The sequence below is a fragment of the Saccostrea cucullata genome, unplaced genomic scaffold (assembly GCF_032062105.1).
Source record: "Saccostrea cucullata isolate Sc308-1 unplaced genomic scaffold, CSIRO_AGI_Scuc_v1 ctg6092, whole genome shotgun sequence".
In the NCBI taxonomy this organism is placed as follows: domain Eukaryota; kingdom Metazoa; phylum Mollusca; class Bivalvia; order Ostreida; family Ostreidae; genus Saccostrea; species Saccostrea cuccullata.
The window spans coordinates 116483-178085 of record NW_026920958.1 but is presented as its reverse complement, the minus strand read 5'-3'; the positions used below and the strand labels follow the sequence as shown (position 1 = coordinate 178085).

Sequence of the window (61603 nt, the reverse complement as noted above, 5' to 3'; positions counted from 1 at the left end):
GACAGAATTGGTGAAAAATGCACTGGATGTAATTGACGATGAAGGTACAAGTATATAATTCTGTACCTTTTAAGAAGTGTAGTTTTCTTTTTATAGGTAGAAGTTTGTCTCATAGTGGCATCTTCAATGAACGTAGTGCTTGCAGGCCCGCTCCTTTTCTTCCCCCTATTCTCCTGACCTTTATGGTTTCTACCGGGGTTTCCTTTATTGTCCTGTCCAAATATTTATGTTAATAATAATAATGTCAAGATAAAAAAAAGAATCATATGCATTTTATTTCATTAATTAACCTTAAAAAATTATTTAGTTCATTTCTCTCGTGCACTGAAAAATAGTACAATTTTAACGCTATGGTGCCTCCGTAGAATGTTACCTGCAAGATGATGTGCCGGCTGATTCCTCATCTAAAGTTTAGTTTGCAGAAGTCAGTTCCGGTGTAGTATTTAAAGGAAGCGGGAAGCCATCATATACACAAAAAAGTAAGTGTTGTCATTGCATTTATATCTGGCTGTTCCATTTTTTAACCCGTTTCTCCAAATGTAAATAGGACATGTCAAAAAATAATAAGTTAGTTTCTAATTAACGCTTTTGCCAACAGCAAATTACTTTTCAGGTTTAATGTTACACTTATAAAATTTAGAAAAAATACACTTACCATCAAGCGATTTCTAAACTTTTACGATGAACTTTAAATTTTCTTTTTTGATTTGAACACTCTAACAATCTTTGGTAGTCCAGCGACCCAGACGCAGCGCTTTTATATTGTGATTTTTGTGTTTGAGTACTTTTAATGCACGGGTGAACTTGTTGACAAGTACTCATGATGCGACTTTTTGTTTTCTATTTATTATTATTTTTTTCGTAATTTTCACCTCCAAAATAGCTTAATAAAGCTATTTACAATAGCTTAATGAAGCTATCTAGCTTTATAAAGCTATATAGCTTAATTAAGACATTGTGCTGGACCTGATAAAACCATAAACGTCATTCTCGGTTTTCTGAACTTATATAAAACATTGAAGGCATTTTTTTTAATTCCATATGTTAGAAATGTTTTATATTTGTTCTCAAATATAAAGTTCAAGACAGCAATTGATATTATATTGTATATGTTGATGTACACCGAGATAATTACTTGTACTCCCTATAATTTGAGCCCTTGAACAATGGACTCGTGATTCAAAACATAATATAGGTTTAGTACATGTAGATAGTAGATTAATCTTACATTTTATATTTAAAGCCATTATATATGAGGATATGTCAAAGCAAATACATATCTACAACATATTAAAAGAAAGTAATTCACAGGAAAATTGAAATTCACAGGAGCATTATTAAAAATTTTTAGTGTATACATATAACACATTTTCTAACTAAATAAATATACTTCACATTATTCAATTGTTCGCATATAACAAGTTTTTCAGACTAAATACATATAAATGTATTTCAAATTAATCTATATCTTTTATATTTCACAAGATAAAATTTAACAATATTGTTTCATTAGATTTTCCTATTAGAAACGCAATGATTAAATTCAAAAATCTGGCATTTGCTTATTTAAAGTACAAGAAAGTAAAACAATAATGATATTTTTGGACGAGTATTGTGGCAAACAAGTTTCAACTTATTAATAAGTTGCCAATGACTATCAATAATTGTGATCTCATGTCCATTTAGTTATCATCAATAATGTCTTTATTCTTGTTCACAAATTAATATCGGCATCATTTTTCAGTAGTAGTTGTACCGTGCTATCATGTCCATTTTGACAAGCTATATAAAGAGGACTGCCTCCATTCTTCTCACATAAATTGATGTCGGCATCATTGTTCAGCAGTAGTTGTACCGTGCTATCATGTCCATTTTGACGAGCTACATAAAATGGACTGGCTTCATTCTTGTTACATAAATTGATGTCGGCACCGTTGCTCAATAACAGTTGTACCGTGCTATCACGTCCATTTTGACAAGCTATATAAAGAGGACTATCTCCATCATTATTACATAAATTGATGTCAGCACCGTTGTTCAGTAACAGTTGTACCGTGCTATCATGTCCATTTTGACAAGCTATATAAAGAGGACTGGCTCCATTCTTGTTACATGAATTGATGTCGGCACCGTTGCTCAGTAACAGCTGTACCGTGCTATCATGTCCATTTTGACAAGCTATCCAAAGAGGACTGGCTCCATTCTTGTTACATAAATTGATATCGGCAACGTTGTTCAGTAACAGTTGTACCGTGCTATCATGTCCGTCATAACAAGCCATATAAAGAGGACTGGCTCCATTATTATTACATAAATTGATGTCGGCACCGTTGTTCAGTAACAGTTTTACCGTGCCATTTTAATAAGCTATCCAAAGAGGACTGTCTCCATCATTATCACATAAATTGATGTCGGCACCGTTGTTCAGTAATAGTTGTACCGTGCTATCATGTCCATTATGACAAGCTATCCAAAGAGGACTGTCTCCTTCATTATCACATAAATTGATGTCGGCACCGTTGCTCAGTAACAATTGTACCGTGCTATCATGTCCATTTTGACAAGCTATCCAAAGAGGACTGTCTCCATCATTCTCACATAAATTGATGTCGGTACCGTTGTTCAGTAACAGTTGTACTGTGCTATCATGTCCATTTTGACAAGCTATATAAAGAGGACTGGCTCCATTCTTGTTACATAAATTGATGTCAGCACCGTTGTTCAGTAACAGTTGTACCGTGCTTTCATGTCCATTTTCACAAGCTATATAAAGAGGACTGGCTCCATTCTTGTTACATAAATTGATGTCGGCACCATTGTTCAGTAAGCACATAATGGTTTTATTACGTCTTTCGCCCTCGTTTGTATCCTTTCCGGCCTCTTTTAAATGATCTTCGTCATTTCCAGCAGCCAGTGATAATGGAGTCCATGTGTCATCAGTTGTGAACTCGTTTACGTCAGCACCAAGTCTTACTAATTCTTCTATTATTGAAAAATTATGAAATTCAGAAGCAACATGAATTGGTAAAGAGTCATCCCATATTTCCATCATTGCTGTTTTTTTATATTCTTGGCTGAGAGAATTAAGTAGGTTTAAATCGCCATTTGCACAGATAGCAGAAAATGTAGGATGTTCTTTCAACTTCGTTTCAGGGATACTTTTTATGAAAAATGAAGAAATGTCAGAATGACAAAATACAATAAGTCCGACTAAAGGACATATTTCATCTTGTAAATAAAGGAAATCAAGTCTTGTGAAAAAAGATCTTTCAAATAATCTTTGAAATTCCGATTTGTCTTTTTCACACTTAATTTTTACAAGAAGTTTTTCAAGCGAATCCACTTTTTCCTTTAAAGAATTGATCACACTCTCTTTCCTCAAACATCGATTGAGTAAAACATCTACAAGGTTTTCTGTTTGTATGTCAGTAATAAACCTGTCCACAAGATCATCAATGTACTCTTCAGGCAGGTAAACAGTGAAGGGATCGCGATCTTCCTCTTCTGTATCGTCTTCTATTCTCACCCGTCGTCTCAGAAAACCACTGTCTGCGTACTGTATTGCCTCTTGAGGACAATTGATACCAAATACCAAAGTCGTTATCTCCATAATAAAGTCGTGAAGAAATTGGTAAACATTCCCGACACGTCTGACATAAGATCCGTTCATTTCATTTAGAGAATCCTTAATGACCGAAACATGTGTGTTTTCTTGTAGGTTACATATTTTCAAAATAACTTTATACTTTTGTTCAGCGTTTTTTTCTTTTTCTAAAGAATAAACTTTAAAATCATTATTAAATGCCACGATCAAAAGTAAGGCGCAATATTTCTGTTTGTCTAAGGTTTTGTAACGTTCAATTTCTTGTTTTATGAACTGAAACGGGTTTTTAAAGATGCTGGCTACTTTTTCTACTTTTTTGCTACTGCTACTTTGTTCACAAGAAAGCACTTTACAAAGCAAAGGAAAATATGCTTCTGTTTTGAGTATTTCACTTAAGTCCTCTTGAGATATATCCAGATGTTGGCAGTATGTATTTAAGATCTTCCTTTTTTCTTCCTCTGACAACTTCCATTCGTTGCTGTCTATCTCTACTATGTTGGAGTCCTTTATCAGAATCCCTTCTAATCTCTTGTCACCAATTACACTTCTTCTACATGACACTAATAATTTAACCTTTTCCAAGCAAGTTGCTATTGTTTTCTCATATGTTTTCCATGAATTATATGAAATTTCATCTAATGTCTCCTTACCAATAGGATCATTTAGAACAAACAGTACCTGATTATCCGGCGAGATTCCAAGAGAGCATGTCTGTTTTATTTCTTTCACCTCGTCGACAGGTTTGATATCCCACCCTTCTTCTTTAAACTTCAGTGCGATGTGTTGAATGATTGCCGTTTTACCGCATCCTGAATTTCCGACAACCGTGACCAGGTTTTGATTTTTAATTTTTTCTTCTACAAGTTTACTTGCTTTTGTTGGCACAAATCTGCTGTTATCCTCTTGCCAACCTTTCAGAATATCTTCATTTAGAGTTGAACCTATAAATGCTTAAAATATTTATCAAGGAAATATTTTGAAAATGTTATTACGTTTATGCATAACATAGAGTCGAAATTCCGTTTTAATTGTATAGTTAAAAACACAATGTAATTTACTTTAGGAAACTACATTTTTATTTATTTTAACAAGAAATAATTTGAGCAAATAAATGTGAAAGTAATTTAAAAATTGGCATTACTTTACATTTTGTATGAATATATCGCCTGCTGTTTGAAATCTTACTGAATGTGTATTTACCTTATAGTGTACATATTCAGAAATCCCCACACAGACCTTACCTTCATCACTCAGTAACCCCTTCACTCTCTTCTGATTTGACTCTTGTGTTGAATCTTCAGTCTTTGAATTCTTGGATGGTTTATTCTTTATGGGAACATAGTCAATATCTACAAAAAAATATTAGTCTAAAAACAGAGTTAACTACGTAAAAAAAAAATATTGATGATAAACCATCCTGTCGGTATAAAATATCTAGGTACCACATTTCGACGGTTTCACTTTAGTAAATAACCATGCTAATTTATGTAGAAGAGTAAAGAGAATTCAACTACTGATGCCTCGATTGCTTTAGAAACAATTAGACAGTCAGTTATGACATTATGTGATAAATACTTATGGAAATGAAAATGCATTAAACATAGACATCTTAAAATACATTTCTCCTCTGACCTCTATTCCAATCATGTCATATCAGTTGTTAAGTTAATATGTGTTATTTTTGCCCCTTTACACTATCAATCAAAATTAACCTGTTTTGAATTTGCCTATGCACAGTTTCGTTTAAGGTACATTGACATTTTGATCAACGGGATGACTCATACTGACAAAAATGTTCATTATTCCTGTATGAATTAGCCGAGTTGGAGTGTCTTTTTGTCCAATTGTGCCCCGCAAGCTATGATATTATTGTATTAATTATGGAGTAAATTTCTTTTGGGAAATCAATAAGGTCCAAGCAACATTTATAGAGGATGTTTAATGAACCTTACTTTTTCGACATGCATTAAGGTAATTAACTTGCGACTAGGACGAAAGGTACATAATAAAAAAAAATGAGCGAGAGTTTCATGTATCAGCATGTACCATTGACATACAAGTGTACTTTTATTGGACAAACGATGTACTTTATATTAAATTTAACTGTGCTCTTAGTTGACTCTTTTTATTTTTCATTTCTGTGCCTAGTTTCATTTTTTAAATCATTAAGGAACTCCAGTAACGACAGAATCCGACTTTCCCTGATTGTTTTTCTTCCATATCTAATTTAAATATGTTGTTAACTTATGGGAATGCCCAATACCTTATAAAGCACCTTACCCTCGTCCATTAACTTAAGGGGTCCCAACCCTCTGCTATCAAATTTCACTCAGAAAATTTAATATTTCTAATTTTTATTTTCATGAACAACAATAACATTAGAGCCAAATAGAAAATAGTTTGATGTAAGAAGTGCAGCTTATTTTTTCAGAAATGATTTTTATGTCAGATCATGATATGAAGAAATTTCAACATAGAGAACAGAAACAGTAACGATTTATTATCATAACATTTAAATTGAAATATGAGTTGTATATGAAAATAATACTTAGTATAATACCTATTAAAATCATGTCAGAAAACATCATGAAGCGATGCTTTCTAAGTCAGAAAATTACAATGTTGTATGCGGTTGTAAGAAAAAAAATACATCTGTGAGGAGGAGTTATCTTTCTTCTAAAGATTTCTTCATGTGAAAAAAATGTCATACTTATAAAAATTCTGTATTAAGTACTTGAAACATTAAACCATTATTAAAATAGTCTTTAGAAATATACAACTTATTCTATTTAAAATGCTTTTGAAGTAGGATTTAAATGTTTTATTGTTAAATATAATAAAAACAATTAGTCTGAGATTGGCAAAAGAAATAGAAAGTAATGTTTCCATCACATGTCAGATTTCATCGAATTGACTACTCAGAGGTCTAAATTATGGAACTCTGATTAAGAAAACTGTGAGTAGTATTCATGTTTTGTACTCTGACTGTCTCTGAGAGTTATCTGTCATATCAGAGGGTCGTTACCCCTTAAAGAGTCCGTATCTATTAGAAATATTGTATTAGATTTTGAGCTTATCTCCTTTAATTACATAGGCGTCGAAACCAGAGGTTTTGGGGATGGGGTTCAAAGCTCCCTACTTCTTTTTCAAAAGTGCTGAGAATAAGCATTGAACAATGCACCTCCCGACTTTTCATAGACAAGTTGCAGTTTAAGTTTTGAAAAAAAATAGGGAAAGTGGTGGAGTTTGAAAAAAAATAGTACTGAAAGGCCCCCCCCCCCCAAACTCAACAGAATAAGGGTTTTCTTGTTTGGATAAGGAGTATTTTGTTTTGCTTGTCAGATTTTTTGTCGCTTTAAACACTGAGCCCCCCCCCCCATTTCAATTTCCTTCCGACCAAACCAATAAATTAAATAACATTTATTTGAAATTCAAATACAAAATTTATATAAATGATTCTTGTCCATTCCAATACACCTATCATATATATGGTAATATTTTCAATGACATAAGTATACATCAATCGCCTCATGCCTATGACTACTACAATGGTGAATATGCAGTGTCCGATTTTTTTTTCAGTTAATTTAACGACTAACCTCCAATGCACTGTGTATTTTCATTATTCTGTATTAAAGCAGTCGTTTCTGATTCCGTTTCGGCATCTTGAACGTTCATGGAATTATTCTTACTTTGACAACTTATATCTTCTAAAGAAAGCATGTTGTCATCTATTAATGAAATAAAAAATAAATAATTTCTGTTTTTTAAAGATTTATATAAAAATATGCATCAAGAGAAATGCTTTTCAACGGCATTTAAAGCATTTGCTGGTTTGTTGTCCATTTATCATAATTTAATCGTACATATGAAAGTACATGTACTTAAATATAACTCTACAGAGAATAATTTAAAAGAAAATTACCTCCACTTTTTTCCTTAAAGAAAAAACGATGACATTTCCGTTTCCAAACAAAACCAGAGACAATCAATATAATGACAAGTACACATATTACTACGGGTATCGCTATCCAGTCTTTATCTCCAGAGATATCTCCATGACTGGTAGACGTTGTAATGGATAGAGATACATTAAGTGTTGTAGTGACAGTTGTAGAGATGAAGTCACTAAAACAAAAATTAATTTTTAATTAAAAATAGTAATTTTGTGTAATGCTGTAATATATATTTGAAGTTACAGTCTACATTAAATCAACAACCCTTTAAACAATTACCTGCTTAAAGTAGGACAGCGGGGATCAGCTAGATAACATCTGTTTCGTTTATTGATTTGGGTGCAATCTGGAACTAAATAAACAAAACATAATTGTAAGATTTTAAAAGTAGACGTACGTATTTGAAATAAATAAAGGTAATTCCTTTACAAAAATTAAATGAATCCATCTACATGTAAAAAAAACATTAAAAAATTGACAAAAATTACTTATGCAATAGACTAGAAAATTGAAATTCAATTGATTATGGTCAAGATCTAGTGAATGAAAGGTGCCTACAGATTTATAAAATAAAAAAAAAAGATTCCTTTAATGAAGGATATGGAGATAACGAACAGTATTCAAGCTCAAAGTCCAAAAACAATTCAAAGAGCAATCACGGACCCCCGAAACATCAGAGATGGTATCAGGTGCCATGCATGGAGAAGTGAGCATCCCCTGCCGACCGATCACAGAATCGCAGAATTTATGCAAAATCTTATGCGTGAAAAGAAGAAAACACTTGTTGTGGCCTTCAAATCGACATTTAGATAAATCGACGACGTATTGTCAATTAATAATGATAATGTCCATTCCTACGTCGATACGATATATCCTGTTGAACATGAGACATAAAATACCACGAAGTCCGGCACTTCTGCTTCATACTTGGATATTTTACTTGAAAAAGACACAAATGGTAATCTAACTTCCAAGCTATATGATAAACGTAATGACTTTAACTTTTCTATCGTAAACTTCCCTTACTTATGCAGCAATATACCTTCATCACCTGCATACGGAGTATATATATATCAGTTGATTCGATACGAAAGAGCATGCTCTACGTTCGAAAAATTTCTTAAATGAGGTATATTATTGACAAGCAAGTTGATGAAACAAGAATATTAACAGTCTCGTTTAAAGTCACCATTTCGTAAGTTCTATGGTCGATACAATGACCTTGTCAGCAAATACAATTTATCATTGAGTCGAATGCTGATAGAGGTTTTTCATACTAATTTTTAGTCCATTTGATACACTGACTTAACGACGGATTTTTAAGTTATTTCCCGATCATAACAAGGAGCACATAGTGTGTGTGTGACCAGTCAGCGCGAGATGCCCACTCCTCCATGGCACCTGATTCTACTTCAGATGCTTTGGAGGTCTGTGTTTGCTCTGCTCCTAATTTTAATTGCTTTATAGACTTTGAAATTGAGTACTGTTCATTATCTCCGTATCATTTGTTTAAATGATATCAAATTAGATATAGGTATCAGGATTACCTTCTTTACGATTTCAAATTCCATGATTTTTTTATTTTTTACATAATTCTATTAGTTTTGTAATGTACGTGAAAAAAAAAGTTGAAATATATTTTTACGTCATAGTTAATCTAGCACCAAAAAGGTAGTATAAAGTCATTCACTGGATGTTTATCTTAAGAAAAGACGAAAAAACGAAGTTGTATAAACGGGCTTTCAGAAAATATATATCAAGACCATATAGTTCTAAAGATATACAAGACTAATTCTGTACCAGATATACCCCTCTGTATTATGTGGGGTTTTTTTATTTCTTTTTTATAAATCAGTATCACGCTATTACCATGGTATTCAGATAATTGGTACTCTTAAAAATATTTCAATAAGCACATAAGTATAAAAGGTACATCACTTTGTAAATAAAAACAAAAATGCACTTCAATAATCAAAAGTTTCAGATTGCATATATGAACATCTATGTAACCAAATTTTTTTGCATAGTGATCAAACGAATCAAAGATCTAATTTCAATTAAATTGAAATGTGCCTTTTTCTAAATTTTTAGTGAAATAAAAAGAAAAATGTTAAATAGTGATTATCGGGTTAAAAGAGAAATTAATTTAGTTCATTTTAACTATTGATTTCAAACCTAAAAAATTATTTTTAGGTTTGAATTTCATAAGGAAAAATATCAAATCAACATTTTTTATTGGATACGAACATTTCAAACCTAGAAATTTTATTTTTAGGTTTGACTTTTACAGGGAAAACATATCAAATCAACATGTCTTCTTATTGAATACTAACATTAATTTGTCAGTTTCGCGAACCAGTCAACCTTCCTAAATTGATTCAGATATAATTATTCTTTAAAGCTATAGCATACAAGTAAATTACTAGTACTCAATATTCGATGAAGAGGTCATAATAACACGAATGAGCGTAAAAACCATATCGAATCCACGTGTATCATTGATATCAAAAACTTACTTCTGCAATCACACGAGCCAGTCCAAATTCATAAGTTGACTTACACATGATTGATTTTGGAAAACTAAGGTAACAGTCACTTAACATATATAATATAGTTGGTTTTGTGCAGATACTTGATGAGTGCTACACCCATTCTTGTCATAATCATCAAGCCCGTCAATATTATATTTGATAGCTATTACATAACTATGTTTTCTTAATAAAAGCTCCAAATACAAGTGAATATACACTTACATTCAAACATCCGTTTAGACTGGTAGTACGTCTTGGGACAGCCTTCGGTGAAATGAAGACATGATTGGTTGTTTAAATAACCGGAATGCAGAACCATGCAATTTCCTGTGTAATATATTTATGTGGGATAAACATTTAATTCATGATGAATATGAATTTCATGAAAATATATAAAGCATGACTCATTTTGCTTAAAAAAATTAAACTCCTTGAAAAATTGTAACAGATTTTAGAAGTTGGTAAGGTAAATTTTCCCCTGCATTTTGTGTTGATCACACACACACACACACACACACACACACACACACACACACACACACACACACACACACACACACACACACACACACACACACACACACACACACACACACACACACACACACACACACACACACACACACACACACACACACACACACACACACACACACACACACACACACACACACACACACACACCACACACACACACACACACACACACACACACACACACACACACACACACACACACACACACACACACACACACACACACACACACACACACACACACACACACACACACACACACACACACACACACACACACACACACACACACCACACACACACACACACACACACACACACACACACACACACACACACACACACACACACACACACACACACACACACACACACACACACACACACACACACACACACACACACACACACACACACACACACACACACACACACACACACACACACACACACACACACACACACACACACACACACACACACACACACACACACACACACACACACACACACACACACACACACACACACACACACACACACACACACACACACACACACACACACACACACACACACACACACACACACACACACACACACACACACACACACACACACACACACACACACACACACACACACACACACACACACACACACACACACACACACACACACACACACACACACACACACACACACACACACACACACACACACACACACACACACACACACACACACACACACACACACACACACACACACACACACCTGATATTTGAATAAGAAAGTTTTAAAGAACATGTAAAAAAAGTTATACGAGAACAAAATGCCACTTTTCATTCTTAAAGAAACAGAAGCACTTAAAGCAAATAGTTTTATTCACCTTTCTGGACTAAATAGCTGGTTTGGTAACACAACTCGACAAGCTGAGACAAGTCGGACAAGGGTAGACAATGATACGTGTTTTTAAACTTGTCAATATCTGAGCAATTCAGTCTCTTGGTAGCATTCTCAACTTCAGACAGGTCCCTTGGACAACTGTCTACTGGTAAAACGAGTCTATCAGATTGTCCAACTGAAATCTGGAAAATTCAAGTCAACGTCCATATATTATTGGGCCTGTACTTAACATCGCAAAAGGACTTCTAGACGTCAAAATGCGAAAGAGGGGTTAATCAGGATGATTTCAGCGCCATAAAAATAAACTGGAGAATTTTAATTCGCCAGTGGTATTTCAAACTAATGTATGTAATAATAATATATTAAGAAATAAATGAGAAACTAGCTTTAGAAAAGATTATTCTCTCCCAGCCAAGTTTTACTGTTGATTAGAGAAGACTTTATCTAATGCTTTATTAAACAGGTTTTGTGACTGAAACATTCAACCGTAGATGAATTACCTAAAAACATTTTGACAATTTTAGAAATAGAATTTCAGATATGAGCCGATGTAACGTTGAATATTGACCCGAGTTGAAAATTAACCCGGGGTTTATTTTTCAACGTTGGATATTGAACCTCGTGTGTTTTTTCTCCGTTGAAAATTGAGACCAAAGGTCGTTGAATTGATACCCAGGGTCATTTTTCAACATCTTGATATTTTTTTTTTATCCCTGATGACCTCAACAATTTCAAAATTGACCCTGTTGAATATTGACCCTAAATCTGAGATGAAACATTTTATGAACTGGGAAGTTGTTTTACGGGATTTAATATCAATATCTCTATATCTATATTTCGGTTTTAATTTTTTTCCCTTTTCAAGAATTATAGAAATAAACCTATCATCCCGTGTATATAGTGTACATTTTGATCAGTACACGATTTCAGTTATCTTCAAGCATGACAACTTTATTTTTTGACAATACTTTCTAAAACCCATACCATCCATAAATAACAAAACTATGAATAGGGCATTAAACAAAAATCCTGGAAATATGGTGTCTAGAAAGTGAGCCCTATACAATGTATATATTGATCAGGTGGGCAGAATATCCCATCACAGTTCAATTTAGTATAAATAAAAGCCTAAAAATTAGAGTGAAACACATCAGCAAAAATTAATCTCATGATAGATTTTATTATTTGTGAAAAAAATCAATATAGCGACCATAGCATCAAATTAATGCTGACTTTAAACAAGGTTAATGAAATCCAAGTAACAAACTTATCTGTCATTATCCTGCCTCGGCTTAAAAATTGATAGTTTCTGGAGCATAGCCTTAAGATTATATTATTCTTATTCTATGATATATCATTCTTATTCGATACAATGTGATACCTATTCGGTTAGTCGTTATTCCTATTCGATAATTCGTAATTTGTATTCGATAAATTGCTATTCACATCGGAGGAAATATAGCAATATGATTTCTTTATCATTATATATTATGCTCACGTTTCCTATTAAATGTCATTCATATTTTAAAAATACTATCATTCCTATTTAGTTATCTTGTCATTCCTATTCGATAATTTTACCTTTCTTATTCGATAATTATTTGGTTTATATACAATGAAGTTGTTGTTCGAAAAAATATTAGCATCCATTTCTACTCGAAAAAAATTGGATTTCTATACGATAAATTCCTCATCTTATAGCAAAATTTTATTACTCCTATGCGATGTTTTTCTTATTCTTTTTAATAATTTCATACTGGGAAATTTGGCAATACTAGAACTGGTTGTCAACTCAATTGAATTAGAAGGACATATTAAACATGATTATCGAATATAAATTATTAAGTCATAGAACAGAGATGACAAATTTTTCGAATAGGAATCATATATTTTTCGAATAAATTTACAATTTAAAGGTGTTGAATTCTCTGAACAGAAATAACATTTTTTTTTTGCACAAGAATTAAAACTTATCGAATAGGAATAATTTTTTTCGAACAGGAATGACATGATTTAGAAAAAGAAAAAAATAAATGATTGAAAAAGAATGTCAAAAAGTGTGACAATGCAATGATTCATCCATCATACCATAAACAGGTGATCGCGGAATATTACTTAACAAATACGGAAAGTTCACTTTGGAAAAGATGCTGAAGCGGAAGCATTTCTTATACAGTGTAGTTTCAGTAGGCCTTCATCTTCCACAGTCAGTAAAACTTCCAAACATGAAACAGTTGTGGCACATTCACTGGTGACTTTGATTTAAATTTCTCTGGAATATATCGAGTCCACATATGAACTAAAGTAAGTATTGTTACTTGATTAAACGTCATCAGTGTATCTCATAGTTGAAGTGAACCCCACAGCAAGTATTTTCTGCTTTTCATGTAAAGATTTTAAAAATATATATTCTGATTCTGCTTCAAAGAAATATTAAAACAGGTCGGCCAATGAAGGAGCACAATTAGTGCCTATCGAAATTCTAAGTTTTGAAGGAAGAATTCTTCAAAGACTGCAAACACGGTGTCGATGAGGAACCCCGGCTTCCTTTAATATCAACTTCAAGATACTTTTAGGTAGAATCAGGGTAATTCTAACAAAGTGATTCTCGTTGATGACCTTTCAAAAAATCCGAAAATTTCCGAGTTCCATTTTTATTGAGAAAGCAGTAGTCTATCATGTTAAAATGATGGTTTTGAATTTGTCGTCAGGAATGCTTGTTAAGAATGTACAAATGTACGTTTTGATGTGACTGGCTTTTGAAAAAAATAGTGATTTAAAATTTTCTAAAGTGGAGGGGTGCTAAGCATCCCTAGCCCCCCCCCCCTCCACCTTCCTGACGCCTATGGATTAAATAACGTTTGTGAAACACAAGTCAAAAATTGATGTTTTACGCATTTGAATTCAGAACTGGTGTCATGATCCAAGTTCCACGACCCGACTCAGTTTTCAACAGACTAGGGTCTAAATTCAACACCTTTGGTCTAAGTATTCAACGTTGAAAATTGATCCCCGGGTCAATTTTCATCCCAGGTCAAATTTCAACGTTAAACCGGACAGAAAAATGCTTATAGACATATACGGGCGGGTATGAATAGCATACTGTTATGCAAACATAACTTTTCGATCCCATTTTAGTCGCCCGCATTTTAGAGCCGCGAAATAAAATCGCCAAGTTGATCCTTACGTCGCGTGTTGTAATCCCACTTTGAGACGTGGATACAGGTCATTCGGGTAAGACCATGTAAATCTAGGTCATGTGTCACAGTAGGTAAGGGATATGACCTTAAAAGTGTAGGTCTCGTGTCATGGTAGGTGCTGGCATGAAAAAGATCCCTCACTGCTCAAAGGCCCTGAGTGCCGAGTATAGGACTAAATTTGCAGCTCTCCATCGGCAAGAGGAGGCGTCTCCGTATGAGTGAATAATTCACGAGAGGGTCGTTTAACAAATCAATCAATCGACCCAGTTTTATGTAGGAATCATCTGTGTAAAGTTACGTTTTTGACTGGCTCACTTTTAAAAAAAAGAATTGTAAATGTATCAAGTTTCAAGTATATGCATAGACAGATGAACAATTGGACATTTCATGGAGAAAAAGCATTCAGACTAGATCATTTCAGCTTACAGCTTTGCTGCGCACCGATGTGCTTTGGGTGATTCCTTAAGCTTACAGGTGAAAACACTCTCAATTTTATTGAAAGGAATAAAATGAAAATACTTACACATTCAGAATATGTAGTCCATGAAGAAAACATGAAGAACAGAATGACAGAGATGTGGCCCTGTATACACATTTTGTTCAACCTAGAACAGACAAAATGAAGGGAGTTGCCTTTTGAACTTAATGGAGTTTTCATACACAACAAACTTTGTGCAATGAATAGAGACTGGTCTGAAAATTTCCCTTTAAATAAGATAAACAACATTCTTCCGTATTTTTAAACCGTGACGATTTATTAGCTGCATGTGCACTTAGAAAGTATAATATTTCAATGTATTCTTGAAATATTTTCAACTTATATGATTTTTGGAAAATATGTTTTATTAAACTGTTTAATATGACCATATTCAGACGGACGCGTTGTGCCATGGTGTTTTCCTGTCTGGATCAATTTTTATGAGTTCTAAAATTGTCAAACCTTGTCAGGTAATACATTTTTGTAGACTATTTGTCGGACATTAAAAATATGTCACTATGAATTTTATTAAGTTGACATGATCTCAAATGTGGAGAAAACATGGGGAAATATCGGGGAAATATCGATAAAACATCAATTTGTAGAACCTACGAATATATTCAATTTCAACCAGTACTGTACTTAATGTTTGCTTAATCTCTATTTCAAAAACTCTTTGACTTTTAGACAATTTTTTTACCATTTTTATGCCCCAGTAATTGACGGTTATTTATTTTTTTCTCCTGTGCATCTATCTGTCTGTTTGTTAGTAGGAACGTTAACCTTGCCCGTAACTTTTGATTGATTGGGGCTATGACTTTCATATTCCATATGTGTTTTCAATTTCACGAAACTTTTCTTCGGTTTCCATCAAATTCGACATTTTGACCACCAAGTTTTTTGTAAAATATTACCCAAAATTAACCTTGGATATAAAGTTTGAAAATTGGGTTGAGGGCTCTTATACGTCACATATGTAATCCTTGTTCTTGATTTTGGGAGTTTGACCTACTTTAGCAAAAAAATTAACGTTGGCCATACTAGTAACTGTTGAACGGTTAGGACTATGGCTTTTAAACTTAAAATTCTTGTTACAAGATCTTTTTTTAGAGACCAGCGACTTTATTTCCTTTACCTTGACCTCATAGTTTGACCTTTTTAAAAACTGTTAATCTTGACCATAACTGTTGAACAGTGATGTTTGGGCTTTCATATTTCACAACATTACTATGGGTACGAACATATTTGATTTGAGGTTTTGTGAAAAAGTTTAAGGACAGATGATACAAACAAACTTTTGTCAAAAAAAAAATAGATAATAACAACTTAAGTCATGCTTTAATGAGTAAAATGAATAAGTTTAAAAGCGTAGTTTCTACTTTTTTATTCAAATTCTCACAAACATGGGATTTAAAAAAAATATTTGTATAGATTAATAAGGATAGTTTTAGAGAGAGAATTTAGAACATCCTATAAGATTTACAATTTCTATATATTCTATAGATTTGTTTTTTACATAATTTTCAATTAAATAAGACCAAAAAATATTTACCAATCCAGACATCCATTGTTTTGTTTTTGTCATTAAGTTGCCATACAATGTTTCACAAGCACATTTTTTGCTAGTTCTAATTTTTCTGTTGATAGTTAAACAACTTCTGTTATCCATAATTTAATAATAATATCAATGCTATTCTAAAGCATTTTTTCGTCCTACCATAAAGGGGGTGAATTTCGGGGGGGGGGGGGGTATTTTATTTATTGGAACGACCTTAGTCATTTTACTCGACAAATAAATGCAACAAAATAATTTTTCAGCACACAATATTCTACAAAATTCATATTTCTGTCAAAGCAAATCATATCTTTCATTAATTATAAACAACAACCAGGTGTTCCTTGATTCAGAGTATCAAATAGAAGTTCCGTGCAGTGAAAATGGATGCCTAATATTTTATACAGGGTCCTCTGAATAATCGTGTCACTCTCATATAACATCTTGAGTGATGTAATTAAAACTATTATGCCTTTCTTGCAAAGTCACTGAAATGTTGAAATATAATCTACACGGAATATTTAAAGTTCAACACTCATCCATAATTGTACTAAATAACAAAATGACGGGTGACACTGAAAAAAAACAACATATTACACTTGCAAGTTCGAAGGATTTCACTTGCAGTGCTTTGTTTAGGGAAACAAACCGTAGTTTTTAAGACTTAATTTTCTTATTTTCCATAATTGAGGTTTTAATTTATATGTCCTATGAGGATCAGTGTACACTTTTTTTTATCCTGTTGAACTCTTATGATATATGTTTGAGAAAATAAAAGTTTAAACGAATTGTTTGGACAGTCACTTTTATATTTCTCATTAAAACAAGGGGTTTAATCATTCGAATTCTTTTCCAAAACACAGATAATGAATAGTTATGCTTTTTTACAGAATATGTGGTGGTACCATGATTTCAAATTAAGAATTTTAAAGAAAAAAGAATAACAAATGAATAAATAACTGAATTTGGCCATAAAGTTAACTTGTTTTAATCTTACCATAGGATTAACAGCATCAAAACCTGATTTTTTTTCTCAAAAACAAACATCAAACAGACATAGAATTTCCTGTAAAACTGCAGCTATCGTTCAATCAATGACTGTGAGGATAATGGCCACGATAAGTGGTCAAATTTTTACAAAGAATTTTTTGGAACGAATCTTAAAACATTTAAATTTAAAAAAAATCTTCGCATGTATTCAAGGATAAAATCATCTAAAACACAGTCAGATGCAGGTAAATTTAAAGTATTCTTTAACGAGACGAAAGAGATCTGAGATTTAAGACAAGTTGTTGTCAATTTATAGTATGAATCAAATTAAATGGATGTTGTTGGATAGTCGTGTATTTTAATAAAGAGGGTGTAAAGCAATCATAACTATTCTACATTTTATTTAATTCTTCATTTTGTCTCATTCTATATGGCTCATGACACGTTAATATAAACAAAACGTTCAGTAATCCTTGCTTTTTCCAGTTTACTTGCTACATTGTATATGTACAAATTAAATTAGTAGTTTTATGCAGCGCTGAAGATAAACCTTCCAAAATTAGACATTTCTTTGACATTCTGAACACTAAACAATCGTATTTATTTACAAAACACTTGATTTTTTAACAGAATAATGTCTGATGTATTGTATTATTATATTTATAATAAAGTAAAACATCATCATTGTACGCAGAGATAGCTAGTTAACTCAATCTACAAATTTTAAAGATCACCCGAGGACAAAGAAATATATTACCAAGGTACGTACAGATATATGAAGCAGTATACAGTTTAAGTATATCATTGGGTGAGTTAGCAATATTCCAGTTCCCCAAGACCAGGACTATTTCCTAAGGCGCAGCGCAGTATAGCTGTTTTATTATACAGATACAAATTCAAACTGTAAAGATCACCAAAAAAATAATAATCATTTACAGATTAACTAATCATTATTCGGTGCAAATAGCAAATAAGAAGACAGTTAATTCCTAATTCTAATGCAATCATTGTACTTTATTTGTTGTTTACGTCTTATTTTGTTGCTTTTTGTTATAGGTAATGCGTCGCGAAAATAATCTAGAAGTATCATACAGCCCGTACAGATGTCCTAGTCCTATTTATTCAGGGTCCACTGAACATTTGTGTCACATTCTTCATATCAAATCTTGAGAACTGGTATTGTTACATCTTGCAAAGTCACTAAAATGTTTAAATATGATCTGCATGAGGCATTTTTTAACTAGCGTGTTTGATTTCTGGGTGGCGTTGAATTTTACCTTATCATGAACACGTCCTTTTAAAGTGAACTAGAATTACTCATCATATTGTAATAAAATTTCGCTACACTATACTGATGTCATAAAAATTTGCATTTGCATTGTTATTTTATCTGCTTGTTGTACTTTATAAAACATTTACTCCTATTCAACTGGAAACAGACTTTTTTTTCTTGTCAAAATGTAATGGTTTTCCCACTTAAAAAGTGCAATTGATAACCATTTACAAAACAACTAATTAAAATGACAAACATTATATATACACATTTATATATTTTATTCAAAGAAGGTCACTTGCATTGTGTTGTTTTAGGATCATTCAACGTACGTTTAAACTTTTCTATAACTTAAGATTGCATTAAGGACTTGTGTGATACTGTTATGATCCTACTTTTTGTTATCTCTTAATATTTCATTTCAAACGAGTAACAGCATTTACAGCTGTTTCTGCATATGCACTCTCCATCAGACCGGTAGGAGACAACTTCGGTTTGTGGAGGGCAAATCCATACAATCTCAGTTGAGGGGGCATTATCGACTACGATATACCAAAACTATTTTGACACTGAAAAAAACCATCAAAACGCTTCTTTAGAAAGCGCACAAGCATAAAGTAGCTTTATTTTCTATAGTAATGTTTAACTAGTATATCGGCAATATTATTTGGAGGGGCAGGTCCCCCAGTTTCTACAGCCGTGTCCAACCATCCAATCAACTTTAAGTCTAAGTATTATAAAATATGATTGCATTTAATGATGAAATCTATCAAACTCTTACGTTCAAACTGATTTTTTTTCTAAGATTGGTTTCATTTTAATTACTATTTCTTACATGTCTAATTGTGCATTATATATATACAAGGATGGAGAGAAAAATTTACAGTTTGTAGGGATACATCGATAACGAAAATTGAATAGAAAAACACAACAAGGTGTATTCAATCTTGATCAGTACTTTACTTCTTTTAAATTTCCTTTTCAAAAACTCTTCAATGTTGAATTATAATTAGCTACTAGATTTTGTGCAACAATTTTTTTTTGGCTAGTACATAACATTTTCCTAGTGATAGCTTAACACATATGCATGTAATGTTATCTATTCATGTAATTATATAATAAGAACAAAGCTATTCTAATTTTTCGTCCTACCAATGAGGGGCTGATTCTTTGTATTTTATTTTTTCCTCCCAAATAAATGATAAGGTATTAGAAATTCTCTTAGTCATACATTAACTTGATAAATAAATGACTTTATAATAATTTGTTAGCACTCTATTTTCTACAATATCTATAAATATGGGCGAACGTTCACGAGCCCTCGCCAAAATTAATATTGGAGGTATCAGGAATTTTGGCGAGCACTCACCAACGTTCGCTCTGCTAAACAAGTCTCGCGTGTTTCTTGATTCAGAATATCATTTCCAGTAGAAGCTGTGCAATCAGTACAGATGTCCTAACTCTATATATACAGGGTCCACTGAATATTTGTGTCACACTTTTCAGATTTAATCCTGAGAACTGAAACTTCTATTCCCTTCTTGTGAAGTCACTGAAAATGCTACAAAATGATCTGCACTACTGTTTCAGATTCCTGGGTGGTGTTGAATCACATATGTTTATAAACAGCTCCTTTTTAATGTTAAAAAGTAATTATCGCCATCGGATGGTAATGAAATTCCGCTTCTTAATAATGACATCATAAAAGCTGGTATTCACATTGTTATTCTATCTCATTCTGATTTGTACTTTATGAAACATTTATTCCTATTCAACAAGATACAGATTTTTTTTCTTGTCAAGTAAATATTATATACAGAAACAAAGGGCAATACCTTTACCATGTATACATATTTAAACAAAATAAATTGTTAAATTGACAAACATACAGTAACATATATTTCATTCAGAAAATGTCAGTTGCGGTGTTTTGTTTTATAACCAATCAATGTAGTTATAAATTTTTTACATAACTGAAGATTGCAGGACATGTGTGATACTTTTAAGATCCCTCTGTTCGCTATCTCAAAATATTTTTTTTATTTTAAACTAGTTACAATATTAACCGCTGTTTCTGTTTATGCACTCTCTATCAGACTTGTATGAAGCTATTTCGGTTTTGAGAGGAACACATTTTCATTTGAGGGGTACCAAAACTTCCTTGACAAGGAAATAAAATGTCATCAAGACGTTTCTATTGAAAGGGCACAAGCGTATAGTAACTATATTTTCTATAGTAATCTTATGTATTGGCAAATGATTTGGGGGCACGCCCCCCCCCCCCCCCGACCCCCCCCGTACCCCAATGTTTATACGACCATTCATCCAATCAACATGAAGTCTAATTATTGTAACATATAATTGCATTTAACGATGAAACCTTTATCTTCAATTTTAAAATAAATTCTTGAGCAACCAAGTGTGTCTTCCCCTACCCAACTTTTGCATCACTGCACGGAAGTCAGCAGGTTTGACAATCCGTGGATTTGCACACGACACTCGGATTTCAAATTACATAAACTAACCCATTGTTCTGTATGACACAGATGATAAAACGAGAAAGGTGTTTTAAAATTTGTACCTGATATCATGATATGGTGTGGCCCTGCTACATTAAAAAAAAGTAATATTTATTACAGATATTTCCTTTGTATTATACACCTGTATATTTTCTCACTTAATAATTCATACTTTATTTTCCTACAAAAATTTTTTAACATCTAGACGATTTAAAAAAAAAAACAGTAGGTACTCATATTGTTTTTTCGTACTCCATTTTCTTTTAAATTCGTGTAAAAAAACGCACTTAATATACTTAAAAATAAATAAAATTAATATTTTGTTTTTTTATTTTTTCAATATGGCCCAATAAAAATTAAAAAAAAAAAAAAAATAAATAAATAAATAAATAAAATTTTATGGCAAGTGTATTTACATTTTGATGAGGATATGAAATGCTACAAAACTTTAAAAGTAGGAGACTGGCTTATTTCGGGTAAATTGCTTGTCAAGGCCACATTATTATTAGACATTCATATTAAAGGAAGTGACATTTACTTCCGTGTACACTGTTGTTAGATTCTTTTGGCTGAGATTTACTTCCCTTTGTAAAATTTGATAAATTGTGAAACACCTTTGGCTACACGATTTTAGACTTCACAGTGTTCAAGATATGAATTTTGATCAATCTGAAAAATGAATACTTTGATAAATTCAAAAGATGGCCTACGTCCTTGTGACCTACTATTGTATAATTTTTAATAATGAAATATGGTGAGATAATGTACACCCACCGTTTGCTCCTTGTCATGATCGGGAAAAACGGAAAAATCTGTCGTCAATTTAGTGTATAGATGATGGAGTTATAATTAGTATGAAAAACGACAGTCAGCATTTGATTCAATGATAAATTGCATTTGCTGACAAGGTCAGTGTATCAACCATAGAACTTGTGAAATGATGACTTTAAAGGAGACTGCTGAAAGTCTTGTTTCATCAATTTGCTTGTCAATAATTTACCTCGTTTTGGAAATTGTTCATACTTGCATGCTCTTGCGTATCGATTCAACTGAGATATATATAATCCGTATGCAGGTGATGAAGGTATATTGCTGCATAAGTAAGGGTAGTTGACGATAGAAAAGTTTAAGTCATCACATTTATCACATAGCTTGGTTGTTATATCAACATTAGGAGGCAAATCTGAAATCAATTCAAACCTTTTCCTCTTAGATTAACTTATACTTCTATTGTAGAAATCTAATTCTTTTTTCTCAGTGGAACTGAAACAGATGATTAGACCTTACTACATCGAACATTTCTCTGTTTAAAAAGAATTTCAAATCCCAACATTGTGTTAAGGATTTAGCGGTGTAATAGGCCACTTCCGGTTAAAATGCCGAGGTGTTTGACATCGGCAGTTCTCGGAACATCTATCTTCGTAAACAAAAATGGCGCGTCGTCAAGACGGCCTAGGACGCTATCATAAAACATACACCAAAGGAACAGATTATAACTAATCAAAGGAAAGAATTGATATGATATTAAATAGAAAACACCTAACTATAATTTGGTTTGGCAAAATATGCAGTTAAAACGATGTTATCTTCATATACACACTACAAGGGTTTTTCCAACTTCTAGAAATAGCACCGATTTCGAAAAAAACAAACAAAGTAACTTTTCATTGTAATTTTGTGATTCTCTTAGTATCAGCTAACAGTTTGAAAGAATAATGTATGTTACAATATCAATAGCATGGCGTGTATTGTGGAATCTGCAATAAATCGACAGATGTTGCGTACATATAATCCCTACATAATGTAATATCCTGGAATTGTGCAAACCTGTGGCCGTGCTAAATGATTCTCAGGATTTGTGAAATATTGACGGTTTCTTGAAAAATAATTGAAAAAACAGACTTAAAATATTTAGATACTCATGCAACATACATTTATGTCACGTTCAATTATCCATGTTATCAAACATGTACGTGAAATATCTGAGATGATCTAAATAGATCGATCAGAAAAAAAAATGTAATTATATGTTTAGAACTTTAACAAAAAAATTATATCAGCTATGAGAACAAAAAAATATTCTGGGTAAGGTCAGGGTGAATTTTATCCGTGTGGGGTTTTTATTTATTTATTCTTTGAAAGAGTTTAGCCGCGTCGGAAACGGGGGGGGGGGGGGGGGTTCAACATATTTATTTATGCATATTTTGTTAATTTATAATATATGTGAGGCACAATATAGTTTTTAAAACCCTTTGATCAGTGTTTTGCGATATGTTAGATATATTTTAGCCTTCATTGTAAAGTAAATAAAAACTATTAAGAACTTTATACACATGGGAACTGCAAAAATATAGTTTATTTTGTAAACCCTATCTAGGTCAAGGTCAGTGTGAGAAGAGGTCAATTTTCTGAGCAAATGAATCTAATCTGAATTGAGTTTAGTATGACAATCATCTTCTGTTTATATATGCTCAAGCTCATTAGTTATTTCATTACAACCTACCCTATACCATGAACAAAAAAAAAAATAATGGCTTACATTTTTAGGGGGTACATCACTCTGATGTAGAATATAGATAAATATTGTGGATAGAATAATTCTTTTTTGTGGTTATATTATCACAAATACATGTCACACAAAGTTTTCTATGTTTTCTTATTGATCATCCCTACCATAATTTTCTATGGCAGAATAATATAAACGGTTTTATAACAATATTGCTAAAATTTTCACTGAAAGCAGACAAGTTCTCTCGATTACAAGTATTCATATATCACATCTGATGACTCTGAACTAAAAAAAATTGAATGTCTACAATCGTAGGGGTTACTTTTACAGATGAATACATGAAACATTAAACTGTTCTCTGGCTTACTAGAAAAATTACATCTCTACCCTTTGTCTATTAAGGGTGCACCACTGGCGAGAGGGTACAGTTACATTAATGAGCCCATAAGAAATATGCATGGACAAAATTGCATGAAACTAAGGGAAATATTGCCGAAAGTGTTGTTTATTATAACTATGCTTAATTAGGTCATATTCAAGGTCATGGCCATTACACCCCTTATACCTTAAGAAAAATATTTATTTTCATAGAAAATAAGGTAAATACAATCTTCTAAATCTTTTGTCACAATAACATTATTTCCGATTTCCCTGATCGTTTTATTTAGATTGTGTAAGAATCAACAGAAACGGTTCTGGATATCTTTGGTCCCAACATGTACAACACAGTTTAATCAATACAGAATAACAGAGAACATGAACTACATTTAATATGTTTTTAAATCTTATTGGCTACTCCGATTTTTCCCCTGCTTCCTTTAATTTGGAAGATTTTACCAAATATTTCTAAATGCTCCCAATACTTTTATCTGTTTCACATAAAGTGTGTCATTTTAATTTCACTGTGTTAAAATTTCATGATTTAAAAAAAGAAAACAATTGCAATTGTTTTGCAAATATTTTGCCAGTCTATAGTAAGGTAAAGAAGTCATATAACATACAAAATGATACAAAATTAGCATTATGTTTAACTAACCCTTGTTTTTAAAAAAAGAAAAAAATCATATAATAATTCTATAATAAAAAAAAATAGTAAATTTAGATAAACTTGGAAGCCCATCCTTTGTAACAAAACAAGATCTGTGAACCACAAGAAATCTAATTCATTTGATTTGCTTGCCTTATGATGTACATTGTATTATAATCTCAGAAAATTACTGTTACTCCACTGTAATCCACCATGTAATCTGTGTTTAATCATCGTTATTTTAGCTGACATATTCCAAGGTGGATTACTGGTCCCCAATTCTAATATCATTTGATTCAGTCATTAAAAGAATATGGCTTTCGTTATTTGGATGCATATTTCTTCTTGCCTGCTTCATTAATTTCACAAACATGCTGTAAAAAGGAGAAATTATCTTAATTATAAAGAATATATATATATAACACTACAATGTTATTGTATCTGTTTATTAAATGGTTAGATTCCTAAGCATGCATTTTTAAAAGATATTGAAATTCAAAGAGAGAGAAATGCAACAATTGCAAATTTTCAAATTTTTAATAATAAAATCTCCTCAAACAAAATAACAATAACGTAATCTTAAAAAAAAATAATATTTTCCTTAAATGAAAGTCTTCAACTTTTTTACTGTCTTAGCTGGATATAAATACTCACATTAAGATCCCTGAAGTATTCGTTGTAGTCTAAGGCATAGCCCACAATGAAAATATCAGGGATTTCAAACCCAGTATCTGAAATTAAAACGTAGCCCACAATGAAAATGTCATACACACTGAGTTCATGCAAAATTTCATTTGACAAGTCTCTAGGATAAAAACACATTTGATAAGAAATCATATCCAACCACAAACCATAGGAAATCCTATATATAGTATTTAATAAAGTGTTTTGCGAAAGTCGTGACTTGTGTCATAAGCATATTGTTCCTCATGAGGTTACACTTAAATTTTGCAGAATTTGAGGTCATTTTTAAAGGCAATTGTTCTTTTAAACAATAAATGAATGAAAATTAAAACACAGTTAGAATGATTTTCATACATATTACCCTATTTACATGGTATTAATTGGGTAGGAGCAATTTTGCTTTTCATAAACCACTTCATAATTCATAAATTGTATTAAAACTCCCCTAACCCAATTATACAATATTAATTTCACTCTTTAAATAATAAAATTTAGGATATAATTTTATACAGTAAAACTTCTCTAAACCGGCCAGCTGCCGGACTGAATTAAATGGCCGGACTAGAGGGGTGGCCGGTTTCCCGAGAATCTAACATACTGAAGAACTGCAGAACTAATATGTGATAGATGCTAGAAAAAATATATAATTGTCTGTTATTATTATCTGTCAACATGTTATTAATTATCGGCAGACACGTAATGTATTCTTAAGGTCTAAAAAATAAATTAATATTATTGAGGATAAATTCGTCATACTTGTTGGTTTTTATAGAAAGAAGTTAAAAAACAAAAGAGAAAAAAATCATGAAAATGTTACTTTATTAATCATATGCAAAGAAATAAAACCAGGACCCTTTACCTTAAATGTATACAGTATACTGCATGCATCCATGTATCGCTTACGTCAACTCATTAAAAAAAATTGTACTTCAGTGAAATTTAGGTAAATAATTAAAACATTTCTGAGAAATATTTCTGTTATTTTAATTTAAAAAATGTATATTTTGGTAAATATTTTACTAGTATAATATTTTTTTTCTTAGCATTATGTATCTGTAACAAATTTTAAGGCCCCTTATGTGTATTTAAAAAGATGATGCAATATGGCGTGCGATAATTTGTTGATTCATTCTGTGATTTAAATTTATTAGTTGCTTGATATTTTACTAATTCAAGTTTAATTTTTGTTAATCATAATTATGTACACAACTTAGACCGGCCATTTACATTGTCTGGCAAGATGATTACCCCTTCAAGACGGTTAAACAGTAGAAAAACACTATGAAGCCTAATCTCAGCGAGATGGGTAGAGACTGAAAATTTTCAGTCTCTACCCATCTCGCTGAGATTATATGAAGCCATATTCAGTTTTTCACACCTCTGACTTCTAATGGGTAGGCTATTTTTCACACCTCCGGCCGGTCCTTTTTACTTCTCCGGCCAATGACAATTAATTTCTTGCAATCAAAAAGTGGCCGGTATGGTGAGGGGAAATTTCCTATGTTTCTTAACTTTTGTTCTTGGAAAAGTGGCCGGTGTCCGGTTTTCAGAGGTGGCCGGTTTTATGAGAGTTTATGTGTAAAGAAATGTTAGGAATTTTGCCGGGACTAAAATATTTGGCCGATGTTCAGGGAGAACCGGTTTCCAGGGGGGCTGGTTTGGAGAAGTTTCACTGTATATGTTTCTATGTGAATAATTTTTAACAAATGTGAACAAGAAATGAAATACTGATGTTTGATAATTAAATGTTAACCAGAACACTTGCCATAAGATGAGTGACAAGATCACATGACCAGTCATATGATCAGATCACATGACATCAAATGACTAAATCACATGACCAAATCATATGACATCACATGACCAGTCACATGACCTGTACTTACAATCAGGTTTATATCCAGAACTCCTTATTGTTCTCTTCACCAGCATACTGAAAATCAAAGTATTAACTAAATTACTACAGTATAAAAAAATAACAATAAAAACAATCATCAATCATAAGCATACTGAAAATTAAAAAAAAAGTCTTCAATAATTACAATCAAACAAACAATCCATATCATTTGAGATCTTCAGTGTAACATATGGATATTTGACTATTAATCATTTTGGAATGTCTCTCATACATTGAAATTTAACAATGCACACTTGACTTAATAATACAGTTTGATTTTCAGCACACCTGAGCTAAGAGCTCAAATGAACTTTTCTTTTCATATTTTTTATGGCCTCCACAGTAAATGTTTTACTATTTCAACTTATTCTCAAGAACCATTGGGGCAATTTTAATCAAATTAATCAAAGGATTCAAGTTTATTCAATAACAAACTATGCTCTTCTTCATATTTGAAAAATCAATGGCTTCAATTAGAAATTTTCTCTAGAACCAATGGGCTAGGAAAGATGAAACTTAGGGGTAGGGCGGGGCCACAATGGACAAGCAGAGTTTGACACTCTTTACAAGAATGATAAAACCATTGATCGGTGATATTTATATAGAAATATCCTCAGGTAGTGTAGATTCAAGTTTGTTCACATCATAATCCAAGGGAGTAGGGCTGGGGCACAATGGAGGAGCAATATTTTCCATAGGAATATATATGAAAAATCCATCAAAAACCTTCTTCACAGGACCAGCAAAATGATTGATTGGTCATTTTACAAGGAAACAGGTAGTGTAGATACAAGTATGTTCAAATCATGAACCCAAAAGGAAAATCAAAATTTCATATAGGAATTTGTAGGAAAAATCTTTAAAAATTTTTTCTCAAGAACATGCTTAGTCATATTTATCGGAAAGCATCCTCAGGTAATGTTGATTCAAGCTTGTTGCTATTATGACCAACAGGGGGGAAAGTGGGATCACAGTGCGAAGTTGAAACTTAAAGGGGAAAAGTCACAGTTAGTCCAAGAAATATATAAAAGCATCCTTAGTTAGTTAAGGATAGGGACCACTTATGCATTTAAACTTTTCAATACTGATCTTATTTCTACTTCTTTCCAAGCCACAGTGCTTAGTCATTGGCCTCTTGTACAATCTATATTTATCTGTAACAGTACATACCTGCCTACATTTGGGTTTAACATTCTGTAACATACCTGGCTACTTTGATACACTTGGGTTTAACATTCTGTAGCATTACATAACTGGCTACTTTGATACACTTGGGTTTAACATTCTGTAGCATTACATACCTGGCTACTCTGATACACTTGGGTTTAACATTCTGTAGCATTACATACCTGGCTACTTTGATACACTTGGGTTTAACATTCTGTAGCATTACATACCTGGCTACTCTGATACACTTAGGTTTAACATTCTGTAGCATTACATACCTGGCTACTTTTATGCACTTGGGTTTAACATTCTGTAGCATTACATACCTGGCTACTCTGATACACTTAGGTTTAACATTCTGTAGCATTACATACCTGGCTACTTTGATACACTTGGGTTTAACATTCTGTAGCATTACATACCTGGCTACTCTGATACACTAAGGTTTAACATTCTGTAGCATTACATACCTGGCTACTTTTATACATTTGGGTTTAACATTCTGTAGCATTACATACCTGGCTACTCTGATACACTTAGGTTTAACATTCTGTAGCATTACATACCTGGCTACTTTTATACACTTGGGTTTAACATTCTGTAGCATTACATACCTGGCTACTTTTATACACTTAGGTTTAACATTCTGTAGCATTACATACCTGGCTACTTTGATACACTTAGGTTTAACATTCTGTAGCATTACATACCTGGCTACTTTGATACACTTGGGTTTAACATTCTGTAGCATAACATACCTGGCTACTTTTATACACTTAGGTTTAACATTCTGTAGCAGGGCCAGTAACTTCTGCATGGTTTTTCCTGTATCTATGATGTCTTCCACAACCAAAACATTCTGAAAACAAGGGAAAACTTTCTTTAAATGTGTAACAGAACTTATTTACTAGTCCATTTATTGTCCTTGTATAATTTCTATAAATGCAAATTGATCACAAAACTGCATATAAAGCATGTTTAAAGATCTAGATGAATTCACTTCAGGGTCAGTGCATGTTCAATGGCAATTGCCACTTCTCAAATGACACTTCATGACACTTCAAATAATCAATCATAACTAATTACATAGTAAAATAGATTCTCCTGACCATGGTCAGATGACTCACCTTTCCCTTAAGGTTTTTCAGGTTATCTCCCCCGATGACCTCAATCTGTCCAGAAGACTGGTCATCCTATAAATAGAAAAGTAGGTCATTCATACACTTCATCTAAAACATGTAACAAAGGCCCAAAAAAAATATTTCTTAATGGTTGCCCAAGCAAACACAATTTTATGTACCAACCCAAATATTTGTTTTTGTAATTTTAAAATCTAGAAATTGCTTGTCTGTATAAATTTTCAAACATAACATTTTATAGTTTGCAAAATAATGTTTAACAACTGCCTGTTATAAATGCATGCTTAAAACCAATAAGATTTTATGGCTTGAAAAAGAGAGCTTATGCTGCAAAAAATGTATCTTAAATAATGTCTATAAAAACTTCTTAAACAAAATACCCTTCCTACTGATCCCATTTTCTATTTGGCCTAGAACATAATTGTAAACAGACATAATTAATGTATGCCCTTTTCTGGCCACAAATTTTCCTGGCTAGCTTCATTTTGATATCTCATCATCTGAACACATATTTATCCAAAGAGCCATTTATGCACTTTTTGCAATCAGACGTTGTCTTGTACGACCCCTAGAATTCTGAATGATTAACTTATTCACAAGAAGAGATATCTGAGATTTTTACATCCTTAATAACTTTGGGCTAGTTGTCTAAGGAGAAGAGATGAAATCAATTTTAAATGTGACATAAAATTTATTGAAGTTCTTTCTGTGATTAGGAGAAGCATTGACCGAGGTTTCGTGAGAAAGGGTAAAGGGTATTTATAGAGTGCTGTGTCAGGATTTAAGACAATAATTTGGGAAAATTTAACAGTTTGATGAATGATTGACACATTAGCAACTCTGAAGACATTTCAATGAATTCCAAGTTTATCATAATTTTACTGTTTCACAGATGGAAACAGTAAAACTGTTTATTCTCTTATACCCCCCCCCCCCCCACCACACACCCCACCCTCACCCCATTTACAAAGATGCCACAAACCACCTTGTCTCAGTATGGTGACATCCACTGAAATCCATCATAAGCTTAGATCACCAAGTAGAAAAGTCTCCAATAGTCCCACCCCTATTGGCCCCCTTGCCCCTCCCCCTTCCAACAAATCAGTGCAGTATCCATAGTGTTTGGGATACAAAATCCTTACTTTACTCCAAGCTTTCTCTCTGTTCTGTTCAAAATAATGTTGAAATTCATTCAAATAAAAAATGCACTATTTAATATACAAAAATTGCATTGCCAGAGTCTTTGAAACTCATTAAAGGGGTAAACAGACTTAAACTTGAATGGGCAATCATGGTAGTGGTTGTAACAGGTTTGCTCAAAATGATCTTGACAAATACCTTGATTCATATTTATTAATGATCAAATATCAATAGGGTTCAAGTTTACATTTTTTTTTTGGCAAAAATGTCCCCAGAAATCAAGACTTTAAATTGGATGTACAAATCACAGTGTGATACAGTAATACTTGTCTACTCTGGAAATCTTTGGATTTTGCTGGATTAAACAACATTCCAGGGTTGGATTCCGGTAATGGCGCCCGTTAGAGTAGGCCACGCTTAGTGACGGAGAGGTAGAGTGGCCATTATAGCACATAACTTAAAAAGTTTGGTGTCTTGGATGAAGTAGCTATAATCAAGTGTGTTCAGAGATTCAGGACTGTTATTCTTTGGAGACCTAAAGTGCAAAATGATGTTTTTGTAGGAGTTTTCAATCCAAACTTTGACGTGAGTAGTTATTACTATAAATAGTTACATGCCCAAACCGGTTTTATGAGTATCAACACGATAGACAAATACTTGACAATGTCGACCAGTGGTGTTGTTACCAGAAATTCGAATTCTAACTCACGCAAGTCAACAAACAGTCCTATCTCTAAAAAAACATCTCAAAACCCAAGTAACCATAATCAAAAACAAGAAAAACAAGAGAAATCGGAAAAGGCGTCGGAGAGACCGTCAGAGGAAATGCTCTTAATTCAGGCGCAACTTTCTGAAATAAAAAGTGATCTGAAAAAATCAGTCAAAGTTGACGACATCAGGGATATCATTAAAAATGTCGTAGAGGAGTTACTCTCCAATTATTTAAAGAATTTTGAAAAGAAAATGAACGACCAAATTTTGCAACTTAAACAAGACAATCAGAAGCTAAATCAAGATATTGAACATTTAAAAAAAGAAAATTCGGAGCTTAAGAGGGAGCTGAATGAAAGCAATGACGCTTTAAACGATGTGTACAATAGAGTGGGAGAAGTAGAGAAGCTATCTAAAAGCGCTGCCGCAAAAGCAAATTTTAATGAACAGTACTCCAGAAAAACAAATATTAAGTTTCATGGGTTTCCCGAGGCAAAAGACGAAAACTTATTAGAAAAGATTAATGAGGCCTTAGGGGAAGTGGGTGTGGCTATATCCGAAACTGATGTGATAGCGATGCACCGAATTCCATCAGGACAAAAGGATCAACCCCAACCAATAATTGTCAAATTGCGCAGCCCCGATGCTAAAGCGACAATAATGAGAAAGAGAGGCGACATAAAGGAACTGAAACAGGGGTGGAGAATCGCAGATGACGTGACACGGGACAACGCGATGTTGATATCCAAACTCAGTGACGACCCTAGAATCGACGGCGCTTGGTATTTCAACGGAGCAGTATATGGACAATACGGTAAACGCAGAATTAAGTTTGACATTTTTGACTCCGTTGACGAAAGAATTCGGAAAAAGTGACTCTGTTCGGAATTTCCTTTGTAATTTAGACGGCCATGAACACTTCCGGTGATGAGTGACAAAGTAGCTGGGTAAACAAAAATAAAATTTGTGCTATTAATGAGCCACTCAGGTGTCTACAGGAATTACATATCTTTATTTTTTCGTGTTTTTGTGTTTGTCTTTGTCAGTGTTAGCTGCAGAACTGTAGCTCTCTGCTGGAGAAAATTCAGACAGATAAAGCAGAGAGCTATAGATCCATACGGTGTAAAAACCTTCGAGTTACGCCGACGATTTTTTGTCGCTACTCTAGGTATTTATTTCGTGTAGTTAAAACTTTCTCTGGCTTTTGGAATTGTATCCTATAATTAATTATATATTAAACTCTTATTTTTGATACTTTATTACAGTTTATTTACCTTTTAACAGTCTGAAACAGCCCTGTATATAGTTTTGTAATGTCGGTGTAAAAGAGTTCCGTTTCGACGTCCGTAACCACAAATAGCCATTTGTTAACGTTGAAAGGTATGACATTTATCAGGAATTGAAGTTAAATGTATGATTAATTATTAAAAACCATTTTTAAAGCTGGGGAAAGTACATAATACAAGAAGAAATACCCGAAGTGAGCGACAAAAAATCGTCGGCGTAAATCGAAGGTTTTTACAACACTTGGATCTGTAGCTCTCTGCTCTATCTGTCCGAATTTTCTCAAGCAGAGAGCTACAGATCTGCAGCTATGTCAGTGTGTGAAAGATGTATGTGTGAATTCTGTTGGGGTAGAAATAGTATCACAATTTATATGCGCACTAACGTGCATGCACCAAATCAATGTTATTTATTTAGTTTTTTTAAACGCATCCTTCCCATTGTCTGCACAATACACTCTAGGTGTATATTTACTGAAAAATTATTGTTTTTTTACACCATATTAATTATTCTTCTATGAGCTTTAATATCATGTCTTTAAACTGTAGAGGGCTTGGGGGATTAGAAAAAAGGAGAGATGTGCTTAACTACATTAAACAAAAACATTTTTCTGTTTACCTTCTACAAGACACACATTTCACTAAAAATGATTACAATGATATAAGGTCTTTATGTGGTTATGATGTTTATATTTCTCCTGGACAATCTAATGCCAGAGGCACTGCTATTTTGTTTAATAATACTTTTGAATATAAAATCATGAATGAACATGTAGATCAGGAAGGTAACCTGTTGATATTGGAACTTAACATATTCAACAAATACAACATTTTACTAATTAATTTATATGGTCCAAATACAGATGATCCAATTTTCTTTCAATCAATATCAGATATAGTCTCAAATTTCCAGGGTGAATTTGTAATTATGGCTGGCGATTTTAATCTGGTTCAGGACACAGTATTGGACTACTATAATTACACAAATATAAATAACAAAAAAGCAAGGGATATTGTTCTGAATATGAAAGATATTCATGGTTTGACTGATCCTTGGAGGGTAAAACATGAACAGAGAAAAAAGTACACATGGTTTAAGAATAATCCTATAAAAAAAGCCCGACTTGACTTCTTCTTAGTTTCTAATGAATTGATGGCTTTAGTTGATAAGGTTGATATTAAGCCAGGATATAGGTCTGACCACTCAATAATTGAACTCTACATCAAACTCAATAATTTTGAAAGGGGAAAAGGTTTTTGGAAATTCAATAACTCTCTTCTAAAAGACCAGCTTTATATTAATTGTGTTAAGGAAACAATTCAAAAAGTAAAGTTACAATATGCTGCCTCTCCCTACAACCCCTCCACTATTAGTTTAGTGGACGACAGAGAATTGTGTATTTGTATTGACGATCAACTATTTTTTGAACAGTTACTATTATGCATAAGAGGTGCAACAATATGTTACTGCTCTAGAAAAAAGGAAATAAAAAATAAAACTATTAAATCTATCGAAGAAGAAATTAAGTTTTTAGAATCTTTAAGAAGTAATAATGAGTCACATGACATTGTCGAAAGATTAAATAGAGCTCAAAACAGGCTAGAAGAATTTCGAAAAGACTATATTAAAGGATTATTTGTTAGAACTAAATTAAAATGGATAGAACAGGGAGAAAAACCTACAAAATATTTCCTTAGTTTGGAAAAAAGAAACTATGTTAATAAAACTATAAGCAAAATCATTCAAAGCAATGGTAACACTATTATTTCCCAAGGTGAAATACTCACAGAAATTGAAAGTTTTTATAAAAACTTATATTCCTGTTGTGACAACAAGCTAACTGATGTAAACTTAGAAAAAATTATAAATAAAGAAGATATAATTATTTTGGATGAACATTTGTCTAATAGCTTGGAAGGTACCATATCTCAAGGGGAAGCCCTCTCTGCTTTAAAAGATATGAAAAATGATAAAAGCCCAGACAGTGATGGTTTTACTACAGAATTTTTCAAATTTTTCTGGAAGGATTTAGGAAGCTTTTTAATAAGATCAATAAATTTAGGTTTTCAAAAAGGAGAGCTATCAATAACCCAGAAACAAGGTATTATATCAATTTTACCGAAAGGAGATAAACCTAGAGAATTTCTTAGTAATTGGCGTCCAATATCTCTTCTTAATGTAACATATAAAATCGCATCTGCATGCATTGCAAACAGACTTAAAAAGGTTCTTGACTGTGTAATCAATAAAAACCAAAAAGGATTCCTCAAGGGGAGATTTATCGGAGAGAATACACGAATAATCTATGATGTAATAAATACGGTGCATGAAAAACATATTCCTGGTATGATATTACTTATTGACTTCGAAAAAGCATTTGACTCTATATCATGGAAATTTATGTATAATACTTTGAAATTCTTTAATTTTGGTCCTGATCTTATATAATGGGTTTCAGTATTATATAACAAAGCTAATCTTTGTGTCATTCAGAATGGTATTTTTTCAAAATTTTTTGAAATTGGTAGGGGTTGTCGTCAGGGTGACCCGGTATCTCCTTACCTCTTTAATCTTTGTGTAGAAATTTTAGGACACATGATTCGACAAAATAGAAATATAAAAGGCATTAAAATAGGGAAGGAAAAAGTATGTCTTTTACAATATGCAGATGACACAGTTTTTTTTCTTGATGGAACAGAAAAGAGTCTAAAAAGTGCTCTGGATCTTCTTTTTCAATTTTCAAAATTTTCGGGTTTAAAACCTAACATTTCTAAAACAAAAGCAGTTTGGATTGGTTCTAAATTTGACACAGAAAATGCAATTTGTACTGATACAGGATTAAAATGGACAACCGAACCTTTTACTGTTCTTGGTATAACATATACAGCAAATCTAAAAAAAATGGAGGAACTTAACTTTGATAAGAAATTTAAACTTATTCAAAAAGAAATAAACCATTGGTCAAAGAGAAATATTACCCCTTTGGGAAAAATAACAGTAGTAAAAAGTTTGTTCCTATCAAAGTTCACTCATTTATTTACATCCCTTCCAAAACCTAGTTCGCAATGGATACAGCTATTTGAAAAAACATTATATAAATTTATATGGGGAAACAAAGTTGATAGAATTTCTCGAAAAACATTGCAACTGGATTTTGGAAATGGTGGATTAAGAATGACTAATATAGAAACATTTATTAAATCTCTTAAACTAACTTGGATAAGGAGAATTTTAAGTAGTAATCCAGATTGGAGTAATCTTTTTTCAGAAATTACTGGATGTAATATTAACAAGTTATGTAGTGTTGGGCCTGAATATTGTAAACAAAGGGCAAAAATCACACAAAACATGTTTTGGAAAGAAACTTTATTTTATTTTAGTGAGTTTATAGAGAGTTTTAATTTACATTCACTGTGGTATAATAATAAAATAAAGATTCAAAATAAATATGTATTTTGTAAACCAATGTTCGATAAAGGGTTCCATATAGTGCATGATTTATTCAATACAGAAGGCAATTTTATTAGTTATGAAAGTATTACAAATGATTATTTTGTAAAGTTACCTTTTACCACATATGAAGGTTTGAAGCAAAGCATTCTGACTGCATGGCCTAATATCAAACAATATTTATATTATACTGTTGTTAAACCATATCAACCTGAATTTGTAAAAATACTTTGTAAGAACAGAAAAGGATCCAGAAATATTTATGATTATTTGATGTCAAAAACACAGCACAGACCTATTTGTGAAAACAAATGGGATACTGATCTAAAATTAGAGTTAAATTTTGATTGGAAACATGTTTATGCAAACTTTAAATTGACAACAAAAGACTCTGGACTTATGTGGTTCAACTATAGAATTATCCATAGAATATTAGGTACTAATAAGAACTTATATCTGTCAAAAATAAAAAATTCACCACTTTGTTCAATATGTAATTTAGAACCAGAATCAATCAAACATTTATTTTTTTACTGTCCACAGGTTTCTGTGATTTGGTTAGCATTGTCAGATTGGATATTTCAAAAGTCTGGTACAAGAATGGTATTTGATGTCAAAACTGTTATTTTTGGTAATTTAGAAGAAGATCATATGGCAATTAATTTGATTATCCTACTAGTGAAGAAATACTTATTTCAACAATCAAGAAAGAACAATAATATTGTTTTTAATGAAATCTTAAAATATTTAAATAATTACTATTGTTTAGAAGAAAAATTGTCAGGTAATATATTTTACAAAAATAGATGGTCCAAGTGGAAATGTCTTTTTAGTGTGTCCAAAAATAATTCTGAATATAATTACTGATTGAATATGCATTGCATATTGCGTAAGTTTATGTTTATGTATATTACTATGTTTATTGAAGTGTAGCTATCCTTAAATATTTATACTAAATGGTTATAAATGTGTGTATTTGTATTTCTCCAACAGGTATGAGAGTGGGAGAGAAAGGTGTATATGTCTTGAAATTACTTAAATAAAAAAAAAAAAAAAAAAAAAAAAATATTCCAGGGTAGACATCATTTTACCAATTTGAATTTACTGAAAGGGAAGTAAAAATTTTATTATTCAAGATTGTGGAACACACAAAATCGAATAAGGACATTTACAGCACGAGGAAAACAATCACAGTGGGTGTGTGGCCATAAACAATCTTAAACACCATCTACCTTGTGCAAAAAACTGTAAATCACTGAATTTCACGACAAATTATATTCACAAGATAGTCATTGACTCTTTATTAGCAAGACAGAATTTTAAGGAATTGTGGCCATTGCTGTACATAATCTTAAGGAATTCAACAATAGGTGAGAATGAAATTTTCGCTAGCATAACATCTCGCGTAATTACTCGAAAATAAAGTTCTCGCAAAAAAAGTGATTTACAGTACATTTTTATATTTGTACTTCCAAGTCCTTACATAGGTCGACATACCACGTAGCTTTTAAGTCGAATGAAATCCACAGCTAGAGGGACAGATCTCCCCAGATTCCTGTTTAGTCCTTTGATTTTATCCAGGAGGTCAGTGAAGAATTTGTATCCTCCCTTTAACACACACAGAGCGACCAACCCATCCTCATCAAAATCCTCTACAATGTCACGAGCCAGTCGCTCAATTCTGTATGAAAACAAAAATATCACAATATAAAAAACTTTATTCTGTAATAACCAATATTTGCCCCCGAAATCAAACTTTGATGGAGAAATATTTAATTAAGTTCATAAACAGGGGAGTATATGCTGACTTCATAACACTGAATATTTTCATAAGTAATGACTCCATATGTATGTAATGACTTCACAAACATGATGTTAAATAAAGTTTTTCATGAATTTTACAGAAAAATGTACATATTTAGTTGATATTTTGAGTAAAAGTCACCGAGCTCATGTGTGTTCAGGATCAATATTTTGATATAATGTGTAGAATGATAATACATGTGTATCAATGAAATATTTCAATGTTGTTCCTGAACAAACTTGCGCTCTCTAAATTTTAAGGCTAAAATTGTTGAAATTTTGTCCATTTTGTCCCCTTTCTGAAAAAGGATATAAAATCAGACTAGTTTGTGACATCATAAAAACAAAAATTGTGAAGACACTGCTTTGACACTATATTTTCTGTTAATTTATATTTCTAATAGAATTTTTTTAACTCAGCACATTTCAGGAAGTTTTCAAAATTTGGCTTTAGCGGGGGCAAATATATAATGCAATATACCGCATATAGTTCTTTAATTTATGCCACTATATAGACCAATAAACAGGTAAACTGTTAAAATGAAATTCTTCCTTTATTTTCTATATTTTTTCATCAATAAATACATTTAATATTTATTTAATGTAACTTGTTTGTGTAGTGGACAGTCTGGTAATGCGGTAGAGTCTCCCTCTATTTCAGCCAAGTTAACCAACAGAGCCTGTTTAACCAATGGATGGGTGACCGCTTCACGTTACATTTGTATGGCTTATACAGTTCTATTTTGTTATCTAGAACACTGATACCTCCAATACCATGGAGGGTTTGTAATTTTACTCTAGATATCTAAAATTCTTGGTCAAATTAACTTGGTCTCATTGAGGTAAAGGTTAGGGCCTGAGATTAATAGAATCATTCATTACTACGAGTGTGGGATAGTGAAATTCCACCGAGGGGACAAGATTCACAGTCTAGGACGAGGCTTTGCCGAGTCCTAGACCGTGAATCTTGGCCCCGAGGTGGAATTTCACTATTCCCACACGAGTACGTAATGAATGATTATTTTTCTCGCATTATTTTATCCAAAATAACGGCCTGTCAATGACGTCGCCATGATGGGGCTAAAAAAATATTTTTAATTTTCCATCTAATTAAAAATCTGAATACACCATCGGAGAGAACGTACCTGAAAATGGTTTACACGTAGTGTAAACTGATAAAATAATTTTCAGTCCGTGTAAATTAATCAGAAAGATAAAAACCGGGAATAAAAAACTTATCTATCCGACAACGTAAAAGAAGAATCATTCCGCGATCTAAAAAAAGTGCCATTAAAAAGGTGAAAATACGACAATATTTTGAATGAAAATAAGTTTATATTAATAAGTTAAATGACAACAGTTTAATTATGTGTTATATTTTTTTACTTTGTTACAATTTCTTTATATAATGACGGAATGTTTACGTTCTCGTTCGTGGCGTAGTAATACACAGTGTAAGACAGAAAAATCTCACACTGCTGTCTCACACCGGACAAGTCAATCTTACACTGGTGATTATGCGAGAAAGATAAATCTCGTACTAAGTCTGATCTATCCCTAATTACTTAGACCTGCTGGAAGTAAGAACCAGGTCGCTCACATGGTTTGAGTGTCTCCTCAAGAGTCACGATGCAAGGGGTTGTTCCTTACTTTGAGTACCAACATGGGACGAGGAGATTGATCCTTTGGATGAGATCCTATTAACCAAAGTCCTGTGTTGTAGTAGGTACTGAGATCCCTTATGACTAAATTACTGTAAATTCTGCTGCGAGCATAGGACAAAAATTTGCAGCTCAATCTCCACCAGCAAGTAGTGGCTCCATATAAGTGAAAAAATCTTGAGAGGGATAGTTATTATAAACAAACAAATGAGGAATAAGGACCTGGGACAAAATGTCCTTGTTATACTGACTTATCATAAATTAGACCCACTGGAATTAAGACCCGGAATAAATCACTCCAGTTATACTGATCTATCATTAATTAGACCCTCTGGAATAAGACCCACATGAATTACGACCTGGGATAAATCCTCCTAAAATGTTTAGGTATACAGAACTCATCCTAATGCTATACTGACCAGTCATTAATTAGACCCATGGGAATTAGGACTCGGGATAAATCCTCGCTGTAATATTGATCCATCATAAATCGTCCTTTTAATACTGACCTAACATTAATCAGACTTGTCCTAATGTTATACTTACCTGTCATTAATCAGACCTGCGGGGATTAGGACCCGGGATAGATCGTCCTCGTAATGTTTAGGGATACAGAACTCATCCAGGCTGTATCCAGGGGTGTCATCTGGCAACTGTAAAAGGTCAAAGGTTAAAAGTGTGTATCACTTTATAATGGTAAACATTTTAAAGTCCAACTCAATCATGTTTTATATTTATTGTGTATGATATTTGGTGGTAATTGATTTTGAACAAGTTAGCACTACATGTATTAGATTTGTTTTAGCGCATTTCTCAATGTTCTTATTAATGAATACAAAGAGAGACATTTAGCATTGCATTAAAATAAGTGGAAGTTTCTCTCCACCAAAAGCACTAAAAAGAACATGAAGAATACAGTCAATACACAGCCAAAGCTTGAAAAGTAATGAGTTTATAGCATGATAAACATTTAAATCTATCAGGTATTTCTTTTTCTGATTGAAAAATAAAAGCAAACACATAAGTCACGGCATATGCTACCTGAAGTCATCCGAATAAAGGGTTGTCGGTATTTCTCTACAGAAATTACAACTTAAAATTCATTATATTTAATTACAATTTTCAATTTTTAATGCATACCCAGTCACTGAACAAAATCACTGGAAGTGATGTCATGATTCATGCAAAGAAAGGTGGAACCAGCGGAGTTTGGATCATAAAATTTCAAACTCCTTGGCTGCACGTCATCATTAACATTTAAGTCAAGGTCTAAAATAAAGTATTATTTGTTTGCAGTTGCCTACCAACCCATTAAAAATGCACCCGACCCAACTTTTTTTTAGCCATTGTGTAATATTCATGTAAAATATTCCTATGAAAAATTTTATTTTATGTTATCTTACAAAAATCTAAAAACAATTTTTTTCCCAAAAAAAAAAAAGAATGCCTACCTACCTACCAAGTCTAAAAATTATAGGTCGACAACTGCAATTTTTTTCAGTTTATGTAAGCCCAAACGACACTGTGGTTCTGACAGGTCGGCCTTAGATTACTGACAGACACATCACCTGAACAGCCAATTATCACGGTCTGTCTGTCTGTTATCCTTTATCTCTTATCCGCATCTCCTCTTATACTACCGAGTGAAATTTAATGAAACTTCCACAGAATCTTTATTACATATTTTGGATTTCCCATAGCAAAACATGGACATTGCCACTACATTATATGTTTACCTATGACGTCACATATATAGAAGCTTCTGGATAACATTTGACAGGACAAGTCATTTCTCTTTACACAGTACAGTAAAACAATATATAGCAACACATGGACATTATGGGAGGTGGGGGGTATCATTTAGTGAGCTCAAAGTACCCCTAGTTCTTATGTTTTTAGTGATCTAGACAGACTTTTTAACACTATGTGTCTACCAGAGCTATACAGACCGCTAAACCCTGCTTCCTCCCACCTAATTCCAAAAAATGAAAATTGAAAGGAAGAAACGGATATGCACATGATGAAAATACATGTATGTTTAAAGTAGCTTATTGTTTATGACAAAAGACCCCCCCCCCCACCCCGACCCCCCACCCCACCTAAACACACAGATGCACACACAAAAGGGTGTTTTTCTGCTTAGTTACTTTATTTTCAAGGTTCATTGTACCTCTAGCGAGTCTGGAGATCGACTCTCACTTGATAACAAGGACTAGGCTATTCCTTCATAGAAATTGTAAAAGATAAACACTGTTAAACAGTGTTAAAATCTATTTTTAATCTAATTTCTTTACCATGTTTACCCAGTTAAAAACCTTATTGAAAATTTAAAATTTCGGCTGTTGGCTGACCAGAGAAATGAAAAAGTCACCTTCATTTTCATATCTAAACTAAAGTACATTTTTTTTTAGAAATCAAATGGGGCACTGCCACCGACCCACGTGATAAAATAACTGGAGTAAATTCGAGCTAAGCTGTTGACACTACCGTTGCTATGAGGGATTGATAGGAACTAAAACCTACCGTAATGAAGTTAGTTCTCCTCGTTTTTTCGTCTCCTGACATCTTCTGGCCGTCACCTTATTCACTGTCGTCCTTTATCGGTTGTCACTTTGTAAACACGTGAAAAACCAGGCCAGCGACCTCCTTTTTTGTTACCCCGAATAGGTCTATAATCCAAAGTTGAAACGGGAGACGTTTTAAATCCCGGATGATATAAATTTATTCGAAGTATTTATTAAGCTTTTTATAATTATTATTTTATATTATATAACTTATCTATTTTATGTTAGGCCTCCATGGACAAAGGATTAAGATAAGATAAGATAAGATAAGATTTTTTTTTTTATGATTTATACTTTAAAAATGCAAAGAGATCGGTTATTCTCCATCTGAGATATGTATATTTTTCTTTTGATCAATAGAGAATAATACATACCCTTTTCCATATCACATCCTGTATCAGCCCGAGACACCAATATCAGCCAGAGGGCCGAAGGCCCGAGGGCTGATATTGGTCGAGGGCTGATACAGGATGTGATGTGGAAAAGGGTATGTTTTATTATATTTATTACATACTTAGTAATAAAATACAGAACACATTCAGTTGAGAAGAAAGTAAGTAAATAATCATGCATGGACTTCATACATACATATACATAGTCTAATGTCTCATAAGATCTATTTCAATGCACTTGACAGGCACGTAGCATCCGGGGGGGCCTGCCCCCCCCACTTTTTCCCCCAACATTACCTTTACTATAGAAAATGTCTATTGAAAAGATGGTTGGCCCCCCCACTTTTGACAACAGTATATACATAGCAAGGAAATATAGGAAAAAAATGGAAGTGAAAGGAAGTTGGTCTTGAAAGTTGGCCACTACCCCCCCCCCCCCCCCCCACCCACCCACCCACCCACCCCACGAAATAGGATTTTCGAGTTTTTTTTTTTTTTTTTTTTTTTTTTTTTTTTGCTTGTCAACTTTCTTTAGGCAAGTAAAAAAAATTTTCTGAGGTTGGCCCCCCCACTTTCAAAAACGATGCTACGTGCCTGCTTGATCCGTCATTTGAAAATATTCTATAGTATTGCATGTATTTGTAAATTAAGATTAACCTTATTTTCAAAAAGTTAAAATAAAGAGAATATGAACCCACCAAAAATTGTTTTGATCACAAGTACTGTTTTGTGGTTTAATTAACTAAGGGTGTGATATTGACGTCACAATAGCTGTATCAGCCCTGCAGGGCTGATATGGATTTGCAGGGCTGATACGGATATCAGTCCCGCAAATCCATATCAGCCCTGCAGGGTTGATACGGCTACTGTGACGTCAGCCATATCGCATATGCAAAAAACCTGTATTTATTACTAAGTGTGTATAGAGAATAATACATATCCTTTTCCATATCACATCCTGTATCAGCCCGAGACACCAATATCAGCCAGAGGGCCGAAGGCCCGAGGGCTGATATTGGTCGAGGGCTGATACAGGATGTGATGTGGAAAAGGGTATGTTTTATTATATTTATTACATACTAAGTAATAAAATACAGAACACATTAAGTTGAGAAGAAAATAAGTAAATAATCATGCACGGACTTCTTAAAATGTACACAGTCTATTGTCTCATACAGTTTCGGTTTGTTTCTGTACTTCTATTTCAAGTGTCCCCAATCCGTAATTTGAAAATAATCTTTTACATGTATTTGTAAATTAAGATTAACCTTTAATTTTCTAAAAGTTAAAATAAAGAGAATATGAACCCACCAAAAATTGTTTTGATCACAAGTACTGTTTTGTGGTTTAATTAACTAAGGGTGTGATATTGACGTCACAATAGCTGTATCAGCCCTGCAGGGCTGATATGGATTTGCAGGGCTGATATACATGTAGGTTATCAGCCCCACAAATCCATATCAGCCCTGCAGGGCTGATACAGCTATTGTGACGTCAGCCATTTCGCATATGCAAAAAACCTGTATTTATTACTAAGTATGTAATAAAATAAATTAAAATGCATTAAAATGGGTCATAAATTAATGCCTTTTTATGATATATAGAAAATATTTCAGGAAGACAATATGAAGAAGGATGGAGATTATGAACAGTGATCGATCTCATTTAAATACCACGGGAAAAAAAGCAAAAAAAGGGGGGGGTATAAACACAGACACTGGAGTGGCGGATCAAATATTAATAAGAACATTCACAAGGGGGCGACCAGTTTGCGTCTATTCTATTATACTCTATATATTGCGTCTATTGGGCCGGTATTTTTTTTTTTTTTGGTAGATGCAAGTGATATATATGTATTAATTGGGACTTGTTAAGGCACACGTTTTGGACTTCATTAAGAAGAATGACATGTTGTTGTTAGAGATAAGTTCTAGCATTTCAGAGAAAAAGCCAGTTAATCAGCATGGAATGTCGGGATCTGAAGACTATGAGAAGTTAATGGAGAAGATGAGGAACATGGAGACAAAATTAGAAGGTAAGATAAATGACAAGTTCAGCCAGATACTAGAGATATTGGATGGTAGAACCAGTAATGTAAAGGCAACTCTAATCAATATCGAGGTAATTCCAATGACAGAAGGTTGAATGCAGGTCAAGGTCAAGGTCAGGAACGGGGTCAAGGAGGAAAAAACAGGTAATTATAACCCGAACGCCTAGAGGTCTCTGATGAAGGCCGACCGGGGACCAGGATTTCGTGTGAATTAAGGCCAGCAGCTAAAATGCAAAATGATTGGTGAGTCAAATGAGACTATTGTTTTTATGAATGATAATTCTTTTACAGGTGGTCTTGTTGACAGTGGATCGATGGTGACAACATTGTCATTTTCAGGTTACAATTCCATGAAAAATGAACCAGAGTTAAAAGATTTATCTAACTTAGGGTTAGAGGTGTCTGTCGCAGATATCGATGGTTCTCTATTGAAAAACAAGGGATATATAAAGTGTACTGTAAAAATTCCATTTATGGAGGTAGAGATATTTGTCCCTGTTTTAAATGTACCAGAAACTGATTTCAATAGAACATGTCCTGTGATCATTGGAACTAATGTGTTGAGAATTTGCATAGATTTGTTGGGTGAAGATTCCAATGAAATTAAAATAGCACCAAAAGAATGGAGAGTAGCATTAAAGAGTATGAAGGGTAAGTGTTACCATGTCAAATCAGTGTGTAAGAAACCTATTATGGTACAACTTAATGAATCTATTGTAGTTAAGGGCCGTGTTAAAGGTTTACCGGGTAACAACACGACAATGGTTTCTGAAAACTTTGATAATATGGCCAGGTTTACAGTTTGTCTAAGGGTAGTTAAGTATTCTACACCTACTAAAAGTCTACAGTGCAAGTCAAGGTTTGTAATATATCTGCCAAACCAATATAATTTAGGCATGGCACTGTACTTAAAGTTTGCAATCTTCAAGAGGTTAAGGTGGTAGATAATTTTCCTGCATTAAAACCCAAATCTAAAGTGTGTGACCCTATTGAACTTGGAGTTTAAGGTTGACTCAAGTGTACTTACTGAAGATCAGTTCAATACTGTGAGAAATATTCCAAAACAGTGCATTGACATATTTTACACTGGTCCATTAGACATTGGAAGAACTGATTTAGTGAAATATTCGATAGAATTAGAGGACACAAAACCATTTAAACAACCGTATCGCAGAATTCCTCCAGGAATGTATGAGGAAGTCCGCCAACACGTGCGTGAGATGTTAGACGCCGGAGTCATTCGCGAATCTAACAGCAATTATTCCTCAAACGTGGTACTGTGTCGGAAAACAGACGGATCATTGCAGTTTTGTCTTGACATGAGAATGGTAAACTCCAAAAACGCGCAAGGATTGCTATATGCTTCCTCGGTTTGATGACGTCATAGATGCCCTGTATGGAGCCAAGTTTTTCAACAAACTCGACCTACGATCAGGCTATTGGCAGGTAGAAATTGAGGAGAAAGATCGGCACAAAACAGCATTTTTGGTAGGTAATTTAGGCTTCTATGAGTGTAATAGAATGACCTTTGGATTAATAAATGCTCCTGCAACTTTCCAAAGATTGATGGAGAAGTGCATGGGAGATATGCATTTGAAAGAATGCTTAATCTTTTTGGATGATGTGCTCATATTTTCAAAAACTTGTGTTTAAATTAAAAATGTGTTTTCAAAATTAGCTCAGCATGGATTAAAATTGAAGCCATCAAAATGTGAATTATTCAAAACTTCTGTTACTTCTGTTACATTCTATGGGCAATGGATCGGTAGAGAGGTTTATCTAAACACTCTAAAATATGCTACGTACCTTGAATCCCAAACAGAAGACAGACTGGAAACAACATATTGCTCCCTTGGTTCAGGGATACAACGCTACAAAGAGTGACGCAACAGGTTTTTTACCACACAACTGGATGTTTGAATGGAGTCCAAGACTTCCTATAGATTGAGATAAAAGATACCACAGAGTCCGACACTTCTGTTTCATATTTTGATACTTTACTTGAAAAAGACACTAACGGTAATCTAACAACCAAACTATATGATAAACGTGGTGACTTAAACTTTTCTATCGTAAACTTCCCTTACTTATGCAGCAATATATTTCATCACCTGCATACGGAATATATATATCTAAGTTGATTCGATACGCAAGAGCATGCTATACGTATGAACAATTTCCAAAACAAGGTATATTATTGACAAGCGAGTTGATGAAACAACAATACCAGAAGTCTTGTTTAAAGTCATCATTTCATAAGTTTTATGGTCGGTACAATGACCTTGTCAGCTAATACAATTTATCATTGAGTCAAATGCTAATTGTTAGTCCACTATTTATACACTGAATTGACGACGGATTTTTTCCGTTATTTCTTGAAGATGACAGCGAGCACACGGTGGGTGTGACCGGTCGGCAGAGGATGCTCACTCCTCAATGGCACCTGATCCCACCTCAGATGTTTCCGAGGTCCGTGTTTGCTCTGCTCTTATTTTGTACATAACGCATTCCAAAATCAAAACAGAAAATCTTTTTTTCTGTTTTAAGCATTTTGCCCTTAGATATTGACAAAACTCAACAAATAACACAATTTACAAGATATTTATTGGTGCATATACTAAAAGTTAAAAGAACGCAAGTTATCGTTTACATAGCAAGTTTTATGGAGTAAATTTCCTCCCAAAAACTATCACTGAAACAGTTTTCACTACCACATTACAATTTGAAAAAGACAAACATCTACAGGGTAAATTTCCTCTCAAAAATGACTCTGATACAGTTAACATTCAGTAGTCAATTCAAAAGCGACTATCCATGGTTAAACAAAATTTTACGGAGTAAATTTCCTCCCAAAGAATATCACTGATAAAGTATTCACTACAACAATTACAATTTGAAAATAGCAAAAATCTAGAGAGTAAATTTCCTCTCTAAATGCACATTGGTGCATTGTACATTCAGTATTTCAATGCCAAATCAACCATCGTTTACATTGCTAGATTTTACGGAGTAAATTTCCTCCCAAAGCTTTTCACTGATACAGTGTTCACTACTTTCATTATAGTTTGTTATAAACAAAAATCTAGAGAGTAAATTTCCTCTCTAAATTCACGTCGGTGTATTGTACATTCAGTATTTCAATGCCAAATCAACCATCGTTTACACAGCTAGATTTTACGGAGTAAATTTCCTCCCAAAGAATTTCACTGATACAGTGTTCACTACTAACATTGCAAATTAGTTCTAACAAAAATCTACAGAGTAAATTTCCTCTCTAAATTCACGTCGGTGCATTGTACATTCAGTATTTCAAAGCCAAAGAAACCATCGTTTACATAGCTACACTTTACGGAGTAAATTTCCTCCCAAAGAATATCACTGATACATTGTTCACCACTACATTTCAAAATAGAAAAAAAGTCTACGGAGTAAATTTCCTCTCAAAATGCACGTCGCTGCATTGCACATTCAGAATTTCAAATCAACCATCGTTTACACAGCTAGATTTTACTGAGTAAATTTCCTCCCAAAGAATATAACTGATATAGTGTACACAACTACATTAAAATTTGAAATAGCAATAATCTAGAGAGAAAATTTCCTCTCAAAATGACATTCATACAGAAAACATACAGTAGTCAATTCAAATGCGACTATCCTTTATATAACAAGACTTTACGGAGTAAATTTCCTCCCCAAGAATTTCACTGATTGAGTGTTCACTACTTATATTACAGTTTGTTATTAACAAAAATCCAGAGAGTAAATTTCCTCTGTAAATTCACGTCGGTGCATTGTACATTCAGTATTGAAAAGCCAAATCAACCATCGTTTATGCAGCTAGATTTTACGGAGTAAATTTCCTCCCAAAGACTATCACTGATATTATGTTCACTACCACATTACAATTTGAAAAAAGACAAAAATATACAGGGTAAATTTCCTCTCAAAAATGACACTGATACAGTTAACATTCAGTAGTCAATTCAAAAGCGACTATCCTTGATATTACAATATTTTACGGAGTAAATTTCCTCCCAAAGAATATCACGTGCACTGATACAGTATTCACCACAACAATTACAATTTGAAAATAGCAAAAATTTACAGAGTAAATTTCCTCTCTAAACTCACATTGGTGCATTGTACGTTCAGTATTTCAAAGCCAAAGCAACCATCATTAACATACTAAATTTTACATTCATTATTCGCCGATAGAAAATAAATATTTTATATAGAAAACAGCAGAATATCAGAGGGTTAATTTCCTCTAAAAAAACTTTTTACAGGAAAAAAAACATACATTTTACATCTTATTAAAAAAAAAGACTTTCAAGGGACATTTTTATCTCAATATTCTAATGATGAAATACATTATTATTTAATCTATAAATAAACAACAAATAATCTATACAAACACATACAGTTTTTCTGACTGATTTCAAGGCGTATTCAACGAGGGAAGGGGGTTCAGTGCGCATGCAGTAGCATGGTGATGTCACAAATAATATCTCAAAGAACGTTGAAAACTGTATTGTCCAGTCTATATCCGCGAAGAAAAAAAGGTGAAGGAGGCAAGTCCCTCTCTTGATTATTGTCGAACAGTTTGATTTCAAACACATCTATCACATTTACTTTCTTTGACCGAAGCGATACTTCTATGCCTTCCTTATGGCTGATGCCATTGAACACTTGCTGAATGCATTCCCAACATGTCCAAAGGAAATATGGCCGCCATATTTTGAACAAATCCATAGTTGACCTATTGATAAAATTTTTAAACTCGTAAATCATCTCATATAATTGTTTTCAAACTTTCAATTTTTCAAAACTCATGGGCATTTATTTCTTCAGGCATGCCGGATTACATTATGTGCACCACAGTCGAGTAGTGTTGCTTGCACAATTTTTGTAAAATCGAAAAATAGTTTTTCCGTTGGTTTTCCGTATGAAAATTTCATTCATCTAAAGAACGCGTACATATACCCTCAGTCTACACACACGTTTAGACAAACTAAGACAAGATAGATTTTATTTGAGAATGATGTGCCTTTATCATATAAAACCAGATCATATACATGTACTATTGCATGAAACACGATTTTGCATTCAGATGAGTTCAGACAGGACATATAAAATTAAAACACGTATTACTACCGCCATTATTTTTAAAAGGTTCAGAGAGGTAAATGATAACATGTACATGCATGCGGGTAGTTTTACTCCAAATAAAATGATAGCTAGAGTGTTTAGCATTTCACACAATAAATTAAGAAAGCAACCACCTTGACCAAGGATCGAAATCCTCATGAACTGTAGTTAAGGGTAGAATTCATCTGAAGACACTACCTTAATTACACTTTATTGTAACATACACATAATTATATAATTGCAAATTTACCTTTATTGATCAATGTTTGGTCTTGGTTTCCTTATTTCTCCATTCATCAGAAAACAGTCACTTTTATACCCAGTCGTCACTTAAATCACTCCTGAAATAATTGTGTTCACAAAATGTGGGGCAGTGTAACTTGGATTTCTTTCTCTAACTTGTTTCGTGTTCTCTGTGACTTTGAAGTAGATGAACCACTGGACAGAATGCAAATATCCGATGCCGCCAATTTCAAAACTGCCATACACACAAATCTTATATATGTAGGATATGAAACGGGAAACGGAAAAATAAGCCGTTTTAACACAGAACTTAAAAACAAATCCATCGTTTTCAAGATAAATGAATTTGGTTGTTGTGAGAGAAAATTGTGATAGTCTAATGGCTTCTCATCACTTAACCATTTTCATTTCCGCTGTGAATCCCCGCTGTTACACTTGTTATCAACCCTTTGTATTGGATAGAGCTGCGGCCATGTCATAATAAACTGGCCTAAATTAAACTGGAATTTCAACATTTTCTCACCTCCAAAATCTAAGCCTGTGAAACGCACTAGTTGCCACACTATTACTTACAATTTGTTGATATTTAACATTATACTCTGCTGTGAGTACATTAACCTTATCTACTCGTGTCGTAGTATTTATTATTTTTTGTAAATACATATGAGATATGCGGTTCCAAAGATCATGAAGATGTGAAAAAAATCACGGACAATTATACCTTTTTGATGATATATCTACACTTACACAATGAGATTAAAAAAGAGTAAATAAGCTTATAAAAGCACTTATTTTTGACAATAGAACTCTAACATTGTAAATGATTTGCTATCTTTATGCCAGTGTCTTTCGATCCTATTTTAATTTATTATTTACAGTTAATTGGATGTCAGACTGCAAAAATTGTAAAGAATGATTGCAAAGATTTAATAAGATATATATTATTTTATGTAGCGTAATTACAGTTACACAATCTGTCTATTACATGTATTTCTTCTTTTTTAATTTAAACGTGCCTTTTTTAAACTTTTAAAGCGGCACAGTGAGTCAAAATCATATGTTAAATTTAAGATATCTGTAGCATACAGAGAAAGACTTATGAAAATTATGAGTATATAGCGAAGATATTACAATTAAACTGCAAGAATTGCACAATAAAAGTGCCGGAAAAACAAAGGTTGTATCTACCGTTTCTTTGTTTCGTATATGTCAAAGTCACGGAACTCTTATTTGTAGCTCAAACTTGTAAACAACATTCAACTGGAGCATGCAAAGGTGAGAAATATGTTCTAACAACTTTTTTAAAAGAGTAAATCAAATTTTTGGTCTTCTTACATTCATTCGTGGATACCTGAGACCACGGTTACTATGGAAACTTATTCAACACTTTTCTGCGCACGCGTACAATAGGGAGGAAGAAGTACCAGGGTATTTTGCAATATTTTTTTTCTGGGGCAGACAGAAATTATTTTAACTTTTATTTTTCCCCATTAAAATATATTTTTTTTAGGTTCTGAAACCTGTAATTTTCTGAATCTGAATACTTTTAGGAATTGAACAAAATTTACAGAGGTCATGCGAAAATTCTACATTTGTCAATTTTTTCCTTTGTGCGTCACTGTGCCGCTTTAACACTAACACTGTACATTTTGTATATTCACAAATTTAAAGAAATAAAAATGTATTATGTAATCACTTCACCACGTAATCCCTACACTATGTAATCACAGGGGAACTTGGATAAGGCCGAGATTATCTTTTCTTTTTCACAGGCTGATATCGATTATTTTGAATTCCCGAGTGTTTAAGAATTACTCTCTTTGAAATATTTAATAATTAAAAAATGTACAGATAGACTAAATTATTTTTGAAAAATTTGAAAGAAAAAACTGTTCTTAGCAAAACTTTTCGACAACAGATCTTGCATGTCTTGTCGAAAGGGTTCTAGAGAATTGCTATTATTAGGTACATGAAGTTGCTAAAAAAATGGACATTCTGTCTTAGTTCAAAATATAGTGTCTACAAAATTACTTTCTTTATTCCATGTTATGCAAAACAATCCCACACAGTTAAGTACATATGGTTATCAGATCCTCCATCCATTAATTCTCGATTAGGAGCAATATGTGCTCAGCATGTATTCTTTAGGTCTAATGAGGTATCACATTGCCCATCCTGCCGAAGTCGCAATTACTTTCAGTCACTCAATTAAGTGAAAAAAAACTTTATTGCCTAGATATCAAGAAAAAATTATGCTTAAATAAAAGAATGCATTTTTTTAAATTCTAAAAATGATGTACATATAAATTTGAATTTTCAAGTCAGCAACAAAATTTTATCAGTATTGCTTTTTCTTTATTAATTTTTTTATTATATATTTTTAAAAGTTGTTTCTAGAAGTATAGATAGATATCCTTTCAAAGAAAGGAAACATGCCAAGAAAACATATTTGGAGAGCGAACTCAATAAAAGCTGAATTAACGTTAATCTGTAAAACTTCCCCGAGAGATTTTTGCACGGCAATTAATGTCTACAGTTAATTGGGTTTAAAACAAAGGTACAAAACTAATTATTTAGAATCCTTTGCACCCATTCTTTTTTTTTTGGGGGGGGGGGTCATATTAATCAATTTCTGTAAAAAAAGTAAATTAAAGAAAAAAAACAGTTATAAAAATTATTAATTTTACAATGCTGTGGGAAACTAAATCGTTAGTAGAAATAAGCTATCTTTCAATTTTTGTTTTACGTATTTCCATATAATTCTATTTCCCTTTGTATGAATTAACTTCGGGTACGATATAACTTGGTAAATCTGGAAGTTCTGCGAGTTGAATTATTGGGAAAAGGGTACGAAATTCCCGGAAGTTGGTATCATTTCCTGGTTAAACAAGACGGAGGAGGAGTACTAAATGGGTAGAGGTATCACACAGGTAATTGACCGATCAAAATAAACTTAAATATCAAATTGATTTTCCTTTCTTTTCAAACGTTTTTCTATTCTCTTCCAATCCCTTTTTACAACTTTTGTACCTGTGCCTAGTAAATTTTATGTACTTTTTGAACATTAATAAAGGTTTTTTTTAATGAGCTTTTTCGGGCATGGGGGGCTACAACCTGTGATGCACTAGGAATGTTGATAAAGACATTAAAAAACGCGGGAATTTGAAGTAGCCCTGTTTGCAAACGGAAAAAGTCAGAAAATGCCGCGTAGGTACCGTTTTGTGTGTGAGGATGTTTTAGCTAGTGTGACAGGTAATGTTTAACATCTCCTGTTAAATATTTTTTTTCAAGTAAACAATTACCAGATTGTTTTTTACGATTTGTTTGGTAAAAACATTTACCGTTGTGATACCTTGACACATCCTGATTGGCTATGTTAATATTTTCATTTTAATGTAAAAATTTCACTGATAGAAATAAATGAAAGAATGTATCAAGTATTTTTTTTTAACCAAAAAAAGCTGAAAACCTAGGATCTACCCTCCTGAAATCAAAATCTACTGCCGTAAACTGTCTTGCTAGCGTTTGGGGAATACGGGTGATTTGCATCAGTTACACTTTTATTGAGTTCATCGGGGGGGGGGGGGGGGTCAATCGCACAAGATTTCTTTTAATGTACATGTTTACTGTTCATATTTTTGTTACATCTTGAAAAATAAATATTTTTATTAATGTATTAATCAATATACTGTCACATCAAATAAATATACATATGCGATACATGTAGTAGTAGAGTATATGTTAAACTTGTAACTTAGTAAAATGCAATAAACTTCAATGGATTTACATAATTAACAATTTTTCAGATGTAAGTTTGCGCTTTCAGGTTTGAAAGATAATATATTAAGATGCTTACAAAATTTTGAAATAACGGTTTTATAGTAATTAAGATCAGATGTTATAACACCCAAAACACCATTATCGAATACAAGTCGTAAATAATAAATTACAGTTAGGCCACACCAATAAAATTTCTTGTTCTTCGGACAACTGACCTCTAAAAATTGGGGCGAGCGAGCGATTTGATAATTATAATATTATTATTTTTAATCAACATAATTTCCAGGCGGTGAAGTAAAATAACGGAGCGAGCGATTATATATTTTTTGTTTTCCTTTACATTTCTAGAGTAAATCACTATGAAAATTTTTCCAATTCCCCTGATCATGTAAAACATTCAATATTCCATATTCATACATAAAGAAAACAGTCATAACAATACTGTTACAATGGTTTCTCACTTTTATTACATATTAAATGACTTGACTCCATATGTAAAATAATAATTTAAAAAAAAAGAGTATCATTAGGGCATTTAATACAGGTTCTTCATTTCATAAAGGTACAAAATTCTGTAAATAAATCTCAAAATAATCTAGAATATTAACTCCCCTATGCACCCCAAACCTTTGGTGTTATCAGGGGTCCATGTTTTTGCCCTGTACAAGATTTGCTTTGTTTACTACATATTTACATCCACTTAATAATTTCTTATTTATTTCTTAAGAAAACCCATTGCGTTCATCCCTGCATAAACTACATTAGGCATATCACCTGTACAGATTTCTTGATCAGAGGCCATTCCATCAATGAAACGTACAAAGACGTTCGCATCATTAACACAATAATTAATATTTTTAATCCTACTTAAAATTTAATTAAAATTTAAACAGATATAAATATAAACAATAAAATGTCTTTCTTTGTTTGTTGTTACTGGAATGAACGGTCGCAGCTATTGCAGAAAAAATTTACATAACCCGCTTACGCTGCTTCCGTTCATTCCAGTAACAACAAATAAAGAAAGCATTTTATTGTTTAAATATACATTTATGAGATTTATCACTGTTCAAAAGTGTTTGTTACCTCCATCTTTTACATGTATGTTTGAAAACAATAATAACAAAATATGATGTGATCAAGACTATGTACAATCACATAAAAGTGGCCAATTCCAGCAGCACTTCTATAATTATTATTTTTCTGTATCTATGCACAAAACCAAAAGCTTAACATGGCCCCAAATTTTTATTCACATAATAAAAAATCAGACATTGTAGAACCTTCAACAAGTGTGTCTCATTACTATTTATCATTACAATTCATGGCAGCAGTGATAAGTTATTATTATAATACATATAGTTATTCACAAATATATAATAAAATATAGTTGGCATAGAGCCCAAAATAACAAGGTTGAACATCAGTTATAAAATGAGACAATATCATAAAAATCAAGATTGCTTTTGTTTGCTATTCCCAAGAGTTAACTGATATATATTTTAAAATAAAGTATCGATGATGTTTAGATATCATGCCAATTATGGGAAGCTATTTCTTCGGATCATTTAGGATGATGGATACTTTAATTTCTTCTGGCTGATCCACAACAGCTTGAAATTAGTCCATGTAAACCTGGAATCTGTTAAAGAATTGCCTGAGATGGAAACGATTCTATACTGCTTCATGGAAATATTATCTACCTACAATTTTCATGCACTATCAGTGTGGTTCAACTGAAGACCCTCTTGAATGACTGATATAAGTCTGCACTATATGAACAGTTCTCGTTGTTTAGGTCCAGTTTATTTTCACTGTAGAAGTTCAGGAAAAACCACCCAATCTTGCTGGAACTAGTCGCTTCAACACTCAACATTCCAAATAAATAAGTCAAGTAGCTAAGAAGTCTCCCTAAAATAAAATAGATGCAACTTGTTAAAGTTTTTAATACATACTTATTAGAAAAAATGCATATATGCATCTTTTACTAATCTTAATAATGTTGATACCTTGCACTTACATTTCGGCATCTCCAGAATTTGATTTATGTCCATGATGGGCTTATCTGCCTAAACATAACAGATCTGGTCTATCCAATCTTCACAGTTCAACATGATCACGATGGAGTTATAAGGTTTACTTGTTTCCTTGTCGTATCTCTAAAAGCATGCTTTAAAAAGTTCGTGCAACTGTGCATCATTGGAGCTAATGATGAATGCAAGTGGTTTTACCCGAATCACCTGTTTGCGCAGATTTTTAACGACATACACTGCCCACCATAAACAAGTATACAGTCTCAAATATTGTGATTTTGACATAAAGACACAAGTTTGCTGCATTTTAAATGTACATAAATCTCCTAATTGAAAATGTACAAAAAAGAGAGACAATTCATACAAAAATTACATGAGTTTCTGTAAAAATAACCCTATTATTGTTCAAAAGTTTAAAATGTTCTAATTTTCCGGAAAATCTGAATTAACTACAAAACAGATATTACCTGTCTCTTATCTTGAAACATCTCAAAAATTGAATAAAAATAACTATCTTCTTTAATGTACACTCCTTCGTACAAGAAACTTCAATTTAGATCTCCCAATAATTCAATAAATAAGACTTAAACGCTATGTGAATGTAAGGATGCCGGGAAGATTATCTTTGGAGCAGAGGACCCTGTGCAATGTTCACCATCAACTTGGAGTCCCAATCACTGAGACGGCCAGGGTTCTAGGAGTAACAAGGTAAGCACTTTTGCAGTTAAAACCTATTTTGAATCAATTCTTAATTTACGTTCAAGTTCTGTAGTTTGTTAATTGAAATTCTTCATTACAGGAGGACAGTCTACCGGACCATCCAGCGGTACACAGATACCAATTCTCATTCTGACATGCCAAGATGTGGGAGGCCAAGATTGTCTACAGCAAGACAAGACAGAATTCTGATCCACCAGAGCCTTGCAAACAGGAAAGATACCATTCCTATCCTGAAAACATCTTGGAATCAAAGTGGGGTTGATGCCTCTGATAGCACTATTCGCCGAAGACTGCTTGAAGCTCGCCTTTCTGCTCGGGTAGCAAAGAAAAAACCTCTTCTAACCAACGTTCATCGCCAGAAGAGACTGGATTTTGCCAGAGATCACGCAGACTGGACATGGGTCGACTGGTCCACTGTTTTGTGGACCGATGAATCTCGCTTCACTTTATTCGAATCAGATGGTAGGGTCTATGTAAGACGAAGGTTACATAAGGAGTACAAGAACTGTTGTATAGTGCCAACTGTGAAGTTTGGTGGTGGTGGAGTAACAGTCTGGGGCGTTATGTCGTACAGAGGGACAGGTTTCATGAAAAGAATTGAAGGAAACCTCAATTCTCAGGGCTACATTGACATCCTTGAGAACTATGCAGTACCTTCTGCACATTTTCTTGGCTATGGTGACAATTACTTTTATATGGATGACAATGCACCATGTCATAGATCCAAAATAGTTAAGGATTGGATGGCAAATAACAACCTGCGATCACTGATCTGGCCACCACAAAGTCCTGATTTGAATCCAATTGAGAACCTGTGGCGCGATTTAGGCGTTGCAAAGAAACGTATTCGAACTCAAAATTGCAGTGAGCTTTTTCAAGTTTTAAGTGATGCATGGGACAATATTCCAGTCTAAACATGCCAAGACCTGATAAAAAGTATGCCACGTAGAATACAGGCAGTAATTGCAGCCCGCGGTGGATACACTAAATATTGAGATGTGTTTACAATTTGAAAGACTGGGTTAAAAAATTGTAAATTTCCATTATTGTTTAAATATTTTGATATTAAAGCATTTACAAGTTGTTTTTGTTATAGAATTATAAAAAAATTAAATGATATATTAATGTTTTGTTCTGTTTTTATTACTTTATATTGAAAACACATCAAATTTCATGTGTGTATACTTATTTATGGTGGGCAGTGTATACTGTCATATTAATTCAATAGTCAATAGATCAGAGTGTCAAGTGTCCTTTCTCATGCAAATTGATAAATGTTTTCTCGTTTTTTGACGAGATGTGAAGTTTTCTTCTAAATTCCAAACGCAGACATGACCGCGTATTTAAAATAAAATGAAAAATGGGGCGGAAAATGGAACGAAAGTTTCTGGAAGCGGGAAATTTAAAATAATGTTATTTTTTACGTTTCTCTAAAATACGAGCGCGCGGGTCCGACGAACAAGAAATTTTATTGGTGAGGCCTTAGGATTATAGAAAATATAGGCATATAAAAAGGAAGGCGATTGTTGTGAGGTGTGTTGTATTTGTATTATTTCATCATGTATATTATTAGTAACATTAAGTTTCTTGAACATTCCAGAGTGGTCAACATGTTCGGTCATTTTTTCTAGAACATTCTTGAACTTTGTGTATGTCCAGAACTTTCCAGTAATATCATGTACTTACAACTTCTAGAATATTCTAGATTTATATTACTCTATAAATATGCTGTCAATTCGATGCATAGATACTCTTGTCGTATGAGCACCATTGAGTTACAACTGGGATATAATTTCACTGGGACATTGTGTGCAGCAACGGACACTCTGATGTATGTATTTTTAGATTTTTGCTAAGTTTGTATTTAATGATTTGTATATTACTGTAAATAAATTATTGTTAAGTTTAAACTGTGTGATTGATCTTTGCTGGCATTTAGGGTTATTCTGACCCATAACACGATATACTAGTATATATTTTTTTTAAATTTAATTTTTAAATGATTATATTATTTGAGTTTTTAAAATTAAAAGCTTAAAACAAGTTTTAGAAGTTTTGCTTTTGCGTTAGCTTTTTCTAAAGTCTATTTTTCTCTTTTTTGACCCCATGATGTTAGTGTCGATAGGTCAACTAAAACGAATAACAGTCAATGATTTTCAATCACATTTTTGAAACCTAAATATCGGTAATTGCTGCATGAAAGAAAATGTCTATGCAATTGCAGCAGAGTACACATATCAACAAAATGTAAATAGCTAAGGCGACTTATGATTTTTTAGGGCTTAGATTTTGATGGTGAAAAAGTATGGAACTTACAGCTTGATTTAGGTCAGAATATTATGACATGGCCGCAGCTCTATCCAATACAAGGGTTTGATTACAAATGTAACAGCGGGGATTCACGCAACGGAAAAGAAAATGATGAAATGATAAGAAACAGACCATCTCAATTTTCTCTTACTACAACCTATTAACGCTAAATCATTCATTTATCTTGAAAACAATGAATTTGTTTCCAGGTTCTGTGTGAAAACAGTTTATTTTTCCGTTTCCGGTTACATGTGTATTATCCCCACATGAGGATTTGTGTGTAAGGCAGTTTTGAAATTGGCGGTATCGGATATTTGCATTGTGCCCAGTGGCTTCTCCACTTAAAAGTTGCAAGGAACACGAAGCAAGTTAGAGAAAGAAAACCAAGTTAGACCGCCCTTCAATAGGTGAATAAAATTATTTCAGGAGTGGTTTAAGTGACGACTGGATATATAAAAGTGACTGTTTTCTGATGAATGGAGAAATAAGGAAACCATGCAAGACCAAACATTGAATAATAAAGGTAAATTTATAATTATATATGTATATATGTTACGATAAATGTAATTGAGGTAGTGTATGGAATATGAATTCTATCCTTAACTACAGTACTAGTTCCATGAGGATTTCGATCCTTGGTCAAGGTGGTTGTTTTCTTTATTGTGTAAAATACTAAACACTTTAGCGATCAATTATTTGCAGTAAAACTACCTGCATATACATATTATCATTTAACTCTCTGAACTCCCCTTTTGGCGTTAGTAATTAGTGTTTTAGTAGCAAATGTCCTGTCTGAACTCATCTGAATTCAAAATCGTGTTTCATGCAAACGTATATGATCTGGATTTATATAAGAAAATTTACATCATCCTCAAAAGAAATTTATCTTGTCTTAGTTTGTCTAAATGTGTGTGTAGACTGGGGGTATATATACGTGTTCTTTAGATGAATGAATTTTCCATACGAAAAACCAACGGAAAAATTATTTTTTGATTTTACAAAAATTGTACAAGCAATACTGCTCGACTGTGGTGCGCAACATGAATTCTGGCGTGCCTGAAGAAATAAATGCCCATGGGATTTGAAAAATTGAAAGTTTAAAAATAATTTTATGAGATGATTTACGAGTTTTAAAATTTTATCAATAGGTCAACAATGGATTTGTTAGAAATATGGCGGTCAAATTTCCTTTGGACATGTTTGAAATGCATTCAGCAAGTGTTCAATGGCATCAGCCTTAAGGAAAGCATAGAAGTGGAGCTTCGGTCAAAGAAAGTAAATGTGATAGATGTGTTTGAAATCAAACTGTTCGACAATAATCAAGAGAGGGACTTGCCTCCTTCACCTTTTTTTCTTCGCGGATATAGACTGGTCAATACAGTTTTCAACGTACCTTGAGATATTGTTTGTGACGTCACCATGCTACTGTATGCGCATTGAACCCCCTCCCCTCGTTGAATACGCCTTGAAATCAGTAAAAAAAAACTGCATGTGTTTGTATAGATTCTTCGTTGTTTATTTATAGATTAAATAATAATGTATTTCATCATTACAATATTGAGATAAAAATGTCCCTTGAAAGTCTTTTTTTGAATAAGATGTAAAATGTATGTTTTTTTTCCTGTAAAAAGTGATCAATTTATTTTTAGATGTTTATTTTCTATCTGCGAATAATGAATGTAAAATCTAGTATGTTAAAGATGGTTGTTTTGGCTTTGAAATACTGAATGTACAATGCACCAATGTGAGTTTAGAGAGGAAATTTACTCTGTAAATTTTTGCTATTTTCAAATTATAATTGTTGTGGTGAAAACTGTATCAGTGATATCTTTGGAAGGAAATTTACTCCGTAAAATATTGTTATATCAAGGAAAGTCGCTTTTGAATTGACTACTGTATGTTAACTGTATCAGTGTCATTTTTGAGAGGAAATTTACCCTGTAGATTTTTGCCTTTTTCAAATTGTAATGTGGTAGTGAACACTATATCTGTGAAATTCTTTGGGAGGCAATTTACTCTGTAAAATCTAGCTGCGTAAAAGATGGTTGATTTGGCATTGAAATACTGAATGTACAATGCACCGACGTGAATTTAGAAAGGAAATTTACTCTCTAGATTTTTGTTAATAACAAACTTTAATGTAATTAGTGAACACTCTATCAGTGAAATTCTTTGGGAGGAAATTTACTCCGTAAAGCCTTGTTATCTAAAGGATAGTCGCTTCTGAATTGATTACTGTATTTTTACTGTATGAATGTCATTTTGAGAGGAAATTTCCTCTCCAGATTTTTGCTATTTTCAAATTGTAATGTAGTTGAGTACACTATATCAATGAT

The 61603-nt window shown here is 32.9% G+C and overlaps 2 protein-coding genes across 2 annotated transcripts; both read right to left on the bottom strand.

Annotated features, from left to right (window-relative positions):
• Positions 1-1084: 1084 nt before the first annotated feature.
• On the bottom strand, positions 1085-15397 carry LOC134258846 (uncharacterized). Its single transcript, XM_062741433.1, is given in 8 exon segments — positions 1085-4545; positions 4846-4953; positions 7204-7335; positions 7530-7732; positions 7840-7912; positions 10314-10418; positions 11521-11719; positions 15261-15397. Coding segments are annotated over 8 exon segments (3786 nt in total). The 5' UTR covers positions 15396-15397; the 3' UTR covers positions 1085-1714.
• Positions 15398-24627: 9230 nt separating this feature from the next.
• On the bottom strand, positions 24628-42684 carry LOC134258842 (hypoxanthine-guanine phosphoribosyltransferase-like). Its single transcript, XM_062741432.1, has 8 exons — positions 42548-42684; positions 40571-40677; positions 38058-38241; positions 29964-30029; positions 29595-29695; positions 27659-27705; positions 25743-25819; positions 24628-25462 (listed from the first exon to the last, which is right to left on the bottom strand). Exons 1-8 carry the CDS (start codon positions 42587-42589, stop codon positions 25412-25414), a joined length of 675 nt encoding a protein of 224 aa, XP_062597416.1. The 5' UTR covers positions 42590-42684; the 3' UTR covers positions 24628-25411.
• Between the last annotated feature and the right edge of the window lie 18919 nt (positions 42685-61603).

What these genes read in the sequence shown, in the direction of transcription:
- LOC134258842 (XM_062741432.1), bottom strand. Translation starts at nt 42,589, where the DNA reads ATGTCAGGAGACGAAAAAACGAGGAGAACTAACTTCATTACG. An exon ending in GGAGAACTAACTTCATTACG is followed by an intron (nt 40,678 to 42,547) that starts GTAGGTTTTAGT and finishes GACCTTTTACAG; the next exon opens with TTGCCAGATGACACCCCTGG. An exon ending in TTCGACTTAAAAGCTACGTG is followed by an intron (nt 30,030 to 38,057) that starts GTATGTCGACCT and finishes TTCTATTTATAG; the next exon opens with GATGACCAGTCTTCTGGACA.